The 72,089-nt window shown below is 37.5% G+C and overlaps 1 protein-coding gene across 1 annotated transcript; it reads right to left on the bottom strand.

The window, feature by feature from the left end:
* Positions 1 to 24,389: 24,389 nt before the first annotated feature.
* Positions 24,390 to 25,520, bottom strand: LOC147616305 (uncharacterized). Its single transcript, XM_086777029.1, has 2 exons — positions 25,452 to 25,520; positions 24,390 to 24,662 (listed from the first exon to the last, which is right to left on the bottom strand). The coding sequence occupies exons 1-2, from the start codon at positions 25,518 to 25,520 to the stop codon at positions 24,390 to 24,392; spliced, it is 342 nt and encodes a 113-aa protein (XP_086633155.1).
* Positions 25,521 to 72,089: the final 46,569 nt, after the last annotated feature.

Below are 72,089 nucleotides of genomic sequence, written 5' to 3' on the forward strand. Positions count from 1 at the left end.
TCCGGGCGAGGAAAGTTTTTCCGGGTTTGCTTTTGGAAGAACCGAGGGATTAGTCTCTTGCCTGGATATATGTGGGCGAGGCCCCAAGTGAGGGACCCTACCCCGCGCAAGAAGTGCTACTTTCGCTGCTAGCACCCCAGAATTCGTTGCGCGGAGGGGACATGGATCTTTCAGTAAGAGAGAGACAGGGAGAGGGCTATCCTTGAGAGGGAGAGAGTTTGTGAGAGAGAAAGAGAGGGGGCTATCTTTTTATGGGAGAGAGGTAAGAGTTTTGCTTTCAAGGAGGGGAGGGGGAGAGGGTGTTTAGCTTAGAGGGGGGAGTTTGCTTTTGGGGGGGGGGGGGGGGGGGAGAGTGCGTTTAGCTTTAGGGGGGAGTGGGCTACCACATTTAATAGAGGGTGGGGGAGGGCGCGTGCGCCCCCCACTAAGGGCGACGGTTGCCCTTAGTGGGGGGTGGGAATGGGGGGGGTGGGTGGGAATGGTCGTCCTTAGTGGGGGGTGGGATACTCCCACTAACTAAGGGCAATTGTAAGATTCCTTCCTCCAGCTTTTGAGGTGTGCAGGTGTAAGAACCTTCCCTTCTGATCTTGTAATTATTTCCCTCTTTGAAATAAAAGAGATTCTGTTTTATCCTGTTTTGATGTGGAGAGAGAAAATATCTAGAGAGAGGTAATCTAAAATTGAGATATTTTTGGATATAAAAATCCTCCTAGTGTCTAGAATGGTTTTCCTTGAAACAAAAATTCAAAAAGAACTTTTCAATGTGCAATTGGAATTAATCGAAAATAGGTAAAAAGGACCTTAGCCTAAGGGTCCATATTGTCAAAAAAATTTGAATTATGCTCCAATTAAGGTTCCTATGGACCAATAAGATTAATCCAAATGTAGGGAGGAGATAAATTGAATAATAAAAGAAAAACCCCCCAAAATTGAGTAAATGCTCACATAAGATGAAGAGTTGACTAAGGACAAGGTTCATTAGTAAAAAACTATGAACATTACTAAAAAAAATGAGATATTTTGGGTATAATGATTCAATTTTGACACCTTGGTAAGGAGAAGGGGCCTCTTCAAGGAGGCGCCTATTTCACATGTGTGGTGGAGTTTTAAACTAAAAAATATTGTGATATTTTTATCTCTCCTCTCTCCTGGATCAAACCAAATCAAAAGGGAGCCAAACTAGGTCCAAATCTTGTCCAAATTCAGCCAAACTGAACCTAGAAAATTCTAGAAACTAGTTGGACTTGGTTAGAGGCCTCCCTCACCTATAAATAGATCCTTAGCCTTTGTAAAAAAAATATGAGAACTATACAAGGCCAGTATTATACTGAAATAATGGTATTTTCTATTATCCTCTAAAAATCCTCTACAAATTGAAGAGATTGGAGCTTCTCTCTCTCTTCAATCTTCCTTGGAGACTTCATCAACATACCAAACCAATTGATTGGTTGGGGGCCTCTACTTTGATCAAATAATCAAGCAATCTAGGAGGTAAAATATGGTTTATGGTCTTTTTTCTTTAATCTCCAAATGTTTCTCTCTTCTCAACCCCTCTCAAGCTTAAGAAGCATTCAATTGAATGGCTTTTTAATACAATTGAAGTTCTTTAATGAATTGTAGTGATAAAACACATAAATTTCTATTTATGCTTAAATTAAATATTTTTTTAAGCATGTCTCTCTCTCCCCCAAAGAATGGTCATTCCTATGACCTATTCTATATTCAAATGATGCTTCTCATGAAGCAATTTTCTAATCTAAAAGTAATTTCTATGCTTGTCAAATTGAGGCCAAATAAGTGGCTTTTTAATGCTTTTATGCTATTTCATTTATGGAAAAATTAGGAATCAAGTCCATAATTGGATAGTGATCCAATTAATGGTTATTCTATCATATGATATTACTAAACTTTATGCTTTCAAAATTATTAAGAATTATCAGTAATAGTAGGGAGCTATGGCAAAATTTTTAAAAAATTAACACATAAATCATTTTCATTCATAATATGAAAAGAGGACTTCCTACCATATTCTAGGATTAATCATCCTAGATTAATTGAATGATTCTCATTATAATCATGGAAAATTTGATTTTTATGTTTATGCATAAATAGTTAATTAGGAAAAAGAGGAATTTCTAGTAATCCATTTTTATGTTAAAAGAGTAATCCCCATGACAATGGAAATCCATGTATTCCAATGAAGTAAGAGAAAACTTGGGATGCTAAAATAATGTATATTTTAATTAAATATTAAAGAAAGATTTTAGTTAAATTTATCTTTTTGCATAGATAAATTTAAATGCTGAAAGAGGAATTTTCACCATATTAGAATTCAAATATTTAAATGAGAAAAGTGTAATTCCTAGTGTAAAGGAATAAATGGAGATTTTTATTTAAATTTTAAGAGAAAATTTAGTCAAATTTATCTTTTTGCATAGATAAGTTTAAATGATGAAAGAGGAATTTCCACCATATTGGAATTCAAATATTTAAATGAGAAAAGTGTAATTTTTAGCATATTGAAATTAATGGGTATTTTATTTAAATTCAAAGATGAATTTTATATAAATTTATTTTATCTATGAGAAACATTTAAATGGTAAAAGAGGAATTCCTATGACAATTGGAATTCCATCATTTAGATGGGAATAGAGAAATTCCTAGCATATTGAAATAATGGATATTTTATTTTAGATAAATTTATTTTATGAGAAATATTTGATGATAAAAGAGGAATTCCCATGACATTGGAATACAAATAATTAAATGCAAAAAGAGGAATTCCCATGGTAATTGAGATCCAAGAAATTCAATGGGAAGAAGAGGAATTTTTAGTATAATTCAATTTATGATTATTTATCAAAAGTAGAAATATGGGTAGAATTAATTTCTGTAAATCCCATGAATTCTTTTATTCAAAAGAGGAATATTGAATATAATTCATTTGAGAAATTGAGAATGAATATGGAAATAGTCGTCGAGAAAAAGAACCTTTAATTAAGCCAAGCTATTGATAGAAATTTAGAAAAAGTCCCATTATCGGGATCAACCTAGAAAAAGCTATTAAATGGGAATAGCATGTGAATGGATGAGGATAAGGTGAAAATAGGATGCGATAAGATGTGTATGGGATGTGATAAGATGTGTATGGGATGTGATAAGATGTAAACGGGATGCGATAAGATGAGAATGGATGTGATTAGATGTAAATGAGATGTGTTAGAATGAGAATAGATGTAATAAGAGGTGTATGGGATGTGTTAGAATGAGAATGGATGTGATAAGAGGTGTATGGGATGTGATAGAATGAGAATGGATGTGATAAGAGGTGTATGGGATGTGTTAGAATGAGAATGGATGTGATAAGAGGTGTATGGAATGTGATAGAATGAGAATGGATGTGATAAGAGGTGTATGAGATGTGTTAGAATGAGAATGGATGTGATAAGAGGTGTATGGGATGTGATAGAATGTGAATGGATGTGATAAGATGTGTATGGGATGTGATAAGATGAAAATAAGATGTGATAAGATGTGATGTAATGAGAATGAATGTGGATGCGTGTGTGGAAGAATGGATGTGAATGCGTGTGTGGAAGAATGGATGTGGATGCATGTGTGGAAGAATGTATGTGGATGTGTAGGTGGAAGAATGGATGTAGATGTGTATGTGGAAGAATGAATGTGGATGTGTATGTGGAAGAATGGATGTGGATGTGTATGTGGAAGAATAGATGTGGATGTGTATGTGGAAGAATGGATGTGGATGTGTATGTGGAAGAATGATGTGGATGTGTATGTGGAAGAATGGATGTGTATGTGTATGTGAAAGGATGTGATGTCGATGTGAGTGAATGAATGAGATGTGATGTGATGTGAATCGGGATGTGAATGAATGAGATGTGATGTCATGCGAATCGGATGTAAATGTATGATATGGGATGTGAATGGATGAGATGTGAATCGGGATAAGAATGAATGAGATGAGATGTGAAATGAATGAGATAAGATGTGATGTAAATTGAGATAGATGAAATGAATGAGGTGTGATGGGATGTGAATATGGGTTGATGCGAGTGGATGAGATGTGATGAGAATAAAGGAGGAAAGATGTGATGAGATGAAAAATGATGTGATTGGATGAGAATAGGAATACATATGAATTGGATATGGATTAAGTAATGTGGACAGATGTGGAACAATGTGAAAGAGGAGAGTTCATTATAGAAACTGTATTTATGACCTGTTTTAAAATGACTGTTTTATGTCAATAATGTTGGGGAAGCATTTTGATCGTCTTGTGAATGAGGTCATGGAGACCTAACTGATAAAGTTGCAACAGCTAACGGAGAGTCAACGGAGGACGCCTCGCGTAGTAAGGTCGGTCGAACCGGCCTCGGTTTGATTTAAATGGTGAGCTTCTGGTACGGTGGATGAGGGACCAAGGAAGCGGCCTATGAGTGAAGCGCTAGGTGACCTGCGAGGGAAGGATCCTAAAGGGTGCTGACCATACGGTGCTCGGGCTCTGGGTCGTGGAAGATACCCACACGTGCATCGGGGAAGATATTGGAACAAGGAGTAAGAGTTGTTTTCTGAAACCGGGCATGGATCTGGTTGATTGACCTTGCTGGTCCTCAACAGATGAGTCCATGGCTCTTTTATATGGATCTGTTGGTTGATCTTGCTGATCTTCAACGAAGATTCCATCTTGATTTTTATAAATGAATATATTGACGGGTACTATGAGCTAGGAACTATCGAAAAGGCCCCTTAGTGGATAGGTGGTGAGCGTTTTGGTTGCCAATGATGCCATAGATACACCGATGAAGGAATGATTGGAAATTAAGATTCAACCGGATATTTTGGAGGATTATGATCAGTGACACTATGGTTTCATTAAATGATTGTTTTAAAGATAGCTGAATCTGTGAAAAAGGCAATTTCATATTGGGTGTGTAAGTGGTGTGACTGGCATTAAATTTGCATGAATATCCAACTAGGGGACCTGGAAACTCTATTCCCAACTAGGGGACCTGGAAACTCTATTCCCTGGTACCCAGGACAAACCTAACCAAATTCTTAATTGGATCCCATCACTACAGTGGTTGGGCGGTTGGCTAACCCATGGGATTGGATGGGGTTAGCTGGACTGATGGATCCGTAAAATGAGACTCAATTCTGTTATAGTACGATAGATGAAGTAAATCTCAGATAGTAATTGTTCTATGGAAAAAGAATCAACGGCTGTGCCTCTCGATGGGGAAGAAAGCATTGGTTTCTATGATCCAAGTGCAAGTTTCTTCCTTGATCTGACCAAGTGATCACAGGTTCGATCGGATCAATTTGGTCACAGTAATGACCCTGACTATGTTAGAGTACAAATATCCTGGAGGAATCGCCCGTGCTTTCCGGTAGGGGGAAGTTTTTCCGGGTTCAGTTTTTGAAGAACCAAGGGATTAGTCTCTTGTCCGGATATTTGTGGGCGAGGCCCCTAGTGAGGGATCCTGCCCCGCACAAGAAGTGCTACTTCCGCTGCCTAGCACCCCCAAATCCGTTGCACGGAGGGGGTAGGGATCTTTCAGCAATGGTCACCCTTAGTTGGTGGGAGGGAAAGAGGAACCATGTTATATCTTTGATAAAGATATAAGAACATAATACCTTGTTATTCCAATAATAGGAGAGTCAAGAAACACTACAACAAGCACCCCAAAAGAAGTCATTATTGACCTTACAATAAGAGATTCTCCCACAGGTACACCACTTTAGAAGAGTGTGGTCAAATACTTATTGTCTGAGGAATGTTTAAAAAATAACATATTTGGATGGAGTTGACTAGGTATGTGTGTTTTTGTAGTGCCCAAGAGCTGATGACTATTGCAAAATGTGAAATGAAGGAGGAAGATGAGACAAGCCAAATATTGTTTTGGGGTATGCTTAATAAGACCATGAAACAGTGTGGCTACAATAGTGTAAACTTCTATGACTTCATGGTGGCAGATGAGGCACTGACAAATTGGAGAGCAGTGAGATTAGTATATAATGGAGACCCTAAAAGTATTATGGATGGTAGAGAAAAGGTCATGTTTGTTCCATTGGGAACAAAGTCTACACCAACATACCAAGAAGTACATAAAGAAGGGGTTGCATGAAGAAAATATCTCCATGTGTGAAGAATGGAGAACTTGCAAAACCAAAGATGAGGCCCTTGCCCAAATGAAAGTGATAAGGAAATGGTGGAGAGAAGGAGCAGCTCAAGACAAAAAAAGCATTTCAGCACTGGATAGTTGGCTATGTTGGTGGGGTGTGAGGATACCCCACTAGGTGTGAGGATACCCCACTAGGGGAATCTCATATCTTTGGTAAATTCTTCATGATTTTCATTGGGTAGAATCTTATTGATTTTCATTGGATATAAATTCATTTTTTGTATATACATGTATTTTCTTAATTACTGTTTTGTTCAGGTACAAAAAAAAGCCCACTAGAAGAGGCACACACTCCAAGAACAAATCTAGATGAGAGCATGCATGGAATCTAGTTGGAGAGGGAAACAAGCAAAAGATCCGCTTATATGATGCATCTATATCTGATATGGCAAATGCTTTATTGCAAAGTGCAAAACAATATTCTTATATAAATGGAAAGCATGTGGGAGATGGTCTTGGTTTAGAGGCCTTGATAACTAGAGCAACTACTAGGAGTACACCAACCCCACCACAGGTGAGCCGTATTGTTCACAATACCATTGTAGGGAGTCCATTGTATGAAGACACACCAAAGATTCATGGAGATAGAGAGACAGTTTAAAGAAAGAGATGATCATCTGAAAATGTTGGGATATAGAAGAATAGCTCGCATCGACTTGATTATGTGATGGAGAATAGGGATAGAAAGAAAAGGGGTCGACCAAGGAAGATTAGCTTTGACTTTGGAGCTACAGGAGGATATCAGACCCATGGAATAGGTCCATAGCAATAAACAGTTCCACAGTAACAATCAAATAGAGATGCCTCATTGGGCATAGTTGAAAAACCTATGCACATAACTTTTTGGGCTATATGCAGGACTTCAATTAATTCTGAATTAAAATGTATGGGTTGGGTGGAAGGTAAGGTAAAGTGTAATAGTTACATCCAAAGTTCAACAAAAGGTGTAGTGGCTCCTTGTTTCTCTTTGAGAGAAGACACCTAGGTCCAAGAGGGAAGAAAGCTCAAATGATGTACTTTTGCAATGATGATGTCACACACACTTGGCATCCTGATCACAACATCATGCATGTTCTTGAGATTCCAAGCATTCCAAGTAGAGGAGGGCACAAGCATCACCAAAGAGGAGATAAAAAACCTTATACAAGCAAGTTTTTGGATTCAAATAGAATTTGATAAATAGTCTGGAAATTCAAGTATGCAAGCAGAAGTTGAGGGCACCTCCACAGCACAACCAAGAGAGGCATGTCCAACTAAGCATGTAGAATTTAAGGATGTAGGTACAATTATGCAAGAAGAACCAAGAGATTCCTTCATAGGGAAATGAAGGTCTAGATGGAGATCCAAAATATCTAGGGATGCAAGTAAGAGAATTGCCAAAGCTCGGTCAGAATCATTTGTCTTAAAGGGAGAGATAGTTATAGTGCCATTGAAGAAGAGTATCTTTCATGTAATATCAACAAGCTCTGACATGGATGGTCTGCAATATGATGTGTATGTCAAAGACCAACCTTCTTGCACATGCCCTAATTTTCAAAAGAGAGAAACAGGGAATAAGTCATATCTAGCTTGCAAGCACATCTATTTTATATTCTTGGTTGTCTTGGGCCTTGATCAACATATATTTGTGCATCAAGAAAACATTTATGGCAGAGATCGTGCAAGAGTTCTGAGGTCAAGAAGGAACCATCCTTGAGGGTGGGATACAAAGATAGGGATGCTTTAAAAGACTCTACTTTTTGGAAACAATTGTCTATATTTTGATGATTGTCATGTACATATGTGAAAGAAGTGATGGGGAGTTAGGTTCCCTAATAGATTATCATTTTTGCACACTTAAGCAAAGACATGATGATGTTAGATACTCCTTTTGATAAGTTAAATGCAAAAGGGACTTAATCTATGTCTCAACTCGATGGCCATATTCATAGTAGAAAATCTAAAAGGTTTCTCTTTTTGATAAATTCTTCCTTTGAGACTTAATCTATGGCCATATTCATGTTAGAAAATCTAAAAGGTTTCTCTTTTTGATAAATTCTACCTTTGAGAGTCTTTCATTGTTATTGTACTAGTTGCAAACATGATATATTAGCTTCCATTTGTCTCGTAATAATAGATTCTTTCTTGAGTGCAATAAAATCTCACAAAATTGTCAAAAAAGCTTGCGGTCCAAAGATCGCAAAAAACATTCCGCTCTATACACCACCTCAATTGACGAGTCTATGTACATAGTGTAGTGCCACAATCGGTGAGTTTGTACACTTGTAATTGGAATCAAGGCACTATGAATGATAAGCAGTACTCAAGGCACGATAGGAGGATAACAATGATTCCAGGAGCCACTGTGCTTCCTCAATAGAGTGATTTTTGTACTTAATCAAGTAGAGATGATAAATAAAACCAATACGGGTTGTGGTGTGGTCATGTTCAATGACTGATTCAAGGATTAAGATTTCAAAATCTTCTTGTAAAAGGTGTGGGTCATCTAGAATAAGGTAAATTGGAAGGGTTTCCTTAAATGGGCATGGTAAACTGATATGAAAAAAGTTGTGTATACGCCCATGAGAGGGAATTTCTAATCAAAAGGCATTGTCATTAATTTTCTCAAGAATCATAATAGCCCATAAAATCGTGGGAGCGAGTTTAAGTTTAGGGTACTTTTTAATGCTCTTGAGTCTACATTTCTCAATTTGTAAATTCATAACGAGACATAATCATTTTCTTGAAATTTCATAGATGTTCAATTCTTATTAACTTGCTTGGTATAAATTTCTTCAGCTTTTTGAATAGAGTGAGTGAGTGACTTTGGCCAAGCTCTGGGTATGAGCAAGATTATCAGCTGAGTTGGAACCTATGTTCCAATCCTAGAGACTGGGATAGGTAAATTTTTACCATAGATAATTTCAAAGAGGGCTTTACTTGTGGTAGAATGGGGGGCATTGTTATAAGAAAATTACAAGATATGAAAATTCTCATTCCAATTAGATGGTGAAGTAATAGTATAAGATCATAGAAGATCCATGATAGTGCTAATAGTATAAGATCACAAAAGATCCATGATATTAGCAAGTGGAGCAATCAATGTTTTTTTACATGGAATAAAATATGCTTGTTTGCTAAATCTATCTACTATGGTCTAGGTCATATCATTATGTGATGAAGTAGTAGGCAATCCCATAATGAAATCCATTGAAATTTGTTTCCATGGCCCGTTTGGAATTAGCAAGGGTATTGAGAGACCATATGGTTTTCCATGATGACGCTTAACATGTTCACAAATAATGTAAGTGGAAACAATTTTTTCTACATCCTTTTTCATGTTAGGCCAATAGAAGTTTTCTTAGCAAGTAGTCAAAGTAGAAAGTATGCCACAATGTCCTATATAAGCTGAGGAAAGCATTTATTGTAAAATAAGTTCTGTATAGGGTGTAGTAATAAATAACCTTTTTTCAAAGAATAGAAACCATCAGCACAAGAGTAGCTATCGAAAGACAAGTAGTTGTTATGTATAAGTGTGTTACAAGCATTTGAAAAATCAAGGTCATATGCATAAGTGTCATGCATATCATCACACAAGATTAAATGTGAACAACAAAAATGCTATTTATTGATGGTCTATGACTCAAAGCATTAGCCGGCAACATTAGCACAACTCAATTGATACTGAATCATAGGAGGGTGAAAGCTTTGAATGAATGAGGCCCATTTGATATGACAGTTAGAGATCAAGGGGGGCTGACTAAAGAGCATGTGCTACGACCAAAAATTCCTTATCATAGGTGTTGTAATTAAACTGAGAGGGTTTGAACTTTCTACACTCAAATGCCAAGGGATGGCCATCTTACATTAAAGTAACTCCTATACCTGATCAATGGTGGTAGCTATAAAAAAGGGTCTAGAAAAATTAGGTAGCTATAAGGCTAGGGTGTGAGTCAAAAGATGTTTGAGAATGGTCAAAAGACTTTTATTGGAAAACAATTTGATTTTTGAGTAATAAAGTCAAATGTAAGGCAATGAGGGAACAATTTTGCACAAATTTCCCATAAAAGAAAGAGTCCTAGAAAGGATCTCACATCATGGACATTTTTAGGAATGGGCTAGTTGCTATCTTCCTAGGTTTAACACGGATACCATCAGTAGAAACAATATGTCCAAGACATTCAATTTTAGTTTTAAAGAAAGAACTTTTGTCATGGTTTGCATACAATTGGTTCTCTTTTAGAAGTTTGAAAACAGTTCTTAAGTGATCCTCGTGTTCTTTTTCAAGAGCGAATAAAAACAAGAATGTCATCAAAAAAGACAATTACAAAATCTCCGTGATTTAAGAAGATTCTATTCATCATGCAAACAAATGTAGCTGGTGAATTTGTAAGGCCAAAGGGCATTACTAGAAATTCATAGTGACCAAATTGAGACGAAAAGAAGTTTTATAAATGTCAAGAGAATTTATACACACAGATGATATCCTACTTTAATCAAAATAATGCATGTCACATGCCACACTTGTATAAATGCAGATATGCCAAGCAAGTTGAAGCAAATACCTATGCAATTTCAAGAAAATAATTATGTATGGTTACGAATTGAGAAACACAGACTCAAGAGAATTGAAAAGCACCCTAAACTTAAACTTTCTCCACAATTTTATGGGCCATTTAAGATTCTTGAGAAAATTAATGACAATATCTTCCAATTGGAAATTCCCTCTCATTGGTGTATGTAAGATTCCTCCCTCCAGCTTTTGAGGTGTGCAGGTGTAAGAACCTCCCCTTCTGATCTTTTAATTATTCCCCTCTCTGAAATAAAAGAAATTAAACAAGTGAATATTTTTCTTTAAATATTCACTTGTTTAATTATCAAACCTTTTCGAGAAAGATAGTTCATGAAAAATCTTATCCGACTCGAACCTTGAATCAGACTATGACCAAGACCAAACTCTTTTGTCAGTTTCAAGGAAAGAAGGTGTGACCAATTTAGAAAAATACACTCAAAACTCCCGCCAAATCTAAAATTAAGTTTGAGACCCTTTGAATTGATATGTGGATCAAGGTTATAGAATTCGAGGAATTTTGGTGTGAAATTCAAAATTCCGATCAAGAAGTTTTGGGGATACTCATTCAAGAAATACTTTTGTATTCAAAAGAAAATCAAACTGAAAACTTGCATAGAAACCTTGTTTTCTTAAAAGGACTGCCTTACGCCAGAATGCTGGAGGGAGCATTTGGTATATGTTTTTCTACAGGAAGTTTAGTTTTGCAATTAGCTGGCGAGGAGTGTTCAAAGGACGGCTCACGTGGCAAAGCCTGCCCACAGGTCTTGACTAACCTCGGTATGGTTGAAAAATGGTGCACTTCTGATACGATGGGCGAGGGCCGACGAAGTGGTCTCCCTGAGTGAATAGATGTGATGACATGTGAATCAAACAGATGTGAATGAATGGATGAGATGTGATGTCATGTGAATTGGGATGTAAATGAATGATATGGAATGTGAATGGATGATATGTGATGAAAATGGATGTGAATGTGTATGTGAAGAATGGATGTGGATGTGTATGTGATGAAAATGGATGTGAATGTGTATGTGAAGAATGGATGTGAATGTGTATGTGATGAAAATGGATGTGAATGTGTATGTGAAGAATGGATGTGAATGTGTATGTGAAGAATGGATGTGGATGTGTACGTGATGAAAATGGATATGAATGTGTATGTGAAGAATGGATGTGGATGTGTATGTGAAGAATAGATGTGAATATGTATGTGAAGAATGGATGTGAATGTGTATGTGAAGAATGGAATGTGGATATGTATGTGAAAGAATGGATGTGGATGTATGTGAAAGAATGGATGCGGATGTGTATGTGAAAGAATGGATGTGGATGTGTATGTGAAAGAATGTGATGTAATGTAAAGAGATGTGATGTGACATGAATATATGTGGATGTGAAATGATAGATAAAAAATGTATGGATAGATATGGGTAGTCGTACATGTGAACGATTGGATGGATGTGGATGAATGAGATGAGATGTGAACGATTGGATGGATGTGGATGAATGAGATGAGATGTGTATGAATGAGATATGATGTGGATAGATGTGATGTGATGCTATGTGGATAGAATGTATGTGGTGGGATGGTGATGAGAATGAATGTGATGGATATGAATGAATGTGATGTGATGGATGTGAATGGATGGAGGTGATGTGATGTGAATCGAGATAGATGTGAATGAGATGTGAGGTGAAATGGATTTGATGTGATGTGAGGTGAATCGGGAAAGATGTGAATGAATGAGATGTGAGGTGAAATGGTTCTGATGTGATGTGATGTGGATCGAGGTAGATATGAATGGATGAGATGTGAATGAATGTGATATGAATGAATGAGATGTGAACTGGATCTGATGTGATGTGATGTGGATCGGGGTAGATATGAATGGATGAGATGTGGATATGGGTAGATGCGAGTGGATGAGATTTGATGAGGATAAATGAGGAAAGATGTGATGAGATGAAAATGATGATTGGATGAGAATGAGAATACATATGAAATGGATGTGGATTAAATAATGTGGATTGATGTGGAACAATGTGGAAAGACGAGAGTTCATTATAGAAACTGTATTTATGACCTGTTTTTAAATGACTGTATTATGTCAAGAATGCTGGGGAAGCATTTTGACCGTCTTGTGAATGAGGTCGTGGTGGAGACCTAACTGATAAAGTTGCAACAGAGCTGACGGAGAGTCAATGGAGGACGTCTCGTGTAGCAAGGTCAAGCGAGGTCTTGACCAGCCTCGGTTCGATTTAAATGGTGAGCTTCCGGTACGGTGGATGAGGGACTGAGGAAGCGGCCTATGAGTGAAGCGCTAGGTGACCTGCAAAGGATCCTAGAGGGTGCTGACCATACAGTGCTCGGGCTCTGGGTCACCGAAGATACCCACACATGCATCGTGGAAGATATTGGAACAAGGAGTAAGAGTTGTTTTTTGAATTCGGGCATGGATTTGGTTGATTGACCTTGCTGGTCCTCAATGGATGAGTCCATGGCTCTTTTATATGGATCTGTTGGTGGTTGATCTTGCTGATCTTCAACGGAGATTCCATTTTGATTTTTATAAGTGAATATATTGCCGGGTACTATGAGCTAGGAACTATCGAAAAGGCCCTTGAGTGGACAGGTGGTGAGCGTTCTGGTTGCCAATGATGCCGTAGGTACTCCGATGAAGGAAAAATTGGAGATTAGGATTCAACCGGATATTTTGGAGGATTATGATCAGTGATATTATAGTTTCATTAAAAGATTGTTTTAAAGACAACTAAATCTGTGAAAAAGGCAATTTCATATTGGGTGTGTAAATGGTGTGACTAGTTTTAAGTTTGCATGAATATCCGGCTAGGGGGCCGGGAAACTCTTTTCCCTGGTACCCGGGACAAAACCTAACCAAATTCTTAAATGGATCCCATCACTACAGTGGTTGGGCGGTTGGCTAACCCACGAGACTGGATGGGGTTAGGGTGGACTGATGGATCCCTAAAATAAGACTCAATTCTATTATGGTACGATAGATGAGTAAATCCCGGATAAAAAATTGTTCTATGGAAAAGAATCAACGGCTGTGCCTCTCAATGAGGAAAAAAGCGTTGGTCTCTTTGATCCAAGTGCAAGTCTTTTCCTTGATCTGACTATGGGACTTATTACGGGTTCGATCAGATTAGTTCTGTTAGTTAAGGCTCTTGACTACGTTAGAGTAAAAATATCCTGGAGGAATCGCCCGTGCTTTCCGAGCAAGGGAAGTTTTTTCGGGTTCGGTTTTGGAAAAATCGAGGGATTAGTCTTTTGTCCGGATATACATGGGAGAGGCCCCGAGTGAGGGACCCTGCCCCGCGCAAGAAGTGCTACTTCCACTACTAGTATCCCAGAATTCATTGCGCGGTGGGGACATGGATCTTTCAGCATATACACAACTCTTTTCATACTAGTTTACTATGTTCATTTAAGGGAACTCTTCCAATTTACCTTGTTTTAGATGACCTTCCCCTTTATAAGAAGACTCTGAAATCTTAGTCCTTGAATTAGTCATCAATGACCATGACCACACCACAACAATCACTCTATTGAGGAAGCACAGTGGCTCTCCCAAAACCATCCTTGTCTGCCTACTGTGCCATGATTACTACTTATCATTCATAGTTGCCTTGATTCTAGTTACAAGTGTACAGATTCGCCGATTGTGGTAGTATACTATGTACACATATGCTCGCTGCTGCTGACGATTGAGGTAGTGTATAGATATCCACTCTTGTGTATAGGCTTGCTAACTGTGGAAGCACATTATCAGGTCCGTTATGTGGAGACTCGCTGATTGTGGTAGCACACTATTAGGTCCCTTGTGTGCAAACTCACCGATTGTGGCAACACACTATCAAGTTTATTTCCAGGAAGAAGACATGCCAAATTAGGTATCTTCCTGAGTTTATAATCAATTGGGGGGAAAATTGCATTTCAACCTCGAGGCATGTTATGAAAATGAAAATTATTAAAATTATTGTAATCATATTTTTATTATGTGTTTCATTTATCATGGATATTTATTTTTGATTATTTGTCACATGGTTAGTGACTTACTTGCTTTGCAAGGTATTGGTCGCATTGCGTTGGGTAGATAGTCATTGGATATAATATCTGGCATGTGTTTTTGATAACAGATCAGTGGGGTGGTAGGGCTAGTGCGGGCGACTCGATGAGGGTTGCACATGTGTGCACATTTTTTGGCAGCATTATATTTATGTGACATTATATTTTTATAGTAGATTTATGGCCATCATTATTTTGTAGCAAATAACGGCCAAGCATATTTGTTCATAAGGTTTATTTACCCTTAGAAGGTCCATGGACCAATTTATCTAAAGTTATAGTGAGGTTCATGCATAAAAGCTTAGACTTTTCTATTTTTAAGAGCAAGGTCCAAAGTGGAGTGTAAAAACTATTTTTGGCTCACAAGTAATGCAAAAAGATATCTAAATACACTTGCTTGAAAGTGTGAGCCATCAAGCAAGTGGGGGAGATTCAACCCATTTTGGTGTCATGAATGTTCTTCTTTTTTGTGTATTCTAGAAAGTTGGATATATTCTATGGTTTTGAACAAGCAATTAGAAAGAGAGAGAGACTGTTATAAGACAAAAGTGGGCTACTAATTGAATATTGAATTCTTCATCAAGTAGGTTAATTTACCATATACATAGCCATGATATAGCATAGCAAGGCATTCACATGAAAATTCTCCACAAAATTATAGTGATGACACAGCATTAGGGACCAAAAGATGGGCTCCCCCCCTTGAAGGTAAATTGTAATGATGACACATCACATTAGGGACTAGAAGATAGGATCCCCCCACCCCCTTGAAGGTAAATTCTATTTCGTTAAGGGAGGATTATTATACAAGTACATTAAATGGGTAGCCTAAATTTTTTGAATAAAAACAAATCAATCAATCAACTAGCTTGTAAGCAGCCCATCAACCACAAGCAACAAGATGCCTAGCACTACCCTCAAAGATTTCCTAGCAATCCTCAAGAGATGGAAGCCCAGCTTCCCAAGATCCAACTATCCAATAGCTAATTTTACCACCTTAGGCAAGCACTTCCCAAGAGTCTCCTTGCTTGATTCTTCATAGTAAACACTAGCACAACAGGTATAAGACTTGTTCTTTTTCACCTCTGGGCTAATACCCTTCTCTTGTGGTTTCATGCAAGAAAGGGACACAAATCAGGTTCAGTAGTAGTCTGGCAGAGAGCTCCTAGGTATAGCAAATCTGTAGAGAAATGGTTGGAATTGCTAGTTATATAGCTCTAATGCTACCACACAGATTTGGGTTGCCTGAAAAGGGCTGAAAATAGGTTGTATAATAGTGGCTATGCTAGGAAGGGGAATGAAATCAAGTCGTACAAATAATAATGAGGTGTCAAAAGGGCACTGAAAAATAGGATGCGTAACTAACAAGAGTGCCAAGAGGGCTAAAGTAGGGCACCCAGCTCTAGGCATCAAGTAGACATGAGGAAAATGGAATGAGAACTTCTCTTAGCTACTAGGTGCTCTTTTAGATATAGAATTAGATGGGGTAGATCGCTTTACATGCTAGTGGATGAGATTACATGCAAAAAGGTGGATGAGATTACATGCAAAAAGGTGAGGTTGTATGAGCTTGCATTGCTTGTATGGTTGCATGGTCTTGCATGTAACATGCATGGTTGTATGGTCTTGCTTGTATGGTTGCATGGTCTTGCATGTAACATGCATGCAGGTAGGTAGGCTTGCATTTGGCATGCATGTATGAAGGCAGCTTTGCATGTTGTATTCATGCATTGTTAATCCCATTTTGGATTAACAAATATGCTCTTCCATTTTAGGACATTAATAAGTGTCATGCAAAGGCACTATAAAAGTTGTACATTATGAGATATTGGCCACCCAAGGTCTTAGTTAAGTAAGTTTTTAGCGCCCAAGTGTGAATAAGGACCAATTGTATATAAAGAATTTTAATGAATGGACACAATCCACCTTTGTGCTATGAGAGTTCTTGCTTTTGTCTTGAGAGAGAGAGATTGAGAGAGAGTACTCTAGCACATGTGCCTTATCTATACTTGTATGCTTGTATGCTTGTGTGGAGGAGTGAGAGAGAGTGATTTCCTTGTGTGGTGGTGTGAGCGGCTCTATGGTGATAGCATGGAGGTGGAGCTTGGAGGATTAGAGCTTCTTAAGTGAGCTTGGAGACCTCAAGGGACACAAGCTCAAAGCATTGGTAAGTGCCCTATACAAAAGTTGTGTTCTATTACTCTTTCCAAAGGTGAATGCATTGAGTTCCTTCTTGGAGGTGTGGTATCCCATAACATTTTTGGCACTGCTTCTAGGGAAACACCTTTGTTTCTTCCATCCTCTTTGAGTTTCAACTCCCATTACATAAGTTTCATCATTGCCCTTGTTTCTTTGTTTCTTCCATCCTCTTTGAGTTTCAACTCCCATTACATAAGTTTCATCATTGCCCTTGCAGAATGAATGGATAAGATTTGAGAGGATGGAAGAAACACCTTTGTTTCTTCCATCCTCTTTGAGTTTCAACTCCCATTACATAAGTTTCATCATTGCCCTTGCAGAATGAATGGATAAGATTTGAGTGGAAGTGAAAGTTTGTGAGAAATCGGTTGTTTTTGTTGTGTGGTTATGTATTGGAGCGATCTTGGAGGAAAGATCCATTGTTTTTTCCTTTCAATTTTGATGTTTGTATCCACCGAAATTGTGAACATGAACGAGCAGAGTGATACTTTGTTTTTCTTTCTTTGAAAAAATACACAAAAAATCATAAAAATAAGGAGCCATTGGTTGTGTCTTGAACTTATATTACATTCTTTATGCCTAGCACAATCATTTTGGAAGCATCTGGATAGGAAACTCCTCTCTATTGAAGTGGAAATTTTCCACGTGAAACTTTAGGAAAATAATTCACGACGTGAACTACTCCTTGCAATCTCAGGGCGTGAAATGCTCCCGAAATCATCGCCGTGATTCACAGGATTACCTTGCTGAAAATAGGTCATCTTATCTTAATACCTCTGACACTACAGGTCTGACAAAATTGTAATCCGTGAACTAGAAGAAAATGCTTCATGATGTGAAACATTAAATAGTTCACGACTGAACGATTTACATTTCATGGCATGAACTGTTTCAGCGCATCTCACGGCGTGAACAAATTACATCTCATGGTGTGAACTAGATAGGAACTCACGACTTGAACAATTTTCACTTCACGACGTGAACTATTTCTGCAATTTCACGACTTAACTAGATCTAGCTTACGAACCTAGTATTGTCAGATTAAGGTTAGGGAAGTGCTTGAGACAATCAAAATTATAACAAGGTAAGGTGGATTTTTGAGTCCGAAGTAAAATTTGGAGCACGTGAAAGTATAAAAGTTAGTTCAGGAAGTGAACGGTTTACCATTTCATGACTTGAATAGTTCTCTGACTCCTCACGCCGTAAACTCTTATCTGCATTCTCACGGCCTCAGAAAACAAATCGATAATATCTTGCTAGAATTCAATGACGGTAGCAAATTAGCTTATCAAATCATATTCACATGCACTTGAGGTCTGAAAAGCTCATCAGAGACGACCTCAATCTCGACGATAGTGCATTAAATCACCCAGGATCTTTCTATCAAAAGAGTGTTGGTTCAAGCCACTCAGTGAGCACTCAATTGAGTGTCTTAAGGAGTCTAACCACCGTCGAGTCTAGTAGTGAAGAATCCATGGAAGAAGGGCTACGATTCTCAGGGTTTGGAGAAGAGGAGAAACCAACCTCCCCTACCAGATCCAGTGGTATCATTGATATAGCCCAGGGATTTTTTGGTCTCCAAACCAGCAAACGATGAGGAAGCTCCGTCAACCAATGCTGGACTTGGTCCAAGGTAAGAATTACCAATCCAACCTTCAAATTCCAAGCTGTCTAACACTGGAACCCCCAAAATGAGAAGAGACTCGGAAAGCGCACCCAGGATAGGTCACAAGTATTCTTCCCAAGCTCAGAGGAAGTAGAATTAAATCTGAAAAGGATTGAAGTAGAATGGCAGCTTTGTGAGAATTGAGCTTAAGGAAACAAGAGCTTGATACTCGAAGGGCTAGGGCCGAGGGCTAGGGCCGAACAAAAGGAGATGGGGAAATGTGAACCTATTTCAATCACATGGTAAAGAGCCAGAAATGGTCATGGGAAGGAGTGAGGGAGAAATTCCAAACTTAGAGCCCATTAATGAAGAGCTAAGAGTGGAGGAAGGGTTTGTAACCCAAGATGAAGGGGATAATCTATCGAGGGAAATGGGTGAAGTAGAAGACCGCTTGTACACCAAGAAAGACATCGAGTAAATGATCAATCATCCCATGTTCTTATAGGACATGGAGCTCTTGATTTTACAAAAGCATACGGAGGATGCTTATGATGAGCCAAACCAAAATGAAGTGGCTGGACCGTCTTATAGACCAGAAATGCCTAGAAGAGCCAATGTTGGAAGAGGACGAGGTCTAGGTAGGGGGGGAGTAGCTCCTCAAAGACCAAGGGCGGATCCAAATATAGATCTTAATGCGGCCACAAGGATAGATTTGTTGAATATGGTTGTGGAAATGGGCTGAGGAATGGTCAAGGAATTAGGCAGTGCTCTAGAATCCAGATCATCCCAAATGAAGCCACACATCATTTCAAAGCTCATACAAAAGTTCTCTAGGATGGGGATCCCATTCAACATGTAGTGATCTTTAAGTCCACATGTGAAACCTATGGGCCAATAAGTGATGTAACCATGATTCATGCCTTCTCACACTGACCCTAGAAGGAAAAGCTCATCAATGGTTCCAAACCCCCAAGCTAGAAGATAAGATTAATTTCACGACGCAGCTCAAGAATGTGTTTGTGCCAAGATTTGCCAGAAGTGGCGACAAATGAAGTCTTGTGGCAAAGCTACATAACATCAAACAGAAAGAAATTGAGTCGATGTGAGACTATGTGTCCTGACTAAAGCACTTGAATTCAAGATGCAAATACATGAGAGGCTAATTGATGATTGATCAGTTATTGCCATGCTTCCGGAGAGGAGTCCGAGACCACAAGATGCATGATTATCTAGTATTAGCCCAACCGGCTACTCTGGATGCATATTGTAAGTGGCAATTGAATATGAAGACAATATGCTGGAATTACCACAACTAGAAGATGTTAAAATATCTTTGGCAACAATGATGTCGCGAGTTTCAAGTCACCAAGAGATTGAAACTTAGAGCAAGCAAGTTGGGAACATGACTGTGGACAAAACTCAGAATGCCATACTAGAAAAATTGAAGGTGAAGGATGGAAGGTGAAGGATTGAAGGTGAAGGATGGAAGAGAAACATTTGGGCATGGGCATACCCATCTTTACCCTTGTAGAGATTTGGTTTGGTGTTCTATGTGTAGATTGAATCACACTACTACTGAATGCCCACAGTTAAGAGCAAGGCCATTACTGTATTGTGCACACTGTGTAAAATTAGGGAATCATGACACCTCCATGTACAGATATCCAAGGTTCCAAACTGTAGCACAATTGCCGGCACCTAGTATCATGGGAGTGACTTTTTTCAGAATATTTTATCATGGAAGTGAATCCAAATAATTATGTGTGATGCATGGCTCATGTGTGAAGCATGGTAGTGAATGATTTCCATTTGTTAAAATTAATTTTTGTGAGTGATTCCAAAGTAATCATGATCTAACATTGTGGACTATGTTGAGTATAGATCATATGTGATGCATGGCTCATGTGTGAAGCATGGTAGTGAATGATTTCCATTTGTTAAAATTAATTTTTCTGAGTGATTCCAAAGTAATCATGATCTAACATTGTGGACTATGTTGAGTATAGATCATGAGTTCGGGACAACCAAGGTGGACATTGGACGAGATTATCTAGCCAAGCACATGTGTGCTAAATATTTAATTTTGTATGGTTTGGCCCATTGTACATATGTTGGGTAAGGTTAATTTTTGATGAGATGATTTAAAAAGCATTGCACTGAGATTCAATTTTGTAAAAGCCCAATTTTGGAAAAGCTATGCTATTTATGGCTCCAAGGGCTAAATTTATTAATATGATTTAAATACCGTGTGTGGGAGTGGAGCCACACACGTCGGGGGGGAGATTGCACCCAATCTTGTGTTCTTTGATTTTTCATGCTCTTGATTTATGCTATGATGTTATGGTTAATTTCTTTTATTATTTAATTTATGAAATAACATAATCTCCAGGTACCATGGTCCTGTAACGATGGTATCAGAGCACGACAAATTCAAGATTTGAATTTGGGTCATGGAGAGTTGGAGAGTTGATTTTTCCTCAAAGGCTATTGGTTGGAGCAAATTTGAAGACTTTTCAACAAATTAAAAATACTTACATGGGAGGTGGAGAATCTGGTAGAAAGTCTCCAAAGGTACTTACATCAAAAGCTTGCAAAGGTACTTACATCAAGGTCAAGCTCAAAAATTAAGGTCAAGCTCAAAAATTGAAGAAGAAGCACTAAGGTATGAAAAGTTGCTTTTCTTTTATCCATGGATAGGAAAATTACTAGCAATTATTAATAACGAAAGGGCAAAGAAGGCTAGTAGTTATTAACCAAAGGGCAAAGAAGGATAGAAAACCACTCTCAAAATCCACCTCTTCATCAAAAAGCGGTTTTCTTCTCAACCTCTCCCTAATCCAACCGTACAGATGGAATCAGCAAGAGGAGGAGCATTAGAACCCACAACAGGAATGCTAAACCAGTAAGAGTATCTGAATTCCACAATCAACGATGGTAGATTAATTTTTTTTAATTTTCTCTTCAACTAATAAAAGCACTAAGTGCTATAGAGAGAAAACAAAAGCCATATATATATATATATATATCCCTTCTCTCATCTCCAATTTCGTGGCGATGGAAGCTTCTCAATTCTCCCTTCGATTTGGTGATTCATCGTGATAAGGGGCGGTGGCATCGACGGTTGTCTCTTTTTTTTTTCTTCCTCCCAAAAATCACGTTGCTCGCTGGTTGGGCAATGGGTTGCAGGTTGAGAAATCCTTGCAAAACGCTTTTATTATAACTAGTGTCACGACCCGTCTCCGACGGGCAAGAAGCATTTTGCATTTAGGTACATGCAAAAGATATATGTGTAAAATAACTCTTCCTTTCCTTTTAGAATCACTCTTCAGGTACATGCAAAATATATATGTGTAAAATCATTCTTCCTTTCCTTTTAGAAGCTAGGCACATCGAGTTACACACAAACACGCATAAAGATACATGCAAAAGATATATGTGTAAAATCACTCTTCCTTTCCTTTTAGAAGCTAGGCACATCGAGTTACACACAAACACGCATAAAGATGTACATATGTATGTACATGTACGTATGAGTATGTATACGTGAAATCCATTGAAACCATACATGCCACAACTGGAAGATATGTGTAAGTGTGTGCGCGCCTATGAATGCATGTGTGCATGTCACATCACACATGTAAATATGTGTTTGTGTATGCACACGCACCCATAATATCCATAGATACTGGTCACACTCATACATATATGTATACATCGCCCTCAACTTGCCAAACTAATATATAAAAACATCGTGATTGCATATATATCCATATAGAAGCTTCTAGCATTACAAACCCATAAAATGATGAGTATCTTAACACACATGAACACAACCTCAAAACAATATTCGGACAATAGGATTCTCTCTCCTTGGTAGCCTATATCTCGTGCCTCCATTTGGCAAAATGTATGCCATAAAAAATATTAGCATTGAAAATATAACTCTCGTAGAAAAAAGTTGGATAAAGATAAACGCTTACAAAACTCATTTGGTGGATCAATATTTGAGGCGAATGGCATTTGAATAGGCTTGTAAACAGCAAATCGGAAAATTTTGTATTGTCCGGTGCCTATGCACCGAAAATCTAACTTATCAGGCTTTTTATAATCCACAAACATTACACGTACATGAAGTTGATCTGCAACCTTCCACAATCGTAGATTGTAAATTCCTAGGAGCTGAAAACTCTCGTCACACACATACAATCGTAGATTGTAAATTCCTAGGAGCTGAAAGCTCTAGTCACACATAGCTGTCTTGACCATACAAACCCAACAATAATCTGGGTTTTAAAAAGTGAAGATATTCCCTATTGCAAATGAATGTTTCAAAAACAATATAAATTAATCAAACAAAACACAAAAGCTACATAAAAAGAAAGTTTGTATATATACCGTAAAACACTAGTGCTCTCTAACAGTTCAATAATTAGAGAAGCTGTTGCTTGGCCTTCCCAAAATGGAGGGTCTACAATTCAGCCATGAATATTAAATAAATCTTGGAAAACAATAATACCTGAATTATAGCAAATGTCTAAAACATTTACCTTCAATATCTTGTCCATCACTATAAACAAACGAAAATGATCTCCTTGCCACATCCATCCTAAGCAATATATCCCTGATATCAAATATAACACACACACACACACTCTCTCTCTCTCTCTCTCTCTCTATATATATATATATATATATACATACACACACACACACACACACACACACACACACACACACACACACACAATATAAGGGCATTGTATATAAAAGCAAACAAAGACTGCACTTGCACATATTCAGAAACATTCTCCACCAATCAAATGCTTCCTTCATTGCACAAAAATAGGTATAAATGTAGTCTCTTACATTTGCAAACTGTCATTTACATTTAAATTCTTCGACATGCCATTTGCAAAACCTCCTTGTAGATAACATTGGTTGTGAAGAGTTCATTTGAACCTATTGTGCCACTTTCATATTCCACAATATGCTTTACACACACTTTCACTACATTGGATGATCTAACACGTGACATAGCGACGTACAGTTGTCCATGTGTGAATACTTGTGTGGCCAGATAAAGTCCCAATACACTCAATGTTTGTCCTTGGGACTTATTTATTGACATACCAAAAGCTAACCTGACAGGAAATTGCCTCCTTAGTAGGCACATGTTATCCTACTAATAAAGACTCTGTCTCCAATGTTTGTACCTGTAATGATTTCTGGTTCTATCACCTTTGAGTTGAATTGCTTGCATATTAATCTAGTAGTACCATTACAAAGTCCCCGTCGAGGGTCCAAATTGCGGAGCAAAATGATGGGCATATTAATCTTTAGAAGTAAGCAATGAGGAGGGTAACCACCACCTAAGTTCAAACTGTTCAAGTACTCAATTGGATACAGTATTGCATCATTCTCGCAAGAAACAATAGAATCTGCACTAAGGTATTCTCTTTCAAGACCAGGCAACGAACTTAAGGCTAGTTCATTGATCTCATCAACCTCTAAACTTCGTGGTGCAAGAATAGCACGGTCTTTGAAGAAGCATGCATAATCCTCAACTCTATGAAGATCTTTGTATACCCATTCTACCAAACTCAAAATAGAGTTGCCATGGATCAACATTTGCGATGAAATTACTACTTTGCCTTCATTGTTTGGCTGACCTATAGTGCCATCCCCAATTTGTAATGTCCATTTGACAAATTCGTGTTCTATACCACAGTAAGCACTCTATCTAACCCGCATGTTTTGGGTGAGCTTTAAAACACTCACATATCTCCAAATATGTGACCGGCATAACATTGCATCAACAATGTCTTTGCGCAATCCCTTTGGCACAACTGGTAAGATTTGCCTAAAGTGACCACCAAAAAGCATAACTTTTCCACCAAACACTGTATCACTTTGTATAATCTTCATTAATGTCCTGTCCAATGCTTCATATGCGTACCTATGCATCATTGGAGCCTCGTCCCAAATGATTAACCTTGCAAGCTTCAACACCTCGGCCAATGGGCTATTGACTTTGATTCCACATGTGCTAGAAGCATTAAGTACCAATGGAATTTTGAAACGTGAGTGAGCTGTATGACCATTCCTCTAGAGTAATAATGCAACTATTCCAGACGATGCACATGCCAAGGCAACGTGTTTCTCTCCACACAATCGAGATAACAAGGCATTGTAAAGATAAGTTTTGCCTGATCCACCTGGTCCATCAAGAAAAAAAACACCACCCTGGTTCAAAGAGACAGCTCTAAGGATAGTATCAAATGCTCTTGATTGACAACTATTAAGACTTCTTTCCATGTAAACAGACAAATCAGCCTGCTGAACAGAATCAAACATCATCTCTTCCATCAGCAAACCATTGTTGACAGTGGCAAAACTTAATCTATCTGGAATAGGCAACCCTTCAAAATTAGTTAACCGCTTTCCATATTGGTGTAAGATATCTTGCATGTGCAACAAAGCCTGATTCTTTGCTATTGAATGATAAACACCAACATCGACACACCCTCTTTGTAATGAATGCAAAAAATCTTCCAAAAGTTTAGCGGAGAATTTGTCCCAAAGCTACCTAGGGTATATAGGCTCACAAAAAACCATTATAATGACAAACAATTGACGCAACTGAAATCTTGTATTTTGAATTGCAGCTTCATAGAGACACATGCACCACTCCTCATCACTCTCTAGCATCCCTCTGGCTTCACATGCAGCTTTAAAACATGGATACAAATGTCCATTCACTATTCGCAAATCCTCAAAAGATTTGCACCATTTGCACACTGTGAGTAGCATCCGTAAGTAATATTGCCCACCTGCACTCGGACTAACATTATACATACGTCCAATCATATTTTCCTTTTTTCTTTTAGTCCATGAGCGAAGAGCCGAATTCCACACCCACTTGCAAGGGAAATCAACATATAGTATGTTATTTGTATCCGCATACAATTGATTGGCTTTGAACCATTCACTGAGAGATGTTCTTTGGTTTCTCTCACAACTAATCACATCACGTAAGTCATCTTGGTCATTGAAAAGCATATTATTGTACATTGGCAGATGAACATGTAACCTTTGTATATCAGGCTTTTCATCGTGCAAATCATATTGATATATACGCCAACATGCCTCTGAAGCAGAAACGTACCGTGCATCCAGATATTGACTAACCTCATCAATAACCCCATTTCTGTCTTGCAACTCTATAGTAGCTCTATTATGTCCTTTGTATACATACTTATACAAATATTTTACAGCTATAATGGTAGAGCATACTTCTATGTTAATATGGGCTTTGTACCTCAAAGAGAGAAAAGGGTTATCTGGAACAACCCATCGACTATCCAACCTATAATCCTTTACCTGGATAAAACTACCATCATCTCGTTGCATATAAGTTGGATACCCATTGTCATCAACTCTAGTACTGTCACTCGCAAGAATTCCATGGATACCGATGTTTGCAACTCCCATTAACCATGCAAGGAGAGCGCATATTCAAATCACCATATGGTCCATGGACATTGCAATGACTAATTATGTTGTGCAACTCTGGAAACATCACCTTGTCAGGAAGTTCAACACACACCACATATCATAGTGAGGGATCTCGATCGGTTTACATCCACTTTCCAAAATCAATAATATATGTACATGTGGCAAGCCTCTTTTTTGAAATTCAATGACAAAAACAAATCCCAATACCATTCCAAATATTGATTTTTTCACCAATAAGTGCATCATGTCCTTATGCTTCTCATAAAAGACCCATGCAGTCAAGTCAGGTCTCGATCTTGGGCAACCTGACCCGGCAATAAAGCATTGGTTATTTCATCCTATTAGGATTGCAAGTAAAGGTGATAAATAGGTCAGGTTTACCCATCTTTCTAACAATAGCCATTGAATCTTGGTACAATTGATGCATATATCTGTTGAAATTTGAGCATAATAATGAGCTATGGTGGATCATACACTAGAATCAACATCATTAACAAAGTGATTAGCAAATGATTAAGATGTAATTAGTGAATAATTAGCAAATAGATTAATGTAGGCATGGATACTCAAAAACCAGCAAATTCTCATTAGGGCTATGCCTCAATTTATAGAGTTTACATCAAGCATCAAATCCCATTGATTTCTCCATGATTCACTCCCAGAATATCTCCACCTTTTGCCTGATTCTCTCCACCTCTTCTCTTTTCCCTGAATATCTCCCAGAATATCTCCACACTCCTAAATTCCCTCATGCTACCCATTATTCTCTCCCAGTAGATTCTTCTAACCTTTTCACAGGTTCTTTCACAATTACATCTCCTCTTTTACAGCCTCTATCCAAGAGCTTGTTCCCACACACGCCCTATTCACTTGTATATTTCAACACCTCCCCTCAAGTGAATACTCCTAGTACACCTAGACCCTATACCAAGTTTGCCTCCCCTTACTTGATAGTCCGCGACCAGTGTCTACTCCTCCCCTCAAGTTATCTCAGCACACCTGGACCCTGTATCAAGTTTCTTTCTTACTTGACAGTCCGCGACCAGTGCCTCAAGTCCCTAAACTCCATAGTCCTTGACACTCTCTCTCTCTATGTGTCCAAGGCTACTATAAGTGCCCGCGACCTTGACTAAAGTGCTCACACATACATCTACCACGTGGCCTACATCATCGGTGGCTCAGAGGTGGTTTTACTTTATTGGGGCAGGTTACATTGGGTTGTGGGGTCTCTCTCTCTCTCTCTCTCTCAGAGATTTTCACATGGCTCCTCACTCTTTGGAGCCTCACATCTTCTCTTCTCTTTAGTCTTCTTGTCGTGGCAGCTTCTCTCCACTCGTCCGTCTCTTCTTTCAGCCTTCTCGGGGCAGCTTCTCTTCTCGTGGCAGCTTCTCTTCTTGTGGCAGCTTCTCTTCTCGTGTCCATGTCTTCCTTCAGATCTTCTTCTCGGTGTGGATCCTCTTCTTGTTTGGGAAGAGATATTCTTCTTCTTTCATGGCTAGGGCCATGAGCTCGTCCGTCAGGTCATTTTGCTCCATGTGAGCAACATGTTTCAATGTTTTGCTGACAGTTCCTTTGGGATTTTTATGTTTATCTTGTATCATTATGCAATGCAAACCCAAATCTATGCGGGAGGTCTTACCTCTTGCCTTATTCTGGACAAGGGCAGTGTCTGTTCCCATTTTTACACTGATGCAATGTGTCCAATACATAATGCGTATAGCATTCATTCTCATGCACATTCCAAATGCAACTCTGGCTGTGAATAATCTTGAATTTGAGTGAGATTTACAGGCATTAACCAAGGGTTAAATGCAAAATGATGATTTTCACAATTTTTATCAGCACAATTTTCTGAGAAATTACATTAAATTAAGGGTAACCAATTTGTACGGGATGGTTGGAGTATCAAACCAACTCCGATTTGCAATCTGAAGTTATAGGGATCTGTATCAGATACCTAATGGTTAATTTGAACCCTCAATTGCACCAAAGTATAGTGATTAGCACTGATTAATCATTGATTAGCAAATTAATGCTCTGTTTTGTGTGCAAAAAACAGAGTATGCGGGGAGTCTAGATCTGGTGCCTTCCACTTCAAATGAGCTCAAATGCTTTCAAAGGCATCAATAGCAATGAGTCTAGTAGAGGATTAAGCCAAGAAACACAATATTTGACCAAATAATGAAAGCTTAATCTCTGTTTTACCAAAGTCACCTGTAGATTTGATGAAGAGCTTGGATCTCACTGTAGACTTGATGAAATTGATTTCTGTCTTCACCAGCTTGTAGAGCATGCTTGATTACCCCTTGGGCTAAGAGGAATTAGAAGAATTTGATTTGAGCAAGGAGAGATCTGCAGTTCCCTTCAGAAAAAATGCGCTGGAAAAAACGTCAAATTCTCCTTCGTCCGTTTGGCAGTTTGCTGCGTTTTCTTCATGGGCTTGAAGCCAAGGAGGTTAGCTATGATATGCTAGAAGCTTGTGCCTAATTGTGAGTGTGCAAGGTGCTAGAGATCCTCCACTGGCTGGGGGTGAAGGGGAAGGTGAAAAACTCACTAAAAATTATTTTTTTGCTAATTATCTACTAATCCTAATTAATTAACTAATGGGCTCATAAACCTAATTGATTCTAGGCATGGCTCTGATACCATGTTGAAATTTGAGCATAATGATGAGCTATGGTGGATCATACACTAGAATCAACATCATTAATAAAGTGATTAGCAAATGATTAAGACGTAATTAGTGAATAATTAGCAAATAGATTAATGTAGGCATGGATACTCAAAAACCAGCAAATTCTCATTAGGGCTATGCCTCAATTTATAGAGTTTACATCAAGCATCAAATCCCATTGATTTCTCCATGATTCACTCCCAAAATATCTCCACCTTTTGCCTGATTCTCTCCACCTCTTCTCTTTTCCCTGAATATCTCCCAGAATATCTCCACACTCCTAAATTCCCTCATGCTACCCATTACTCTCCCAGTAGATTCTTCTAACCTTTTCACAGGTTCTTTCACAATTACATCTCCTCTTTTACAGCCTCTATCCAAGAGCTTGTTCCCACACACACCCTATTCACTTGTATATTTCAACAATATCTAGGCCTCCCAGTATATGTAGATGGCAGTACCACCCTGCGTCTAGCAATGCCTGCAGAGACTCTATTAACTCCATCACTTCAATTAACCATATCTACAAGACCCTGGTATACTTCTGTATGCAATGCTTTCTGGTTATTATAGATCCATACTAATCTAGATTCTTCCATGCTACTAAATGCATCAACAATGTACTGTTGCAAAAGACGACCATCGCGTAGAAGGCATGCATTTGTATCTTCCCTAATATGTAGTCTATAAGCATAATATTGTCATTGAGTTACGGTCTTTGTATCCTCATTTGAGCCTTCTCTATTGAGTGGAAGTCCAACATGCCAACCATCCTCTCCTTGTTGAGGAAATATAAGAACATATAATAGAGGCATTTATGAGCGATGCAAGTTAGATATTTTTTTATAGCACCTGTGCATGACATTATTTGAATGTCTCTATGCCCCACATGAAAATCGTCTCCTTGACCCGGCATGATAGCTGCAACCTCACTTCCTGTATAGGAACCAAGTATTGCCATGAGGTTGATCGAGCTTCAGTGAAGATGACCATTCTCAAATCTGCATGTGGACTTGACAGCAACATTTCTCTCATTGAACGAAGTGCACGGGCGTATGGATTATGTACATGCATCATTGTTTGTTGCAAGCTTTCAACAATGTTGTGATTTAAAGATGGCATCCCATGAAGTCTATTCTCTCTAATTCATGCTTTGTATCATACACATAAAGCTGAGCAAATCGAGGAGCCAAATCTCAGGCTCCATCAGGTATGACAGAACCAACACGATGATAGGTGGTACCATGGATTTGAAAATTGAATACTCCTCCTCCCCTTGTGAACTGATTGACTATCCAAGTGAGCACCCAGTGAAACAAATGTCAAGGCATTATTATAAGAGCGTATATTCTTTCTGTATTCCTTACTTGCATTATCATTACCAAGCAACAACTCGACCAATGCAGGAGGTGGATTTTCCAATGGCAATAAAGAGACCTTCCCATTCCACAACAGTGTTTGCCCACATATTCTCCAAGCTTTCTTGTCGCCTCACACTTCCAAATCATTGCACCACAAAAATGACACATGCGCAACAAGAGAGGGCTAGAGTACAATCTCCAGAATATACCACCATAGTTGCTAGTAGGTGCTTGACATTCCGAGGCAAAGAAAACACCCGCCTTATAGAGTGACATTTAGATTTAATATTTTTCACATCACCAACATCAAATGTTATAGAATGTAAATTATCATCCATAAGTAGCTCATCTAAATCAAATGAGAAAGGGCCCCGTGCCAAATCTCTATGTGTCTGAGCATTGTGAGGTTCATTGATAGGTTCTTGAAGAACCATAGCATTGAGAATAGTTCTATTTCTTGAATCCAAGTGGATTCCGCCATGGGGTTCGCTATGCTCCTCATTTTCAACCCTTCAAAATGTTTCAATTCGAGCTATGGCAAAGTAATCCATAAAATTAACACCATTTTGTTTTCGAATACAAGTCCTTGTCTGCAACCGTTTACGGTGAGTCATGCATGTTGCATCCAAAATTCAAAGCCGACGAACTTGGTTCAAGCTCAAGTATATACAGCTCCTAGCCATCTTTAATTTCCTTCGAAACACAAAATTACGAATACTATTTTTCTTGACTTCAAACAACATAATACTTGAGAGAGACAATGACATAGATATACATACATACATACATATACATATACATATATATATATATATATATATATATATATATATATATATATATATATATATATATATATAGAGAGAGAGAGAGAGAGAGAGAGATAAAGGAAGGTAGAGTTGAAACATGTTGAGAGATAGAAGAGAGAAGTATTAAATTTGAAAAATAGAAATTTCATATATATCGCCAAATTGAAGAGCCAAAATTTCTAAAATTCGGAACACAATTTGACCCTTGATAAAAAAACATCATCGCTCTCACAAAATCTCTAAGTAACTACCCTGGCTTGTAAGATTCCTCCTTAGCTTGAATAATAAATAAGCCTTTCTCCCTCAATACCATGTAATCATTCCCTGCTTCTGAATACAAGAAAATATTATTTTTCCTTGTTTTTGCCTAGTGAGATGAAAATTTCTAGAGAGTGGTAATTCAATATTGAGATATTTTTAGATATATAAATTCTACAAATATTGAGATATTTTTAGATATATAAATTCAATATTGAGATATTTTTAGATATATAAATTCTACAAATATCAAAAATATATTTCCTTGAAACAAAAAATCAAAATAAATTTTCCAAGGTGCATTAGGAATCAATTATTAAAAATGATTTAAAAGACAGCCTAAGGGTCAAGATTTTCTAAAATTTTTGGATTATGGTCCAATTAAGGTTCCTATGGACCAATAAGATTAATCTAAGTGTTGGGATGAGATAAATCTAATGAATAAAAGAAAATACCCAAAAATGAGTAAATGTCCACATACGATGAAGAGTTGACTGAGTACAAGATTTATTAGTTAAAAATTATAAAATATTACTAAAAAATGAGATATTTTAGAGTAATCATACAATTTTGACACCTTGGTAAGCAAAGGGGGAGCCTTCAAGGAGGCACCTATTTCACACATGTGAATGAGTTAAACAGTCTAAGGGTCAAGATTTTCTGAAATTTTTAGATTATGGTCCAATTAAGGTTCCTATGGACCAATAAGATTAATCCAAGTGTTGGAATGAGATAAATCTAATGAATAAAAGAAAATACCAAAAAATGAGTAAATGCCCACATACGATGAAGAGTTGACTGAGTACAAGATTTATTAGTTAAAAATTATGAAATATTACTAAAAAATGAGATATTTTGGAGTAATCATACAATTTTGACACCTTGGTAAGGAAAGGGGGAGTCTTCAAGGAGGCACCTATTTCACACATGTGAATGAGTTAAACTCAAAAATATTAAGATATTTTTATCTCTCCTCTCTCCTGGATTAAACCAAACCAAAAAGGGAGCCAAACTGGTCCAAATCTTGTCCAAATCCAGCCAAACTTAAGCTGGAAAATTTTAGAACTTAGTTGCACTCAGTTAGTGGCCTCCCTCACCTATAAATAGACCCTCATTATTTTGTATTCTCACCTGTGAACTAGACCATGCCAATATTACATTAGAATAAGCATATTTTCTATTATCCCCTAAAAATCCTCTACATTTTGGAGAGATTGGAGCTTCTCTCTCTCTTCAACCTTCCTTGGAGCTTTCCTCAATATACTTCTCAACCCTTCTCAAGCTTGAGAAGTATTCAATTGAATGGTTCTTCAATGCAAATGAAGCTCTCTAAATAATTTTAATGATTAATCACATAAAGTTTACATTTATGCTTAATTAGAATGTTTTTTAAAGCATCTCTCTCTCTCTCTCTCTCTCTCTCTCTCTCTCTCTCTCTCTCTCTCTCCCCTCCCAAAGAATGGTCATTCCTATGACCAATTCTCTATTCAAATGATGCTTCTCATGGAGCAATTCTTAAATCTAAAATTAAACTCTATGCTAGTCAAATTAGAGGCCAAAGAAATGGCTTTTTAATGCTTTTATGTTACATAAATTATGATAAACTTAGAAATCAGGTCCATAAATTGGATATTGGTCCAAATGATAGTTATTCTATCATATTGTATTACTAAACCTTATGTTTTTTAAAATTATTAAAAATTATCAATAATAGCAATGGTAAAAATTTTAAAAATTAACACATAAATCATCTTTATGCATAATGTGAAAAGAGGACTTCCTACCATATTCTAGGATTATTCATCCTATATTAAATGAATAGTTCTCATCATATCCATGGAAAATTTATTTTTAATGTTTATGCATAAATAGTTAATTAGAGAAAAAGAGGAATTTCTAGTACTTTCATTTTTATGATAAAAGAGGAATTCCCATGATAATGGAGATCCATGTATTCCAAATGAGAAAGTGAAAAATTGGAATACTAAAATAATGGATATTTTATTTAAAATTAAAGAAGAATTTTAGATAAATTATTTTTATGTATGAAAAATTTAAATGATGAAAGAGGCATTCCCATCATAATCAAAATTTAATCATTTAAATGAGAAAAGTGAAATTCATAGTATAATGGAATTAATGGATATTTTTATTTAATTTTTAAGAGAAATTTTACTTAAAATTATTTTATGCATGTATCAATTTAAATGATGAAAGAGGAATTTTCATCATATTTGGAATTCAATCATTTAAATGGAAAAAGAAAAATTCTTGGTATATTTAAAATATTAAATATTTTTATTTAATTTAAAGAGGAATTTTAGATAGATTGAAGTTATGATAAAAAGAGGAATTCCCATGACATTTGGATTGCACTCATTAAATGAGAAAAAGAGGAATTTCAAGCTTATTAAAAAAAATAGATATTGGTATTTAGTTAAAAGAAAATTCTTATGATATTTAAGAAAAGAAAGATTTGAATTAATTTTAGGTGTCAAAAGATGAATTTTCACCACAATTCTACCTAGGGAATTAAGGTTGAGAAATTAGATGGTAGAAAGATTATCTTTAGATATTTTATGTGGCTAAATTACTAAATTGGTATTTACCGAAAAGTAGATGTTCATATGAAGAAAATCCTTGTTAGAACTAAACCGAATGATTAGATTACGAGAGGGACGGACAATAAACCTACTTGTGCATCTCTTGATCTGAATCAAGCAAAAAACCTACTTGTGCATCTCTTGATCTGAATCAAGGAAAAACTTCGTGAGACCAATTCCAGTTCTCAAATACAAAGAATAGACCACCGTTGAATTAAACTAGTTTTCCTTTGACCGAAATCACCAAGAATCTAGTTGGACAATCAGTCAAATGATGGGTAGATTACCGTGATGAGAGATCAAGGATTCTCATTATGAAATTGGGAAATTAAGAAAAAAGGGGTTTTTGTGGAACCAATCTCAAACTGGGAATTTTACTTGCATAGAACCTCTGTTTTCATTTAAAGGACTGTTTTATGCCAAGATGCTGGAGGAAGCATTTGGCATGTGTTTTACTAAGAGGAGGCTCGTTGCTGGCGGGGAGTCGTTGAGGGACATTGCTCGTGGGGCAAAGAGCCTGCCGAGGTCTTGACCAGCCTCGGCACAGTTAAAATGGTGCACTTCTGGTACAATGGGCGAGGACCGACAAAGCAGTCCCTGAGTGAAGTGCTAGGACACATAAGGAGGATCCTAGAGGGTTCTGACTAGGCGATGCACAGGCTCGCGATGGTTGCTAGGACACCCATGCGTGCGTCGAGGAAGATTTGGATGGACTAAAAGGAAAGATTTTTGTGAATCAAATTTTGATACTGGATCTTGTTGGTTGGCCAGCTGGTCTTCAACGGAGAGTCCAGAGGATACATTTTGTAATACAATGGACTTGAAATTTTGGAGGATGATGATCAGTAATATTATGATTTCTATTGGAGGATTGTTTTAAAGCCAGCCGAATTTGTTTTAAAGTTAGCCGAATTTGTTATAAATGGCAATCTTATATTGGGTGTGTACGTGGTATGCCTATCTTAATTTTTGAATGAAACTCCGACTAGGGGGCTTGGGAACTCTTTTCCTTGGTAGCCGAGCAAAACATAACCAAATCTTTATAAAGGAATCCCACCAATACAGTGGTCGGCGGGTGGCTGGCTAACCCATGGGCCCGATGGGCTGGATTAGAGGATTCCTACGAAACAACTAAGATGTGATTAGTTACATTAAAGACTGTTGAATCTATAAAAGGCAATTTCATATTGGGTGTGTAAGTGGTGTGACTAGTTTTAAGTTTGCATGAATATTCGGCTAGGGGGTCGGGGAACTCTTTTCCCTAGTACCCGGGACAACCTAACCAAATTCTTAATTGGATTCCATCACTACAGTGGTTGGGCGGTTGGCTAACCCATGGGATTGGAGGGGGTTAGGCTGGACTAATGAATCCCTAAATTGAGACTCAATTCTGTTCTGGTTCGATAGATGAAGTAAATCCTCCAGACAAAAATTGTTCTATGGAAAAGAATCAACGGCTGTGCCGCTCAATGATGAGGAAAAAAGCATTGGTCTCTATGATCCAAGTACAATCTTTTCCCTGATCTGACTATGGGACTTACGCGTTCGGTCATATCAGTTTAGTTAGTTAAGGCTTTTGGCTATATTAGAGAAAAGTTATCCTGGAGGAATCGCCCGTGCTTTCCGAGCAAGGGAAGTTTTTTTGGGTTTGGTTTTGGAAGAACCGATGGATTAGTCTCTTGTCCGGATATCCGTGGGTGAGGCCTCGAGTGTGGGACCCTACCCCGCATAAGAAGTGCTACTTCCACTGCTAGCACCCCTGAATTCGTTGCGTGGTGGGGATAGGGACCTCACAACAGCAGTTGGTATCAGAGCGAATTGGCTAATGAGGATCAACCGAGAAGCCAAAAATGTCAAAAATTTATAAAGAAGCAATAAAAGGTTGTAATTGTGTGATAAAATTCATACAATTTGATATTCAAACTGAAATTCGTAAATTGGTAATTGGGTCTTCAGATGGAAGTACCGTAATTGTATGGAATCCTTGACTTGCTTGAGGCCTAGACATGATGGTATTTACCTTATAGTTCCAAGGATCGTGACTACCCGTATATACCGAGGGTATAACTGTAGCTCTTTACTAGCAGTATATACGAGTAAATCTAAGACTTGAAATTATAAGCATTAATACTATCCAGGCGATGAATTCGAATGTGGTTGATATGATTTTAAATTCTGGTTGAGAATTGATGAGTTGATTTGGATTCTGATTGAAAAATGAAAAGTCTTGAATTTTGGTTGAAATGTAATAAACTGAGCAAAACCACAATGAGGATGAATGGGACGAGTCCCTGTGATGATGTTCGTAGCTGGAATGACATTAATGACTTTAGTAAATCACTATGAGATTAGTGGATTATGCTGGCAGATTGCTGCTATTAACACTTGACCCAGTGGATCAAGTTAAGGGATGTCAAATTAAAAATCTGTATAATTAAAAATTTCCATGAAGGATTGTTCAGATAGAAATTTCGGTCTAATGGACCATTATTGTAATAAGGATTGAATGTTACGATCTGAGTGAATTATTATATGATGATGTGTTTTATATAAGGGATCTTTATCCCAGGATTCTGTTGGGTTCACCAGACTATAAGGAACTCCAGAATCAGTTGGATTTAAGGAAAAGAGTTCTCCTCTAATTTTGCGAGATGAGGACATCTCGTGTTTTTTAAGTGGGGTAGGATGTAAGATTCCTCCCTCCGGCTTTTGAGGTGTGCAGGTGTAAGAACCTCCCCTTTTGATCTTATAATTATTCCCCTCTCTGAAATAAAAGAAAGATCATGTTTTACTCTATTTTGGCCTAGAGAGAGAAAATGTCTAGAGGGAGGTAATTTAAAATTGAGATATTTTTGGATATAAAAATCCTCCTAGTGTCTAAAATGGTTTCCCTTGAAACAAATATTCAAAAAGAAATTTCCAATGTGAAATTAGAATAAACAGAAATCAGGTAAAAGGACCTTAGCCTAAGGGTCCAGATTTTTTAAAATTTTTGAATTAAGGTTCCTATGGACCAATGAGATTAATCCAAATGTAGGGAGAAGATAAATGGACGAATAAAAGAAAATCTCCCAAAAATGAGTAAATGCTCACATAAGATGAAGAGTTGACTAAGGACAAGGTTATTAGTTAAAAAAGAAGAGATATTTAGAAGAAATGATGCATTTTGACACCTCAGTGTGGGGAATTCCCCTCATGAAGGAGGCACCTATTTCACATGTGTGGTTGAGTTTTAAACTCACAAATAATGAGATATTTTCATCTCTCCTCTCTCCTACTTTAACTAGATCCAAAAAGTAAGCTAAACTGACCTAAAAATAGTCAAAAATTGACCTCTAGAAAATTCTAGAATCAGTTTGCTTGGTTAGAGGCTCACTTTTTCCTATAAATGAAGCCTCCCCCTTTGTAAATGGTTAATAGTGTTTTATGCACTGTTACTCTACTCCTCCCCAGAGCCAAAAACAGTGAATTCATTGATAATTCATTTGTTTTTGACCATTTCCTCTTCAAAAGAATTGGTGGCCACTCTTGTTGCAAAAACAAGAGTAGATCCTTCAAACCATCAAGCCAAAGGAAAGCTCACAAAACTCCAAGTAAGTTAGAAATTCTACTTTTTCTTATTCTATTTTATGGTTTTTTTATTTTTGCTTTCTTTAAAATGAAAATGGATGTTATGCCTTACTGGAAAGGCTTTCCCCCTTCTCTTCATTATTGAATTCAGCCTTTCTTTATCCTAGATGTGTAATCAAATTGATGGAATTAAACTTTTCATATTGTTTACTCTTAATAAAATAGAAATTGATTAGATTAGAATGATTTAAATCATCGTGGATAATTTCTAGTAAATTTTAGAGTGAAAAAATTGAAAATTGGTCAGCCATCCATACAAAGGAAGTTATGGCAAAATTTTCTTAAATTTGGTGAAGTAAGTTTTATCTTTTTATTATTCAAAAAGAGTAATCCCCACCGCTTGTGTATTCTAAAAGTGTTATTTTTATTCTATGCATAGAAAAATGTATATTAGAAATATTTTTATTATAAAAGTGTTCTTTTCATTAGAATTAATTTCTATGCATAGAAAGATGCATATTGGGAATATTTTGATTATAAAAGTGTTACTTTCATCAAATTTGATTTTTATGCATAAATAGATGCTTAAAAGAATTTTTTTAATTATAAAAGTGTTACTTTCATTAAAATTGAATTTATACATAAAAGAATTTTTTTATTATAAAAGCGTTACTTTCATCAAATTTTTATTTTATGCATAGAAAGATGCATAAAGAATTTTTTTTTTATTTCAAAAGAGTTATTCTCATTAATTTTGATTTTGTGCATAGAAAGATGCATAAAGAAATTTATTTTTATTTCAAAAGAGTTACTCTCATCAATTTTGATTTTATGCATAGAAAGATGCACAAAGAAATTTATTTTTATTTCAAAAGAATTATTCTCATCAATTTTGATTTCATGCATAGAAAGATGCATAAAATGTTTATTTTTATTTCGAAAGTGTTATTCTCCTGAAAATTGAATTTATGCATAAATAGATGCATAAACGGATTTTTATAAAAGTGTTATTTCCCATTGAAGTTGTTCTTATGCATAAATAGATGCGTAAAGAATCTTTATATCAAAAATAAGAATTCTCTTACATTCTATAGATGTGATAAGATGTGATATGAATCAGATAGATGAGAATGAATAGAGAATGGATGTGATGAGAATAGAAGTGATGAGAATGAGAGGTAAATAGATGTGATGAGATGTGATGTGAATCAGATAAATGTGAATGAATAGATGAGATGTGATGTGAATCAGATAAATACGAATGAATAGATGAGATGTGATGTAAATCAGATAAATGTGAATGAATAGATGAGATGTGATGTCATGTGAATCAGGATGTAAATGAATGATATAGGATGTAAATGAATGATATAGGATGTGAATGAATGTGTTAGCATGTGAATCGGGATGTGAATGAATGATATAGGATGTGAATGAATGATAAGGGATGTGATGTCATGTGAATTAGGATGTAAATGAATGATATAGGACGTGAATGAATGTGTTAGCATGTGAATCGGGATGTGAATGAATGTGATAGCATGTGAATCAAGATTGGATAATGTGGATTGATGTGGATGGATGTATGGATGATGTGGATTGATGTGTGGTTAATGTGGATTGATGTGAATGGATGTATGGATGATGTGGATTGATGTGTGGATAATGTGGATTGATGTAGATGGATGATGTGGATTGACGTGTGGATTGATGTGGATGGATGTATGGATGACGTGTGGATAATGTGGATTGACGTGAATGGATGTATGGATGATGTGGATTGATGTGTGGATAATGTGGATTGATGTGGATGGATGTATGGATGATGTGGATTGATGTGGATGGATGTATGGAAGATGTGGATGGATGTGTGGATAATGTGGATTGATGTGGATGGATGTATAGATGATGTGGATTGATGTGTGGATGATGCGATTGGATGTGATTTGATGTGGGAATAATGTGATGTGATAGGGATCGATGAAGAAAAAAAAATTGTGGGAAGATGAGAAAAGATGGGGACTAATGTGAAAGGATGTGGAGTGATGAGAAAAGATGGAAATATTGTTGGAACTGTATTTTGTATGTGAAATCTGTTTTTAAATGACTGTTTTATGTCAAGAATGCTGGGGAAGCATTTTGACCATCTTGTGAATGCGATCGTGGAGACCTATCTGTTAAAATTGCAACTGCAGGCAGAGAGTCAATGGAGGACGTCTCGTGTAGCAAGGTCGCTTGACCAGCCTCGGTTTGATTTAAATGGTGAGCTTCCGGTACAGTGGATGAGGGACCAAGGAAGTGGCCTATGAGTGAAGCGCTAGGTGACCTGCGAAAGGATCCTAGAGGGTGCTAACCATACGGTGCTCGGGCTCTGGGTCACCGAAGATACCCACACGTACGTCGGGGAAGATATTGGAACAAGGAGTAAGAGTTGTTTTCTGAATTCGGGCATGGATTTGGTTGATTGACCTTGTTGGTCCGCAACGGAGGAGTCCATGGCTCTTTTATATGGATCTGTTGGTTGATCTTGCTGATCTTCAACGGAGACTCCATTTTTGTTAAAGTGAATACTTGCCGGTTACTATGAGCTAGGAACTATCGAAAAGGCCCCTGAGTGGACAAGGGGCGAGTATTCTGGTTGTGCCAATGATGCCATAGGTACACCGATGAAGGAATGTTTGGAAATAAGGATTCAACTAGATAATTAGAGGATTATGATCAGTGACACTATGGTTTCATTAAATGATTGTTTTAAAGACTGTTGAATCTGTGAAAAAGGCAATTTCATATTGGGTGTGTAAGTGGTGTGACTAGTTTTAAGTTTGCATGAATATCCGGCTAGGGGGCCTGGGAACTCTTTTCTATGGATCTTTTATATGGATCTGTTGGTTGATCTTGCTGATCTTCAATGGAGACTCCATTTTTGTTAAAGTGAATACTTGCCGATTACTATGAGCTAGGAACTATCGAAAAGGGGGTGAGCATTTTGGTTGCCAATGATGCCATAGGTACACCGATGAAGGAATGTTTGAAAATAAGGATTCAACTGGATAATTAGAGGATTATGATCAGTGACACTATGGTTTCATTAAATGATTGTTTTAAAGATTGTTGAATCTGTGAAAAAGGCAATTTCATATTGGGTGTGTAAGTGGTGTGACTAGTTTTAAGTTTGCATGAATATCCGGCTAGGGGGCCTGGGAACTCCTTTCCCTGGTACCCGGGACAACCTAACCAAATTCTTGATTAGATCCCATCACTACAGTGGTTGGGCGATTGGCTAACCCATGGGACTAGATGGGGTTAGGCCGGACTGATGGATCCCTAAATTAAGAATCAATTCTGTTCTGGTTCGATAGATGAAGTAAATCCCGGACAAAAATTGTTCAATGGAAGAGAATCAATGGCTGTGCCTCTCAATGAGGAAAAAAGCATTGGTCTCTATGATCCAAGTACAATCTTTTCCCTGATCTGACTATGGGACTTACGGGTTCGGTCAGATCAGTTTAGTTAGTTAAGGCTTTTGACTACGTTAAAGAAAAGTTATCCTAGAGGAATCGCCCGTGCTTTCTGAGCAAGGGAAGTTTTTTCGGGTTCGTTTTGGAAGAACCGATGGATTAGTCTCTTGTCCGGATATCTGTGGACGAGGTCTCGAGTGTGGGACCCTGCCCCGTGCAAGAAGTGCTACTTCCGTTGCTAGCACCCCTGAATTCATTGCGCGGTGGGGATAGAGACCTCACACCCTAAAAAAGAGGCCACTCATCATGCCAACTACATCAATGCCTCTCACACCCACACTACCACCAGGCACAATGACAGTTCACTTCTACATTGCCAACTCACTAGCTACTACCCCACCAAGTCACACTAACCCCACTAACACATCTAACCATACTAACAAATCTCCCCAAAGTTCGATATCTCATCACCACTGGGTGCCCAAGCAATGTTTTTATAGGACAAGGCTGTTATGAGGGAGCATCTCAATTGTGGATCCCCAAAAGGTCCCACCATCCCCCTCACCACCACGCATCCAGAGCTTCTCGTCCCTAGCATAGGCTCCCCGTCCGCCAACCTCAAGCCTACAGGGTACAAGATCAACACAAACCTAAACGCTCTTCAAAGCGTTCTGACCCTCAACCGAGCCCTAAACCCATGCGCTTCCTTCTTCTTCTCTCATGCTTATGAGGCAGTATGTTATTCCATTATCATCTTTGGTGTCGTTTGCCATTTTCGGGTAGGTTGGTGAGAAATAACCCTCTCTTCGACGAGGTGAGCTCTTTAGATGCCCCTTTGTAAATTAGATTGGACCCATCGGTAAATACTGTGTGGAGTCAAAGGATGCTTGTCTTTGACAGTACCAAACGAGAGCGAGGACCTCACTAGTAGTGGACAAGGGACTCCAGTCCCTGAAGCAAGAGAGCGAGGACCTCCCTAGTAGTGGACGAGGGACTCCAGTCCCTGAAGCAAGAGAGCCCGAACAACAGTGTATGGACATACCATCTCTCCAGGAACCAACTCCTATCTCTCCAACTCATTCTTAGCAAAGCCTTGCATCAAGGCTTCACAATTTTATCCTGGGAAACACATAGTCCGTAGAACCGCAGCCCAGGGTGAGATATGGATCAACCTCAAGAAAGTGGGCCCACTCCTTCTCTACATCCTAGAGTGGAAGTTGGCCAAAGTGAGAGCCATCAAATCCAGACTCAATCACCAATCTGGAGAGCCATACTGGTTTCAGGGGTGGCTAATTCATTCAGGGCTCACGAAACCATACCGGACCAAGAACCAAGTTCATCTTCCCAAATGCCTGAGACATCATATAAAAAGAAAAGGGGTCTACCAAGTACCATCTCCACAAGAGGACCCGTTGGTCTATTAGTAGTACCCACCTCAAGGGGAACACCCACCAATGTACCAAACAGGACCACGTGGGCCAAAACCTGGTCCTCCCAGAGGGCAAAGACCTCCACTGGTCTACTATCTGCTCGGTCCCACTCCTCCACACACTATTCCCTAACCTGCACCACTTGCTCCCACCATGATAGGGTTGACACATGAAATGTTAAGGATTGCCATGGAATTTGGAGGGGGTAGCCGATTGCATTGCTCACCTTGCACCAGTTCACAACCTAGGCAAGAACAAACCAAACTAGCAAACATCTCAAAGTTGATCATGAAGTTTGACGCGACATGTGACCCCATTACTCACTTGGAGATGTATAATCAGATCTACGAAGCATTTGGCCATATAGACAATCAGACTAAGATAAGTGCCTTTGGCCTTACCTTGGATAGCAAAGCTCGCCAATGGTTCAGATCTTTGAGAGCGGAAGATAAAGCTTCCTTTGAGCCTCTAAAAGAAGCTTTCAAAGTGGGATAGTCTCGTCAGGGAACCCAATGGAGCCCCGTCGAGCAGCTGAATAACGTCAAGAAAAATGAGGGTGAAACCATCAGAGACTACATTCATAGAGTCAAATATCTCCACTCCATTGTAGAATCGGAGATAAGTTCTCTGATGAGAGGTTACTTGGGAGATTTTTGGAGGGACTCGATGACATTCCCTTGCATAACTCCTTGCTTGCCTTAGACCATACTTCCTTTGAACAATGTTGCAGGAATGCTTTGAAGTTTGAGGATAATTTCAAGAGAATACATTCCCAACAACTCCATGAAGGTGCATTAGAAGCCTCCTTCAAGACCACCACTACAAAGCCTAATGATAAGGAAAAAGAGTCTACGTTTGGACAAAGCGTCGAGCAATTAGTTCGCTGCCCTAATGCAACAAATGACCCAACAATGGAGAACCAACCAAGGTCGGGGGCCGAGTGGGCCATCCACATCTCTATCCTAGAAGGGAACTCGTATGGTGACCGACCTGTCGAGAAAACCATACTGGCACCGAGTGTCCTCATCTGAGACCCTAACCAAGCCTCTATTGTACATGTTGTGTAAATTGGGGCAATCATGAAATCTCCAACTGCTACCACCACAAGGTGGCTCTAGTTTGAGCCTTGCCTCATGCACTTCTTGCCTACCCCAGGTAATCGTTGGCTTTGCCAGCTCTAGCGCATCATAACGCACCTCAACCTGGCCAAGAAGTGGCCCAAAGAGGAATTCTTAGGGTACCATAAATTCCCTTGCCACCCCCAATTCTCCCACCTCAGCCCCCATTACCCAGAGTCGCACCACTCATCAGATAACCTTGACAAAACTCTTCGAGGATGGGAATGAGGGAGAAATCTTGGAGACTGCCACTCATGAAACCAAAGAGCCAACAAGCCAACCTTCACAAATCCTAAGTCACTATGTTATAAGAGAGAGATCAAATGTACCCTGTGTACTTAGCAGCCTCGATACCGCGGGCTTGAGACATGAACCGGACAACTGAAAGACCACCTATATAGTGCTATGATTGTGGCAGACCTCACCAAGTGGCTGAGTGTCCCAACCGGAAGGGTATGGTGAGTGCCCCTATGGGTGCTCCCACCCTAGCTCCATTGTGTCTAGGGTGTGGTATCGATCACCTTTATAAGGATTGTCCGCTAAGACCAAGAACAATAGGAAAGGTTCATGAAGCCAATCCTAGCACCAGCCTTAACCTGCTGTGTTAGAGATGGTTTCATTTGAGTAGTCCCTCTCAACGCAATGATTAGGCTATAAAACAGGCAAAGGACTGTGGCACATGCTCAATAGAGGCATATGCCTCACAAAATTAGGGTCAGGCAAGAGCCCCTGAACAAGCACGAGCAACTTGGTGCTCGTGAAAGAAAGTCACCAAGGGTGGAAAGGGAGAAAGCCAAGTGATTATCATAAACGGTTTTGACTCTGTCACAACAACTCATCCTTTGACTTCTTCATCTGAGGCTACGTGCTACCGCTTGAGCCCAAGAACCCATTGACACCGTCAACTACCCAAAAAACTTATGGAATATCCAAATCCTATTGAGGAAAAAGAAAGACTCCTAGCCGCCCAAGAGTTAGTTTGTGGAGTGCCAAGCTCAGTTGGAAGTTGATCCTCGTACTGCCTACCTTGAACCATGCTTGTCTGTCTCAAACCAGAGACCTACACATGATGCTTAGCTTTATCCTTGGCGAGCTTCCAGACCAACCCCTCCTACAAGAGTTAACAGAAGTAGAAGCTACCCCCAATAGGGAGACAGGGTGGTGGAATATTTTAGAGACTTGGGAGATGAACATCATAGGGAAACCCATGCAAAAATCCTTGTTCCCATCCCATACACCTCAAAAATCTTGAGACAAAGCAGACCCAACCTTCCTCAAAGGACAACCTCCATTCCAAGAGACATTGCAAGTCTCTCTTCTTTCCTTTCTTCTTAGGTCCAAATCCCTATTGGCACCTTGCTCCAAGGTAGCCCAAGCCTATGGAATGACTTGAAAGATTGGATGGAGGGACATCTCAAGGCAGGCATGCACAAAACCATGGAGCCCAATAGCTCTGATGAATTTGAGGAAGAAGAATTCCACATACCTCTTAAGGTAGAAGGGATTCTTACCATTCGCGTCAACAAGCTTGGACAATACTTTGAAGGTGATGAACTTAATGCGGTCTTGCCAATAACTTTTGACGGCCACCAAGGTACTGCAATCTTGGATGGAAGAGCCTGAGTGAGCATTGTGACCAAACAATGCTGGGAAAAATGGGGAGCACGTGTCTTGGATAACACCCGATTGCTAGTTAAACTTGCTGATGGAGCCACCGCTAGATCCATTGGTCTACTAAGGAATCTTAAAATTAAGATTCTGGGAACCACCTATCGCCACACTTTTGTGGTGAAGATGAATTTTGGACGTCAGCCAATTTCATATGACTACATCCTTGGCAGACCCTTTATGCGAGAATCCAAGATAATCCATGATTGGGATATCGACCACATCTACATTCGGTGCTCGATCGAACCCTAAACCCATGTACTCAATGTGAGATCCCTGCCCTCTCTGCACATCGAACTCTGGAATGTTGGCAGCGGAAGTAGCAGCCTCACGTGTAGGGCAAAGCTTCCCACTTGGGGTCTCGCCCATGAATGTCCGAGCAAGGGACTAGTCCGGCGGCTTTTCCAAAACCGAACCAAGAAGAAAAAAACTTTCCTCATCCAGAAAGCATAGGTGATTCCTCCAGGAAAATCTTCTAACGTAGTCAAAAGCCTTTACTATCCTTTGTATTCTGACCAAACCCATGGGTCACATGGCCGAATCAAAGGAGGAACTTGCACTTGGTTCATAGAGACCAACGCTTTTTTCCCCATCAAAAGAGGCACAACCGTTGATTCTTTTCCATAGAACAAGGATTATCCTGTGACTTACTTCAACTATCATAGCGTGAACAGAATTGAATTTTATTATAGGAATCCATTGATCCTTTAGCCAACCGCCCAACCACTGTATTGATAGGATCCATTATAAAAATTTGGTTATGTTTTGTCCCGAGTACCATGGAAAAGAGTTCCCAGGCCCCCTAGCCGACTCTCATGCAAAAATTAAATAGACACACCACTTATGCAACCAATATGAAATTGCCTTTTTCTTAGATTCAACTATTTCCAAAACAACATTGCAATAAAACCACAGTGTTCCATCACCATCCTCAATATTCCATTTCCAAGTCCATTTTCCAATCATTCCGTCCTCGGCGTACCTATGGCATCATTGGTAACCAGAATGCTCACCACCTGCTCACTCAGGGGCCTTTTCAATAGTTCCTAGCCCATAGTACCAAGGAGTATAATCTCATAAAATCCATATGGACTCTTTGTTGAAGATCAACCAGATCAACCAACAAGATCCATGTAAAAGAGCCATGAACTCATTCGTTTGAAGAGCAGTAAGGCTAATCAACCAGATCCATGCCCGTGTTCAGAAAACAACTCCAACTCATTTTCTTCCTCGTCGCACCACGCATGGGTATCCTGGGCAACCCAGAGCCCGAGCACTGTATGGTCAGCACGCAGCAGGTGACCTAGCGCTTCACTCATAGGCCGCTTCCTTGGCCCCTCATCCACCGTACCGGAAGCTCACAATTTTAATCGAACCGAGGCTGGTCAAGACCTCGGCCGACCTTGTAACGTGAGACATCCTTCATTAACTCTCTGTCAGCTATTGCAACATTTTTCGCTTAGGTCCCCATGACCTCATTCCATAAGATATAGTCAAAATGTTTCCCCCATCATTCTTGACATAAAACAATCTTTAAAAAGAGGTTTCACATACAAATACAGTTTCCAAGCAAAATTCCCATCTTTCCTCATCATTCCACATCCTTTCACATCATTCCTCATCATTTATCATTATTCCACATCATTTCTCATCATTCCATATCATTACACGTCATTTCCCATTATTCCACATTTTTTCACATCAATTTACATCACATCATTCCACATCAATTCACATCCATTCACATCATCCCACATCCATTCACATCCATTCACATCCATTCACATCATCCCACATCATTTCACATCCATTCACATCATTTCCACATCATTCCCATATTCATTCACATCATCCCACATCATTTCACATCCATTCATATCATCCCACATCATTCCCACATTCATTCACATCATCCCACATCATTTCACATCCATTCACATCATCCCACATCATTCCCACATTCATTCACATCATCCCACATCATTTCACATCCATTCACATTATCCCACATCATTTCCACATTTATTCACATCATCCCACATCATTTCCACATTCATTCACATCATCCCACATCAATCCACATCAACCACATCAATCCATACATCAATCCACATCAATGCACATTAACCACATCAATCCACACATCGCACACATCACTCCACATTACTCTGCATCATTCTACCCTCAATCCAATTTCCACAAACAAGATGGTCTCTTTTCGCTTTGAATGAATCAGGTTTGATTATCAACTTTCCTTGATCTAGTTATCAAAATTTTTGTTCCACTATCAACCAGATTAAAAGTACAGTTACTCTACTTTTCATACTGCCAGAACTTTCTAAGTCTTAGCCATTACTTGGCTTAGTTAAAGGTAACTTTTTCTTGACTCAATTAAATCTAAATTTTCGTTCACTTTTTTGGATCCTCGATCCTTTTAAGAATTCCAGATTCCTTTCCTAGGGAATCTAGGAATAAGTCAGTCTCACAAGTATTTACATTCATCCAACTAAGCGTGTTTCTGGTCTTTTTTGGGGAAATCCCTTTTCCCATTCAGAATGTACCCAAGATTCTATTTTTCAAGATTCTAGATGCATACTTCATAATTCCAAAAGTTAAACGTGTTCGTGATTCCTCTTTCTATTTAAAATTTTCCATGCTTTCTCGATGTATTCCTATGAATATTTTCCACATTCTTATCTCAAATTTTCCAAAATAAAATATGCTCAATATTCCTCTTTTTAAATAAAAGATTTATGCATACAACCTCATGGGATTTACAAAATCAATTATACCCATATTTCCTCTTTTTAGCATAAAACATTTATGCACACATACTAATTCATTTTTATCTAAATGAATTATACTCATAATCATTTTTGTAATTCTCTTAAATTGAATGAATCTAGAAATTTGTGCATAACCTTCTTTATTTTTCTGACAAATGAATAATGCTCAAAACTCCAATTTTAGCATAAAATCTATTATGCATAAATTCATTTTCTAATGATATAAGTTTTTCCATAGCTTCCCCACATTTTATAGGAAATCATAATACTCAAAATTTTCCTTTTAATATAAAAATTATTTATTCTCATAAATGTCATTTTCTAATGATAAATATTTTACCATAACTTCCCCATATTTTCTATGAAAATGGGAATGCTTAAAATTTCACTTTTAGCATAAAAATTAATTATGCATAAAATTCATTTTCTAATGATAAGAATTTTGCCATAGTTTTTCCGCATTTTCTATGAAATGATAAATCTCAAAGTTTCTCTTTTAGCATAAAATTTAATTAATGAATAAACCCTCATTTTCTAATGATAAAAAATTACCATAACTTCCCCATATTTTCTATGAAATGAGAATGCTTAAAATTACACTTTTAGAATAAAATTTATGCATAAACCTTCATTTTCTAATGATAAAATTTTGCCATAGTTTCCCCACATTTTCTATGAATTGAAAATGCTCAAAATTACACTTTTAGAATAAAATTTATTCTATGCATAAACTCATTCTCTAATGATGAAATTTTCGCCATAGTTCCCCTGCATTTTCTATGACCTGAAAATGCTCAAAATTACACTTTTAACATAAAAATTAGTTTATGCATAAACCTAAGCTTAAAAATAAACATTAATTCATCATAAATCAAGAAAAGCATGGTTTAGAGAAAAACCACAAAATAAAATGCTTCCCAAGCATGAGGGAGGTTAGGAAGAAGATTAACATTAAAAAGAGAGAATAAAATTCTTCGTTTAGGCTTACCCTTGGTTTGCTTGATTCTTTACCTTGCAAAAGTTTTGTAGCCCTCAAGGAAGAGGTTTGGCCACCAAGGAAGGGAAGAGGGTAATCTCCAAGAGAAGAAGAGGTTTAGTGAAGCACCAAAGCTTCACAATGGAGGGGCAAGGTAGAGGAATAATAGAAATACACTAAACTGAAAATTACACTAGCATAGAATTGCTCTAAGATGAAAATACAAAGGAATGGGGGTCTATTTATAGGTGAGGGAGGCCACCAACCAAGCCCAGCTGGGATCTCGAGGCTTCCAGCTTCATTTTGATCCAATTTAGACAAGTTTTGGACCAGTTAGGCCCACTTTTCTGATCTAGTTTGAAAGAGGTGAGAAGAGAAATGAAATATCTCATTTTTTTGATTAAAAAATTGGGAGTAATGATGAGATTCTAGGCACCTCCTTCATGAGCTCCATTCACCCTCGTGAGGTGTCAAAATTTCATTTTTTATACTAATAAATCTTAATTTTTTACTATTAAGTGCCTGTACTATTCAATTCTTTCTTATGTGAGAATTTACTCCTTTTTGGGGGATTTTCTTTTATTCTTGCATTTTTCTTATTCCAATACTTGGATTAACCCCATTGTCCCTTTAGAACACTATTTGGACCTTAATCCATAACTTTTTTAAATGGGTACCCTTAGGCTAAGGTGTCTAATGCACATATTCAATTAATTTCTAATGCAGATTAGAAAACTCTTTTTAAACTTCTGTTTCAGGGGAATTCATCTTAAATAAAATGGATAACTTTATATCCAAAAATATCTCAAAATTGTATTAACTCTCTCTAGGCCAAAAACAAAGGAAAACAATGTTTTCTTGCATTCTGAAATAGGGGATGATTACAGGGGACTAAAAGGAGAAACTTATACATCTTTTAGGGGCTGAGGAGGAACCTTACATCCATTCTAAAGGGGAAATGATTACAAGAGACTGAAGGGAAGGTTCTTATATCTCAAAAGCTGGAGAGAGGAATCTTACACTCAACTTTTTGGTGGATCCCAAAACCTCTCCTCCGCACCCAACATTTCTATGAAGGGAATCATACCATATGGATCCCCAAACCTCTCCAACTAAAGCCCCTACCTCGTGTCTCACCATAGTCACCAACACTTCCACATGGGTAACTAAGGTCACATATGCAGTGAACATTACTAAAAAGAAAAGGAAAGCGGGAGGTCCAATGTGACACACCCACCCCCATGCTACTGCTGACACACCTTCTTATAGATATACCTTCAACGTTAGCAATTTCTCTGCCTATCATTTAGAGGCTCGACAGGACTGCAAAACCTCCATCAACTCCCTCAACCCCAATTACTTCCTTGCCACCCTCATCGAAATCTCTTCCAGGAAGTGCCACCCCCTACCCATTACCTAATTGGAATTGACTCCTCTCATTGCCGAACTAGGCATACGGTTAGTACAAAAGCCCACAATGGGGTGCTGGCGGCATAGTCTCTGTGTACAACCTGTTACAAGGTGCACAAAAAAAAACAACTTCCGAGACGGCCGTTCCTTTCTCAGATTCTAAGTGCCATGGGTGTTCCTTCATCAACCACAAAACCCCCAGCTGTTCCAAGTTTTGCACGGCCGTTCCCTTCTTAGATTCTGGATTGCTGTGGATGTTCCCAGTTTAGAATGGCCGTTTCTTCTCCCGCCCCCACTGCCACGGCCGTGCTGACTCTCTATTCAAAGCCCCTGGCCATTCCAACCAATTTTCACGAGCCCGTGGCCATTTGCTCACAATTTGACCTTGCACGACCGTTCGCTAAAGTTGCCACGCCTGTTCACTCACACTGTTAAACTTTGTATGGCCGTTCACTCAAGTTCCCATGGCTGTTTGCTTGCAGTCTGACTTCGCATGCCCGTACGCTTATAATCGCATGCCCATTCCTTGAACTTGCCCCACGGCTAAGTCTTCCTCAAAGGGTTATAAATATGCCCCCCCTCCTTCCATTTCCTCACTTTTCACTTTCACCCTAGCCAAACTATTACAGAATTTTCTCCCGAGCTCTTACCTTCAGCTACTAGCCACACAACAATATGTGAGAACCTTACGACTCATCCCTGGAAGTGTTCCACAACACTTCTTTGAGGAGAGGAAGAGACCTGCCAGAGCAACCGCTTTGAAGAATATGCCAAGCACCCAACCTAGCTTTCCTGTTTGGGTGAGGCATTGATGAAGAAGGTCAATGGACACACGGTCCATTCTTTGATGAAGAACAACCATAAAGTTGAGCAGCACAAGCTCCTTTACTACCCAGGTCCTTGCTATAGAGCCATTGTCGCTGACCCCACGGTGGTGTAGAAGTTAGAGCTGCTCGGATTGGGGGAGACTACCCACCCTAGAGCCTTGGGGCCCGAACCTCTACATGTCACTATTTTTCACATAGGCTTATGATGCCAATCAACACACTCACAAAGTCTTGGACAACGAAGGGCGGAGGCACAAAATTCAACTCAGTGTGCGGAGCTGGTAAGAGGTGCTCTGGCACTCCCCCATATGGAGTGGCCATATGTATGCCTAGCCAACGCCACAAAGCTCACCCGCGGTCTTTACAGAGGCAATACTAATAAAGATGGAGTTGAGTGGGGAAACTTTGCCCAGGAAGACCTCGTGATGCCAGCAAGAGCTCTGAAGTTTCTCCTCACAACAAGGTGGACAAACTGCTTCAACAAGTATAGCCTGACCACCCTCACACGAGTCCACCAGGGCCAAATGGTTAATTGGGCTGATTACATCTTCCGTGGGCTGCACATAGTTTGCTCCAACCCGCAAGGAAAACTGGCAGCTACCACCCTACTCACGAGGGTGCTTTATTATGCTCTTGGGTGGGAAGAATTGCCCAAGGCTACACAGCTGAGCGGGTTGGATGCAACCGTTACCTCTATGCCCTCTTCCTCCACCTCTCCTAAGTACCCACCAGCTAAGAGGGCCACACCATGAACCCGCACCTACTACAGAATAGGCTCAGCAACCCCCAAGCCCCAAGCCCACACAAGAAGATCTCGCGGGTAGCTGTAGCTACAGAAGCCACCAAGAAGGCCACAAAAGAGGAAGAGAAGCGCAAGAGGCAGGACTTCCTTAACAGAAGCTTATATGTGACACCACCCCCTAAGAGATTCATGGAGATGCCTTCTTATGTTCAGGTCGGGTGTGAGACCCCTCTGCCCCCTTCACGCTGCCGCCGCCGGAAGTAGCTTCCTCTTGCGTGGGGCAGGGTTTCCCACTCGGGGCCTCACCCTTGAATGTCCGGACACGAGACTAATCTAGTGGTCATTTCGCAACCGAAATCGGGAAAATTTTCCTTGCCCGAAAAATGGGGACGATTCCACCTTTTTGATTTTCTTAACGAATTTTCTAACGAGTTCAAGAGATTAAACTATCCTTCACCTGATTAAACCAGGTAGAAGGAAAACTATCACTAACTTAATTTGAAGAAATCAATGCTTTTTCCTAACCGAAATCAGGCACAGCCATTGATCTACTCATTTGTCAGGGTTTTTTTTAACTACTCGAATTCTAAGAGTATTCCTATTATTTCAATTTAATTATTAAAACTCCACTGATTCCAGCCTAACCCCATCCATGGGTTAGCCACCACCCAACCACTGGAATCGGTAGAACCAGACAATTACTCACCCACCCATAATTGAATGCCTTTCTTAACTTTTACATTCGAATATAGATACGCACACACTCCTCTTTAAAACTTTAACATATAGAATAATCCATTGGCAAATAGTTATTGGTTACAGATATCATAACTTAAAATTTCCATCCAATCCCTTATTTCTCAAAAAATAGTATCACTCTGGACTCTCTGTTGAGACCCACTGGTAAGCCAACGAGATCCAGTAACATATTACAATAATCATTTCGTCCATCATACATATCTTCCACGACATATGCATGGGTGTCCTAGGCACCGCGAGCCCATGCATCGCCTAGTCAGAGCCCTCCACAATCCTCCTTAGGTGTCCTGGCACTTCACTTAGGGACCGCTTCATCGGTCCTCGCCCATCGTACAACCATACCGAGACTGGTCAGGCTTTGTCGCGTGAGCCATCCTTTGAACACTCCCTGCCAGCTGTTGCAATTGAACTTCCCTTAGAAAAACATATACCAAACGCTCCCTCCAGCATTCTGGCATAAGGCAGTCCTTTAAAAAAATAGGGCTTCTATGTAGGTTTTCAGTTTGATTTTCTTTTGAATACAAGGAGTATTTCTTGAATTAGTATCCCCAAAACTTCTTTATCGGAATTCTGAATTTCATACCAAAATTCCTCAAATTCTATAACCTTGATCCACAGATCAATTCGAAGGGTCTCAAACTTAGTTTCAGATTTGGCGAGAGTTTTGAGAGTATTTTTTTCTAAACTGGTCACACCTTCTTTCCTCGAAATTGATGAAATAGTTTGGTCTTGGTCATGGTCTTGGTCATACTCTGATTCAAGGTTCGAGTCGGATAAGATTTTTCTTGAACTATCTTTCTCTAAAAGGCTTGATAATTCAGTTACTATTTTATTGAATTTCTTTCTTTGAATATTCACTTAATTGATTTCTAAATTAGTTACGAATTCCAATGAGGAATAAATTAATCATTTATCTGAATATTTTGATCTTGATAGATTTCCTGAAATTTTTTTTTACAATACGTGTGAATATAAAACGATAGAAATTTCTCTCTTAGAGTATTTAATTATCCATTTATCAAATACTCATAGAATTTAAACATAGAATTTAAGAGAATTCTAATTTTGATATAAAAATTCTTTATGCATCTATTTATGCATAAAAATCAACTTCAATGGGAATAACACTTTTATAAAAAAAAATCCTTTTATGCATCTATTTATGCATAAAATCAAATTTAATAGGAATAACACTTTTAAAATAAAAAGAATTTCTTTATGCATCTATTTATGCATAAAAATCAATTTTTATAAGAATAACACTTTTATAATAAAAAAATTTCTTTATGCATCTTTCTATGCATAAAAATCAAATTTAATAAGAATAACACTTTTGTAATTAAAAAATTTCCTTTATGCATTTTTCTATGCATAAAAATCTATTTTAATAAGAATAACACTTTTATAATAAAAGAAATTCCTTTATGCATCTTTCTATGCATAAAAATCAATTTTAACGAGAACAACACTTTTATAATAAAAAAATTTCCATTATGCATCTTTCTTTGCATAGAAATTAAATTTAATAAGAATAACACTTTTATAATAAAAAAATTTCCATAATGCATCTTTCTATGCTTAGAAATTAAATTTAATAAGAATAACACTTTTATAATAAAAAATTCCATTATGCATCTTTCTATGCATAGAAATTAAATTTAGTAACAATAACACTTTTATAATAAAAAATTCCTTTATGCATCTTTCTATGCATAGAAATCAATTTTAATAATTAATATCAATGATATCCATGCATATTCATAGGTTAATATGTACGTGGAGTAATTAGAATATTTCTTTTAAATGCAAAAATGGTGGGAGTTACTCTTTTGGAATAACATAAAAACAAACTTTCTTTTCCACAAAATTCTGGAAAATTTTGCCATAACCTCCTTTGTATGGCTGACCATTTCTCATTTTTATCATTCTTTATTTGACTTAAATTAACCCAAATTAGATTTATAGAACTCTAATCTACACAATTTTCTAAATTCAAAAGAGTAAACAATAAGAAGAGTTTAATTAATCCCTTAGTTAATCGGAATGTAAAGAAAAGAAGGGGGTGGCCTTTTCCTCAAAGGCGTAGTATTTGAATAGAATCAACTGTAAAACATAAAAATCAAGAAAACCATAGATTTAAAATTTGTAAATACGTAAGTTAATTAGTTTACATGGAGCTTGTAAGCTCTCCTTTGGCTTGAGGGATTGAGGGTTCTACTCTTGTTTGAAGCAAGAGTGGCCACCAATTCACTTTGGAGAGGATTAGGCCAAAAACAATTGAATTATTAAGAAATTCAATGTAGATGGCTCAGGACAGGAGTAGAGTAACAGTGCATAAACACCATTAAGCTTTTACAAAGCGGAAGGCTTCGATTTATAAGAAAAAGTGAGCCTTTAACCAAGCAAACTGATTCTAGAATTTTCCAGATCAGTTTGGTCAATTTTGACCATTTTTGGGTCAGTTTAGCTTACTTTTTGGATCTAGTTTTGAAACAGGAGAGAGGAGAGATAAAAATATCTCATTTTATTGATTAAAAATTGGGGGTAATGATGAGAAAAAGGTGCCTACTTTTTGAGGGGAGATCCCCACTCTGAGGTGTCAAAATTCAGTTTTTTTAATTGTTTTCTTTGGTCCTTAGTCCACTCTTCATCTTATGTGAGCATTTACTCATTTTTGGGAGGGTTTTTCTTTTATTCTTCAATTTATCTCCTCCTCCCTACATTTGGATTAATTTTATTGGTCCATAAGAACCTTAATCCAAAATTTTCAGAAAATCTGGACCCTTAGGCTAAGGTCTTTTGTGCACAATATAATTTATTTCTAATGCACCTTAGGAATTTCTTTTAATAAGAAGGGATATTTTTCCATCAAAAGATATCTAAAAATTGAATTACCTCTCTCTAGAAGATTTTCTCTCTTTAGGCCAAAACAGGTAGAAACAAGATCTTTCAATATTTTGAAAAGGGGATTGATTACAGGGGAAGAAATTGGACAAGAACTAATCCAATAGATGACAGATTGCATCTCCTGACAACAAGAAGTAGCACAAATTTCACAATGGGAAATGCTGTTAGTCAAAGCCCAGGAGAGAGCAGTGTTTGAGGAGTTGTACCAAACTAACATATAGTTCATGGAGTTGCAGAAAGGTTTGACCAACAAACAGAGAAGTTGGGCACTGCTATCAGTAAAGTTACTGAGCTCTAGCAACAGGTCAACTAGGCCCGTGCAGTGGTCTCGAGAGAGAGCCCATAGGGAGCTTACAGTAATTGAGGGCCTACATCAGGAGGCCATGAGCCAGGCCCAAATAGTAGAGGATGTTCTAGCCCACACCACCGCTGATGTTGCAAAGCATTGCGACTTAACAGAGGCTACCATCCATCGCCTACATGAGCAACTTGGAGAAGCTAAGGCCAAGGCAGCCCATCGGCTCCATTGTCCAGTTCACTTGACCACCACAAGGTGGATACACTCATGGAGACCGCCACACAAAGCTTCCCATTTTGGCATTCCCCCCTCAAACCCCTAATTAGCTTCTTAATCTACAGTTCCAAGCCATCCGCCTTATTTTGCAACATGATATTTATGTTGATGAGCCATTCTCTCGCTAGCAGTATTCATATGCTCTAACTAAGCTCCCTCTAGATAGCCTCAGCCTCCTTCCCCATTTTTTCTTCCAGGGGTTTCTCTCCTTCCAACAACCGCATGATTTTTTTGAGCTCCCTATTCACCCTCTTCAAGCCACCCTCACAGCCTGGAGCCTCCTCCTCCACTACGACACTCATCCGCCTTAACCTTTTGCAACATGATATTTATGTTGATGAGCCACTCTCTCGCTATAGCAGTATTCATATGCTCTAACTAAGCTCCCCCTAGATAGCCTCAACCTCCTTTTTCTTTAAAGCTTATTAATATTGTTTTTTTAAATGAGTTTTTTATTAAAAAAAGCTTTTGGAATTTTTTCAACAAAAAATCTTGAAAAAAGGCCTAAAAAATAGAGAAAATTTTGACATTTGGGAAAAAAAAATCTTAGGAAATTTTTGAAATTTTTCCTCTTAAAATTTTTTGGCTTTTCATCTTCCGGAAAACTTTTGGCTTTCCGCTTTACCGAAACCTTTTGGCTTTCCGAATTCCGGATAATCTTTTGACCTTCCGTATTCTGGAAACTTTTGACCTTTCACATTTCGATTTTTTTTTGGTCTTTTCATTTTCTCGAAACTTTTGGCTTTCCGTATTCCGAGAAAACCATTGGAATTTTGAAATTTTTTGACCGTTTGTGTTCTAAATGCGTTCAGGGTTAATTAAAAATTTAAAAAAATTCTTGAAAATTAGTGAAAAACTAGACAGAGGTTATTTTAAATTTTGGGAAAATGTGGGGTTGGTGTTTGGCATGTGGTGTGTCCATTCGGAAGCCCGTGACCATTCAAATTCCTTTAAAATATATTTTTTGACCCAAAAATTTGAAAAGTCCATTTAAATTAAAAATTTTCATTGGATTTGAGAATTGTCGGGCGGAATTGAAAATTTCGTGAATGATGGGATTCTCAGGAGAAATTAGGAATATTCTAGCAATTATTTGTAGAAATCCTAGAAATTGGTATTTTTAAATATCAATGGTATTTTGGCAAAATTAATTGCTAAAAATTTTCTGGAAAAATATAGGTTTGGAATGCCATAAGATAGGTTTGGAGGAATTCAAAATTATTGTATTTTGAGGCCCTATAAAATTTGGAAAAAATCATGATTTTTTTTCTCAAGAATTTAATATTTTCTAGGGTTGTTTAATATTGAAGTATGTTTTCTCGTCCTGACATCAGATAGATGCGGGTTACTAGCATATTATTAATACGATTATACCTCGTATTAGTAGATATTTCTATTTGGATTAATTCTAAATGATGTTTTCATGATTTTTTACCATTGTTTAGCCATTCTTTTTGGACATGTTCCTTAATTTCTTTTGATGGCTATAATTTGCGTTCAAAGTGTGTTTCACCTTTGACACTTTTCCATGATAATTTATTTTGCACTCGTTTAAGTGTGGTTTGTGCTTAATTTCTTAAGCCTAAGACAAATTCTATCATGGGTTAGTTGATCTGTTTATTTTGGTGGATTTTATTAGATGTTTCCAAGTTTTATATGGACTCATCATTCTTGACGTAAAACAATCCTTAAAAAACAAGTTTCTCATACAAATAAATTTTCTAAGCAAAATTTTCATCTGTCCACATCATTCGATATCATTACTCATCATTTTTTATCATTCTACATCATTCCACATCAATTCACATCCATTCACATCATCCATTCACATCATCCCACATCAATTCACATCCATTCACATCATCCCACATCCATTCACATTATCCCACATTAATTCACATCAATTCACATCCATTCACATCATCCCACATCAATTCACATCCATTCACATCATCCCACATCCATTCACATTATCCCACATCAATTCACATCCATTCACATCATTCCCACATTCATTCACATCATCATACATCATTTTCACATTCATTCACATCGTCCCACATCACTCCACATCATTCCCACATCAATTCACATCCATTCACATCATCCCATATCTATTCACATTATCCCACATCAATTCACATCCATTCACATCATCCCACATCATTTCCACATTCATTCACATCATCATACATCATTTCCACATTCATTCACATCATCCCACATCATTCCCACATCACTCCACATCACTCTACATCAATCCACACATTCCACATATATTTACACATTCCACATCAATTCACACATTCCACATCCTTCCACACATCACCCAGGCTAAAAGTACAGTTACTCTACTTTTTATACTGACAAAACTTTCTAAGTCTCGGTTATTACTTGGCTCAATCTAGGAATAAGTCAGTCCTCACAAGTATTTACATTCATCCAACTAAGTGTGTTTCAGGTCTTTTTTTTGGGAAAATCTCTTTTCCCGTTCAAAATGTACCCAAGATTCCATTTCTTGAGAATCTAGACATATACTTCAGTTTCCAGAAGTTAAATATGTTCGCGATTCCTCTTTCTCTGATTAAAATTTTATCCACGATTTCTCGATGCATTCTTATGAATATTTTCTCATTCTTATCTCAATTTTTCCAAAATAAAATATGCTCAATATTCTTCTTTTTAAATAAAAGATTTATGCATACGATCTCATGGGATTTACAAAATCAATTATACCCATAGTTTCTCTTTCTGATTAAAAATTTATCTATGTTTTCTCGATGCACCCCTATGAATATTTTCACCTTCTTTTCTCTATTTTTCCAAATTAAAATATCATGGAAATCCCTCTTTTAGCATAAAATATTTATGCACACCTACGAATCCATTTTTATCTAAATGAATTATATTTCTAATCATTTCCATAATTCTCATAATTTGAATGAATCTAGAAAATTTGTGCATAACCTTCTTTATTTTTCTGACAAATGAATAATGCTCAAAACTCCACTTTTAGCATAAAATCTATTATGCATAAATTCATTCTCTAATGATTTAAATTTTTCCATAGCTTCCCCACATTTTTTATGAATGATAATACTCAAAAGTTCACTTTTAATATAAAAATTATTTATGCATAAATTTTATTTTCTAATTATAAAGGTTTTACCATAACTTCCCCATATTTTCTATGAAATGAGAATGCTTAAAATTCCACTTTTAGCATAAAAATCAACTATGCATAAAATTCATTTTCTAATAATAAAAATTCTGCCATAGTTTCCCCACATTTTCTATGAAATGAAAATGCTTAAAATTACACTTTTAGCATAAAGATTAGTTTATGCATAAACCTAAGCACAATTATAAGCATAATTACATTTAAGCATCTTGTTTATTTTTTAAAATATCTAATTATCACTTCCCATATGAAAATAATTACAAGAATGTTAGCATAAACTCTCTTAAAACTTAAAAATGAATAAATATGAATTTTCTTAACATAAAACAAGCTTAAATGAATTAATCCTCATTTTAATTAGATTAAAAATCATAAAAATGCTTAATCTCCATCTCTAGCTTGTTAGGCCTAGAGTTTTGGGTAAGAAAATGAGATTAGGACTAAGATCTATCCTTCCAAGAAGGATTAATCCATAAAGGTGAGTATTCTTACAAAAGGAGAGATTTACAATTCAAAAACATTATATTTAAGCATAATAAGAGATTAACATTAATGCATTTAAACAACATAAATCAATAAAAGCATGGTTTTAAGAAGAAACCATGGATTAAAATACTTTCCAAGAATTAGAGAGGTTGGGAAGAAGGTTACCATTCAAAAAGAGAGAAAAATACCATTGTTTTAGGCTTACCCTTGGTTTTTGGCTTGATTCTTTAGGGAGATGTGAAGCCCTCAAAGAAGAAGCTTGGCCACAAAGTAGAAGAGGGTAATCTCCAAGAGAAGAAGAGGATTAGTGAAGCTCCAAGGCTTCACAATGGAGAAGCAAGGTAGAGAGATAATGGAAATACACTAAATTAAAAATTACACTAGCATGTAAATACACTAATATGAAAATACAAAGGAATTGGGTCTATTTATAGGTGAGGGGGGAGGCCACCAACCAAGTCCAAGTGGGATCTAGAGGCTTCCAGCTTTAGTTTGATCCAATTTGGACAAGTTTTGGACTAGTTAGGCCCACTTTTTTGATCTAGTTTGAAAGAGATGAGAGGAGAGATGAAATATCTCATTTTTTTGATATTAACAAATTGGAGTAATCATGGAGATTCTAGGCGCCTTCTTTATGAGCTCTTGAGGTGTCAAAATTCTAATTTTTAACTAATAAACCCTCATTTTTTTACTATTAAGTGCCTGTACTAGTTAACTCTTCATCTTATGTGAGAATTTACCCATTTTTGGGAGATTTTCTTTTATTCTTGCATTTTTCTTATTCCAACACTTGGATTAACCATATTGGCCCTTTAGAACACTCTTTGGACCTTAATCCATAATTTTCTAAAAATGTGGACCCTTAGGCTAAGGTGTCTAATGCACATATTCAATTAATTTCTAATGCATATTAGAAAACACTTTTTAAACTTTTGTCTCAGGGAAATTCATCTTAAATAAAAGGGATAACTCTATATCTAAAAATATCTCAAAACTGTATTATCTCTCTCTAGAATATTTTCTCTCTCTAAGCCAAAAATAAAGGAAAACAGTGTTTTCTTGCAGTCTGAAATAGGGGATGATTACAGGGGATTGAGAGGAGAACTTATGCGTCTTTTTGGGGCTGAGGAGAAACCTTACATCCTACCCCACTAGCTGGAGGATAAGCTCCTACATCTCTTCTTCTTCTTCTATTACTTCCAACAATAGTGCCTTGGAAGTAGATGGCTGATTTGGGAACCTCTCTCTTTGACTTTCCCAATTCTGAGACTGAGGTCTTGCGTTACTTTGCATCGAAGTTGAGGATTGGTTAGGGAATATTCCTCTGGGGTTTCCCTGATTTTGTGACGAGAGGAACCTTGTGATTACTGTGAAAGGAAGGAGCTGGCATCTGGAATCTTGGTCCTTGACTTCCTTGTCCTGAAAACCTTGATCCAAAAGGAGTTGGGCAATCCATGTGACGATGATCATATCCTTGGCAATTAAAGCAATTAATTCCTTTGTTCAAGTGTGGAACTTCTGAAGTTGAGTTCCAAGGGATTGTGTTTCGAGGAAAAGGCCTTTCTTCTGTTCTAGAACTTCCGGTATCCTGGGTTTGACTAGGACCTTGTTGTCTCTTAGGAGGCAAAAAGTTGGAATCACCTTCCGGGGTTAGGAATCTTTTGAAAGACGATGGTATTGGCTTCGGCAAACCTTGACAACAAAGGCTTTGGCGAAATCCTTTGCCATCTACACTGCTTCAGCCCCCATAGAAACTGGCTTAGCATTTTTCACCAAGGTATCCAAGGGTTTGTTCATTCCTCGAATGAACCTAGCCAGTTGTTCTTCATCCAATAGTGGCGAGTATTTGAGGAGGAGAGCGAATGCCTGGTGATATTCCTCCATAGTTTGGCTTCCCTAGGTTAGCTCCAAGAACTCGTTCGTCTTTGTCTCCAAGAAGCCTGGAGGATAGAATCTCTTTCTGAGATACGTATGCTTTGAGATCATCCCACGTCTAGGTGTTCCGATACAAGTGGTTTGTCTAAGAGTGGGTTCCTCCATGCTACTCTGGCTGTCTCTATAATCTTTAGCCTGGCAAGAGCCACCTTACTCTTTTCATTTTGTAACTTGTGACATCGAAGTACTCCTCCATAGCTTTGATCCACTTCTCTACTGTTTCTCCCAAGTGCTCCCCTTCACCTTTGAAAGGTCCAGGCTGAGATCTATGAAGAGCTTTGCAAACATCTGGGTCGAGCTCTTCCTCATCGAGTTGGGGGTTAACATTTCTACCACGACGACATCGATCCATGATCCTATCTCCATGATCCTATTAATACGAAAAGTCTTTGTCAAGTCCCTTTTTCCAACTTAACCAAGACACTCAAGAATCTCAAGTGAAAAGACCACTTTATTTATAATTCAAATCCAAAAGGAATTAAACTTTAGATCCAACTGATTCTAAGGTTCCTTAAAGTTTTGTCAACCCTCTCAGAATCCTGGGATAAGGATCCCTTCTATAAAAAGAAACATACAGAACTCTTATCAGAAAATAGATCATTCATATCCTTAACACAATAATGGTCCATCAGACCAATAATTTCTAATTAACATATGAACATTCCCCACGAAAATTTCAGTTATGCAGGTTCTCAATTCGTCATTCCACAATTGGGTCCACTGGGCCAAAGGTCAATCTGTTAGCACGATCCACTAATCTTATAGTAGTGATCTGCTGAAAGTCTTGATTGTCTTCCACGTTACAAACATCATTTACTAGTATTTTCTCCATTCAACATCATCATGACTTATTCAACTCATCTACTTTCAACCAGAACTAAAATCATCGTCCAATTCAATTCATCAATTTTTAACCAGAATTCTAAAATCATATCAACCAGCATTCGAAAAATCATCATCTAGGATAGCATTTTTGCTCATAACTTCAAGGTATTAGATTCACTTGTATATATTGTTAGTATAGAGCTGCAATTATACCCACGGTATATACAAGTAGTCACGGTTCTTAATGCTATAAGGTAAATGCCATCATATCTAGGCCTCAAGCAAGTCAGGGATTCCACATAAATGTAGTACTTCTATCTAAAAACCCAATTTTTAATTTATGACTTCCAATTCTGGATATCAATTCATACGAGTTTTAACACACAATTACAATCTTTCACTGGTAACTCATAAATTTTTAACATTTCTTATTTCTTGGTTTATCAAACTCAACCAATTCGCTCTGATACCAACTGTGATATCCGTACCCCCTCTGCGCATCAAACTCTGGAGGACTGCTAGTAGAGCGGAAGTAGCAACCTTGTGTGTACGGAAGAGCTTCCCACTCGGGGCCTCGCCCACGAATGTCTGGACAAGAGACTAATTCGGCGGTTTAAGATTCCAAAACAGAACCTGGAAAAAACTTCCCTCACCTAGAAAGCATAGGCGATTCCTCCAGGAAAATCTTCTAATGTAGTCAAGGGCCTTATCTATCCTTTGTATTTCAATCGAACCCACGGGTCACATGGCCGAATCAAAGGAGGAACTTGCAATTGGTTTATAGGGACCAACACTTTTTTCCCCATCAAAAGAGGGACAGCCGTTCATTCTTCTTTTCCATAGAACAAGGATTATCCTGTGACTTACTTCAACTATCATAACTTGCACATAATTAAATTTTATTATAGGAATCCATCGATCCAGCCTAACCCCATCCGATCCCATGGGTTAGCCAATCGCCCAGCTAGTGTATTGATAGGATCCATTATAAAAATATGGTTATGTTTTGTCTCGGGTACCAAGGAAAAGTGTTCCCAGGCCCCCTAGCCGGCTCTCATGCACAAATTAAATAGACACACCACTTACAAACCCAATATAAAATTGCCTTTTCTTAGACTCAACTATTTCCAAAACAGCATTGCAATAAAACTGCATTGTTTCCATCATAATCCTCAATATGAAATTGCCTTTTCTTAGACTCAACTATTTCCAAAACAGCATTGTAATAAAACCACATTGTTTCCATCATAATCCTCAATATTCCATTTCCAAGTCCAATTTCCAACTTTTCCACTTTCCAACCATAAAATCCAATTTTTTGTCATTCCTTCCTCGGCGTACCTATGGCATCATTGGCAACCAGAATGCTCACCACCTGCTCACTCAGGGGCCTTTTCAATAGTTCCTAGCCCGTAGTACCTAGGAGTATAACCTCATAAAATCCATATGGACTCTCCGTTGAAGATCAGCTAGATCAATCAACAAGATCCATGTAAAAGAGCCATGAACTCATCCATTTTGAAGACCAACAAGTCTAATCAACCAGATCCATACTCGTGTTCAGAAAACAACTCCAACTCATTTTCTTCCTTGTCATATGCGTGGGTATCCTGGGCGACCCAGAGCCTGAGAGCCCGAGCACCGTATGGTCAACACCCTCTAGGTTCCTTCATAGGTAACCTAGCGCTTCACTGATAGGCCGCTTCCTTGGCCCCTCATCCACCGTACTGGAAGCTCACCATTTTAACCGAACCGAGGCTGGTCAAGATCTTGGTCGATCTTGCCATGAGAGATGTCCTTCTTTGACTCTCCGTCAGCTGTTGCAACATTTCCAATTATGTCCCCACCATGACCTCATTCCATAAGATAGTCAAAATGCTTCCCCTAGCATTGTCAACGTAAAACAATCCTTAAAAAATAGGTTTCTCATACGAATACAGTTTCCAAGCAAAATTTCCGTCATTCAACACATCATTACTCATTATTCACATCATTCCTCATCGTTTCTTATCATTCTACATCATTTCTCATCATTCCATATCATTCCACATCAATTCACATCCATTCACATCGTGCCACATCAATTCACATCCATTCACATCGTGCCACATCAATTCATATCCATTCATAAAAGATCCCTGCCCCCTCCACGCAACAAATTTGGGGGTGCTAGCAGCGGAAGTAGCACTTGTTGCGTGCAGAGGACAGAGCCTCTCACTCGGGGTGTCTCCCACCATGGATATCCGGACAAGAGACTAATCCCTCGGTTCTTTCAAAACCAAACCCGGAAAAACTTCCCTTGCCCAGAAAGCATGGGCGATTCCTCCATTGGGATATTTTTATTCTAACGTAGTCAAGGTCATCACTAACCAAACTGATCTGACCGAACCCGTAACCAAACTGATCCGATCGAACGTAGTCAAGGTCATCACTAACCAAACTGATCCGACCGAACCTGTAAGTCACATGGTCAGATCAAGGAAAAGACTTGCACTTGGATCATAGAGACCAATGCTTTTTTCCTCATCGAGAGGCACAACCGTTGATTCTTTTCCATAGAACAAGGACTCCATCAGTCCACCAGCCTAACCCCATCCAGTCCCATGGGTTAGCCAACTGCCCAACCACTAAAGTAGTGATAGAATCCGTTTAGGAATTTGGTTATGTTTTGTCCTGGGTACCAGGGAAAAGAGTTCCCACGCCCCCTAGCCGCCCGGCGCTTCATGCAAACTTCAAGATAGTCACACCACTTACACACCCAATATGAAATTGCACAGATTCAGTTAACTTTAAAACAATCTTTTAATGAAATCATAGTAGACTCTCCATTGAAGATTAGCAAGATCAACCAACAGATCCATATAAAAGAGCCATAGACTCATCCGTTGAGGACCAGCAAGGTCAATCAACCAAATCCATGCCCGAATTCAGAAAACAACTCTTACTCCTTGTTCCAATATCTTTCTCAACACACGCATGGGTATCTTCGGCAACCCAGAGCCTGAGTCGCGTATGGTCAGCACCCTCTAGGATCCTTTGTGTAGGTCACCTAGTGCTTCACTCATAGGCCGCTTCCTTGGTCCCTCATCCACCGTACCGGAAGCTCACCATTTAAATCAATCCGAGGCTGGTCAAGACCTCGGTCGACCGTGCTATGTGAGACGTCCTCCATTGACTCTCCGTCAACTGTTGTAACTTTATCACTTAGGTCTCCACGACCTCATTTACAAGACGGTCAAAATGCTTCCCTAGCGTTCTTAACATAAAACAGTCATTGAAAAACAGGTCATAAATACAGTTTCTATAACGAACTCTCGTCTTTCCACATTGTTCCACATCAATCCACATTACTAAATCCAAGTCCAATCATATGTATTCCCATCGTCCTTCATCCATTCTCATCCAATCACATCATTTTTCATCTCATCACATCTTTCCACATTTATACTCATCCACTTGCATCTACCCATATCCACATCTCATCACATCATATTCATTCGCATCTTATCCATTCATATCTACCCCGATCCACATCACATCACATCCATTTCACCTCACATCTCATTCATTCACATCTATCCTGATTCACATCCCATCACATCTCATCCATTCACATCACATCTCATTCATTCACATCTATCCCGATTCACATCACATCACATCTCATTCATTCACATCTATCCCGATTCACATCACATCACATCACATTACATCCATTCACATCTATCCCAATTCACATCATATCACATCACATCCATTTCACATCACATCTCACCCATTCACAGTTATCCCGACTCACATCACATCACATCCATTCACATTCATCACATTCATTGTATCCCCATTCCATCACATACATTCTATCCACCTTACATCACGTCCACATCTATCCACATCATATCTTATTCATTCCATCCACTTTACATCACATCCACATCATATCCATTTTACATACATTCCATCAACATCACATCTACATCATATCTCATTCATACACATCCCATCTCATTCATCCAAATCCATCCAATCATTCACATGCACGACTATCCACATCTATCCATACATTCACATCTATCACTTCACATCCACACATATTCACATCACATTCTTTCAAATACATATCCACATCTATTTACTTCCCATCTCACCCTTTCACATATCCTCTCATCTCATCATTCACATCCATATCCATTTACTTCACATCTCATCCACATTCATTTCATCACACCACATCCTATCACATCCCATTCACATCTTATCACATCCATTCACATCCTATCGCATCTCATCTTATCACATCTATTCACATCCTATCACATCCCATTTACATCTTATCACATCCATTCACAACCTATCGCATCCCATTTACATCTCATCACATCCATTCACATCCTATCGCATCCCATTTACATCTTATCACATCCATTCACATCCTATCGCATCCCATTTACATCTTATCACATCTATCGCATCCCATTTACATCTTATCACATCTATTCACATCCTATCGCATCCCATTTACATCTTATCACATCCATTCACATCCTATCGCATTCCATTTACATCTTATCACATCCTATCGCATCTCATTTACATCTTATCACATCCGTTCACATCCTATTCCCATTTAGTAGCTTTTCCTACTTCGATATCGATAATGGGACTTTTTCTAAAATTCTGCCAATTGTTTGGCTTAGATAAAGGTTCTTTTTCTCAACGACTATTTCCATATTCTTTCTCAATTTCTCAAATGATTTATATTCAATATTACTCTTTTGAATTGGGATTTACAAAAAATCAATTCTACCCATATTTTCACTTTTGATAAATATTCATAAATTGAATTATACTAAAAATTTCTCTTTTTCCCATTTAATTTCTTGGATCTCAATTATCATGGAAATTCCTCTTTTTACATTTAATTGCTTGAAATATAAATGTCATGGGAATTCCTCTTTTATCATCAAATAAATTTATCTAAAATTTCTCTTTTCTTTAATAAAAATATTCAATATTCCAAATATACCAAGAATTCCTCTTTTTCCATTTAAATGATTGAATTCCAAATATGATGGAAATTCCTCTTTCATCATTTAAATTTATACATGCATAAAATAATTTTAACTAAAATTTCTCTTAAAAATTAAATAAAAATATCCATTAATCCTAATATGACAAGAATTCCACTTTTCCATTTAAATGATTGAATTCCAAATATGATGGAAATTCCTCTTTTATCATTTAAATTTATTCATGCATAAAATAATTTATCTAAAATTCTTCTTTAATTTTTAAATAAAAATATCCATTATTTTAATATTCCATTTTTTCTCTTTCTCCATTGGAATACATGGATCTCCATTATCATGGAAATAAAATTACTAAAAATTTCTCTTTTCTCTAATTAACTATTTATACATAAACATTAAAAATTAATTTTCCATGGATATGACGAGAATTATTCATTTAACATAGGATGACTAATCCTAGAATATGGTAGGAAGTCCTCTTTTCACATTATGCATAAAAATGATTTATGTGTTAACTTTTTAAAATTTTACCATAGCTCCACTGCTATATACTGATAATTTTTAATATTTTCTAAAAGAATAAGACTCAGTAATAGGATTATGATAGAGTAACTATCATTTGGACCAATATCCAATTTATGGACTTAATTCCTAAGTCTACCGTAATTTATGTAACATTAAAGCATAAAAAAAGCCATCTCTTTGGCCTCTAGCTTTTGACTAGCATAGAGTTTGATTTTAGAATCAGGAATTGCTCCATGAGAAGCATCATTTGAATTGAGAATTGGTCATAGGAATAACCATTCTTTGGGAGAGAGAGAGATATACATAAAAAAATATCCTAAATTAAGCATAAATGTAAACTTTATGTGATTAATCATTAAAATTCATTAGAGAGCTTCATTTGCATTGAAAAACCATTCAATTGTACTTCTCAAGATTGAGAGGGGTTGAGAAGTGAAAAACATTTAGAAGATTAAGAAAAAACCATAAAGTCACACTTTACCTCTTGTTTTGCTTGATTCTCTATTCTTAGAAGAGGCCCCAGCCAATCAATTGGTTAGTATGTTGAGGAAAGCTCCAAGGAAGGTTGAAGAGATAGAGAAGCTCCAATCTCTCCAAAATGTAGAGGTTTTTTAGGAGATAATAGAAAATATACTTATTTTAAGGTAATACTGGCATGGTCTAGTTCACAGATGAGAATACAAAAGAATGAGGGTCTATTTATAGGTGAGGGAGGCCACTAACTGAGCCCAATTAAGTTCTAGAATTTTCTAGCTTCAGTTTGGCTGAATTTGGACAAGATTTGGACCAGTTTGGCTCCCTTTTTTTTGGTTTGATCCAGGAGAGAGGAGAGATAAAAATATCTTAATATTTTTTAGTTTAAAACTCATTCACATGTGTGAAATAGGTGCCTCCTTGAAGGCTCCCCCTTTCCTTACCAAGGTGTCAAAATTGTATGATTACTCTAAAATATCTCATTTTTTTAGTAATATTTCATAATTTTTAACTAATAAATCTTGTACTCAGTCAACTCTTCGTCTTATGTGGGCATTTACTCATTTTTGGGTATTTTCTTTTATTCTTTGGATTTATCTCATCCCAACACTTAGATTAATCTTATTGGTCCATAGGAACCTTAATTGGACCAGAATCTAAATTTTTTAGAAAATCTTGACCCTTAGGCTAAGGTCTTTTAAATCATTTTTAATTGAATCCTAATGCACCTTGGAAAATTTATTTTGATTTTTTATTTCAGAAAAATATATTTTTGATATTTGTAGAATTTATATATCCAAAATATTCAAAAATAGGAAATGATTACAGGGGATTAAAGTAAAGCTTATTCATTATTCAGGCTGAGGAGGAATCTTACAATTCACATTATCCCACATCAATTCACATCCATTCACATAATCCCACATCATTCCCACATTCGTTCGCATCATCATACATCATTTCCACATTCATTCACATCGTCCCATATCACTCCACATCACTCCACACATTCCACATCCTTCCACACATCACTCAGGTTAAAAGTACAGTTACTCTACTTTTTATACTGACAGAACTTTCTAAGTCTTGGTCATTACTTGGCTCAGTTAAAGGTAACTTTTTTCCCGACTCAATTCAGTTAAATTTCATTCTCTTTTGGACCCTCGATCTTTTCAAGAATTCTAGATTCATTTCCTAGGGAATCTAGGAATAAGTCAGTCTCACAAGTATTTACATTCATCCAACTAAGCGTGTTTCATGTCTTTTTTCTGGGAAAACCCCTTTTTCCATTCAGAATGTACCCAAGATTCCATTTCTCGAGAATCTAGACGCATACTTCAATTTCCAAAAGTTAAATATGTTCGTGATTCCTCTTTCTAATTAAAATTTTATCCATGATTTCTCAATGCATTCCTATGAATATTTTATCATTTTCTTATCTCAATTTTTCCAAAATAAAATATGCTCAATATTCTTCTTTTTGAATAAAAGATTTATGCATACGATCTCATGGGATTTACAAAATCAATTTTACCCATAGTTCCTCTTTCTGATTAAAAATTTAATAAAATATTTATGCACACCTACTAATCCATTTTTATCTAAATGAATTATATTTCTAGTCATTTCCATAATTCTCATAATTTGAATGAATCTAGTAAATTTGTGCATAACCTTCTTTATTTTTCCAACAAATGAATAATTCTTAAAACTTCACTTTTAGCATAAAATCTATTATGCATAAATTCATTCTCTAATGATTTAAAATTTTCCAAAGCTTCCCCACATTTTCTATGAATGATAATACTCAGAATTTCACTTTTAATATAAAAATTATTTGTGCATAAATTTCATTTTCTAATGAGATAAAGATTTAACCATAACTTTCCTATATTTTCTATGAAATGAGAATGCTTAAAATTCTACTTTTAGCATAAAAATTAACTATGCATAAAATTCATTTTCTAATAATAAAAATTCTGCCATAGTTTCCCCGCATTTTCTATGAAATGAAAATGCTTAAAATTACACTTTTAGCATAAAGATTAGTTTATGCATAAACCTAAGCACAATTATAAGCATAATTACATTTAAGCATCTTGTTTATTTTTAAAAATATCCAATTATCACTTCCCATATGAAAATAATTATAAAAATGTTAGCATAAACTCTCTTTCAACTTAAAATGAATAAATATAAATTTTCTTAACATAAAACAAGCCTAAATGAATTAATCCTCATTTTTAATTAGATTAAAAATCATAAAAATGCCTAATCTCCAGCTCTAGCTTGTTAGGCCTAGAGTTTTGGGTAAGAAAATGAGATTAGGACTAAGATCTATCCTTCCAAGAAGGATTAATCCATAAAGGTGAGTATTCTTACAAAACGAGAGATTTACAATTCAAAAATGTTACTTTTAAGCATAAGAGATTAACATTAATGCATTTAAACAACATAAATCAATAAAAGCATGGTTTTAAGAAGAAACCATGGATTAAAATACTTCCCAAGCATTAGAGAGGTTGGGAAGAAGGTTACCATTCAAAAAGAGAGAAAAACACCATTGTTTTAGGCTTACCCTTGGTTTTTGGCTTGATTCTTTAGGGAGATGTGAAGCTCTCAAAAAGAAGAAGCTTGGCCACCAAGTAGAAGAGGGTAATCTCCAAGAGAAGAAGAGGATTAGTGAAGCTCCAAGGCTTCACAATGGAGAAGCAAGGTAGAGAGATAATGGAAATACACTAAATTAAAAATTACACTAGCATGTAAATACACTAATATGAAAATACAAAGGAATTGGGTCTATTTATAGGTGAGGGGGGAGGCCACCAACCAAGTCCAAGTGGGATCTAGAGGCTTCCAGCTTTAGTTTGATCCAATTTGGACAAGTTTTGGACTTAGGCCCACTTTTTTGATCTAGTTTGAAAGAGGTGAGAAGAGAGATGAAATATCTCATTTTTTTGATTAACAAATTGGAGTAATCATGGAGATTCTAGGTGCCTCTTTCATGAGCTCTTGAGGTGTCAAAATTCTAATTTTTAACTAATAAACTCTCATTTTTTTAAACTATTAAGTGCTTGTACTAGTCTCTATTTCATCTTACGTGAGAATTTACCCATTTTTGGGAGATTTTCTTTTATTCTTGCATTTTTCTTATTCCAACACTTGGATTAACCATATTGGCCTTTAGGCTAAGGTGTCTAATGTACATTTCAATTTCCAAAAATATCTCAAAATTGTATTATCTCTCTCTAGAGTATTTTCTCTTTCTAGGCCAAAAACAAAGGAAAATAGTGTTTTCTTGCATTCTGAAGTAGGGGATCATTATAGGGGACTAAGAGGAGAACTTATACATCTTTTTGGGGCTGAGGAGGAACCTTACATTTTCCATTGTGCTCCTCCTACTCATGCCTTGTGATGGGACTTCGTCCACACTTATTCTATCTACTACGGATAGCTTCTTCGACTAGTTCTAAGGACGATCTGCTATCGAGAGGGGGGTATGTTAACCACTGCGGTTAACATGACCTTTCGCGCA

This window comes from Cibotium barometz, chromosome 38 (assembly GCF_041138505.1).
Source record: "Cibotium barometz isolate CiBa-2024 chromosome 38, ASM4113850v1, whole genome shotgun sequence".
Classification (NCBI taxonomy): domain Eukaryota; kingdom Viridiplantae; phylum Streptophyta; class Polypodiopsida; order Cyatheales; family Cibotiaceae; genus Cibotium; species Cibotium barometz.

Excerpts from the sequence above, each read along its gene's own strand:
- LOC147616305 (XM_086777029.1), bottom strand. The coding sequence starts at position 25,520 with ATGATTGGACGTATGTATAATGTTAGTCCGAGTGCAGGTGGGCAATAT. Across the intron at positions 24,663-25,451 it reads ACTTACGGATGCTACTCACA|GTGTTGAAGCTTGCAAGGTT; the intron begins GTGTGCAAATGG and ends CCATTGGCCGAG.